Source organism: Anas acuta, chromosome 8 (assembly GCF_963932015.1).
Source record: "Anas acuta chromosome 8, bAnaAcu1.1, whole genome shotgun sequence".
NCBI lineage: Eukaryota > Metazoa > Chordata > Aves > Anseriformes > Anatidae > Anas > Anas acuta.
The window spans coordinates 32,369,437-32,441,339 of NC_088986.1; the positions used below are offsets into that span (position 1 = coordinate 32,369,437).

Consider the following 71,903-nt stretch of genomic DNA (forward strand, 5'->3'; position numbering starts at 1 on the left):
CTTTAGGTGTTGCAGAAGTGGGATAATTTGATCCTGCTGTAATATGAATGGTATTGAAATGTCCTACCAACTGAATTAGCAATGTTAACAACTATCTGAGACTCAACTAGAAAATAACCTGCAATCTCATGTATTTGCAATTCACTTTATAAACTCATTGCCATCCATTATTATGATGATGATGTAGAAACACCTAATTCAGGAATAAGGTTTTGTAAATTGATATCATGTTGTCACTGTAGTATTTCAGTGAATTGGAACAGCAGAATTCCATGGGTAGTACTTGTTAAATGTACTTGTCAGCTGGGCTCTTAACTGCATGCCAACTATGATAAGACAGCAAAGGTATACTGATTGGTGTATTTATATTGGTGTATTTATAGACGAAAGAAGGGAGTTTGCAGCCACTTTATGTACCTGTGTAGAGGTTCAGCTACGTGTAATTGTTTTCAGATTGTATGTGCAAAAAGAAGGATTTGGCAGCATTAGCCACTGCTGCCACTGTACAAATAAAGACTGTTGTGCCGTTGTACTGTTTACATTAACTATAAATACACCACAGTAGAGAGAGACTAGAAATTCCAAGCTTTTACTGAAGAGTCATACCATAGCTCTTTTTTTTTTTCTTAAGCCAAGCACAGCAAGGAGTCTGCAGACAAAACTTTGAGTGTTGTCTGCTTTAGAGCAACATCCAGCATCATAAGTTCTTGTGGAACATGACTGAGCACTTTTATCTGGTGCTTTTTCTTGCTGTAAAGATGCACCTGTAATCTTTTCTCTGAGCTTCAAGTTTCAACATATTTCGTGTCCAGCTAGTAAGAGCATGAAGTCTCTCAACTTTAACTAATTTCCTCAGCTGGTTAACTATTGTGGGAATAGAAATGTTGTTTTTGCAGAGTTACATTGTTTAGAAGGAGGGAATGTGGTACTGAGATATGCTTACAGTGATAAGAAAGTTTAGCAGGCGACCTAGTGAAATGCAGACAACCAGACTCCTTAGGACAATTAGGTGAAAATCACGGTGTCAAGTCAAGTCAGATAAGTGAAGAAACATTACCACTTCAAGCAGTAAAAATGTCAAAAGAAATTTGAAATTTAACAGGCTGGCAACTGAAGGCCATGCATTGTTTGTGAAGCATCAGATAGATTGTGAACCTGGATTACCCACTCAGTGGGGAAACAGGGGAGGGTCCTGCCATCAAAAGGTATATAAACTGTGTTTTGGAACTAGTAGATGCGCTCTCTCCTGCTTGTGGGGCGCCCACCATTGCAATCGCGAATAAATTACTACTTCACTGAGATCCTCGCCTGAGCCTAAGTTATTGGCTACGGAGTGTTTCTCACAATTTGGGGGCTCGTCCGGGATCCAGTCACCTACTGGGGAGCCCCACCGCCGCAGCAGCAGGAAGGCATGCCCTGCTGATTTCAGCGGTCCTGTGCATCGACGGTGGCGGTTCTGCGGAAAGCTGACAGAGGGCCCGAGACTGGTTAAAGAGGCAGGATCCGTGAAGTAGTGGGGAAAGGAAGAAGGTAGGCACTCCAGGTTTTTAAGAATTGATCCGGTAACTCTGTGCACCACCAAGGTAAGAGATATTAAGTATTGCCTTGGGGGTCGGGTATCTGGTGTATGGTAAGCCCTTGCACGGGGAAGTGCTGGCACTACACCAGGGGAATCTGGTGTACGGTAATCCTTGCACGGGGAAGTGCTTGGAAGTACACCAGGGAATCTGGTAAACTCAGGTGTGCAGTAACGCTGGCACGGGGAAGTGCTTGGCGGTACACCCCCATCTTTCAGTATGTTGGTGTGTGGTACACTGCAGAAGGGAAATTTCTGTAGCACATACTGGCGAGGGTTAGGAAAAATGGGAAAATATGAGTTCCAGGGGACAGGGAGATATCCCTGGGGGAGTGCCTACTAATAGTTCTTCCTGAAGAATGATAAGAAATTGGAAACATAATCCCAAAAATTAGAGGGATTGTAAAAGAAAAATAATTTTTAAAAGGTTAAATATTGTGTATCAGTCTGGACAAAAGAACCAATTAAGGAAACAGCAGTATTTTGGCCAAAATACAGGTCTGATGAAAATTCAGGCTTTAAATTTATGTGTAAACAAGAAGATTCCTTTTTTTAGAGAAGGAGCCAAGTTATGCTCCCTATAATCTTAATATTGAACTGGTGACAGCAGCAGTCACTCCAGGAAGGGAGACAGGGACTGTAATTAACACTGTCCCTAAAGAAGGATCGTACTCTAGGCTCTGGCAAGAATTAGAACAAGGTAGAAGAGATATTGAGAATTTTGCCTTCCCTGATACTAACAGTACTAACACTAACAGTGTATCCTCTTAGGTGAACTACCCCCTCCTCCTTACCAGCAGAGAGGTTAGGACTTTTAAGAAGGAGAGGAAGTCTTTATTCGAGGACCCCAACAGCCTAGTTGAACAATTAGACCAGTTCCTACAACCTGATTTATACTCTTGGGGGAGGGAATTATGTCTGTAAGTATGTTGTTTACAGGGAAAGAAATGGGAATGATCAGGAGGAGAGCTGCTATACAAGAATGGGAAAGAGCTCATCCTCCAGGACCAGGGGTAATACCGGCAGGGCAGAAATACCCACTTGCCAATCCTGGCTGGAATAATAATAGTGTGCAACACAGAAATCATATGAGAGACTTGGGGTCAGAATGAGAAAGTACTTGGGGATGAGACCTGAGGACCCAGTATCCCAAGGGCTCTTGAAAGTTCATTGTGTGATTAAAGCCTGGCAAAATACGCAGAAAATGCTTCAGAAGGTGGGGGGATGTAGTGAACAGTCACTGGGGGACCCTCCTGCGGGAGGCCCTGGAGGTGTGTGTCCGGAGGGGAGATAAGAAGGAAAAAAAAAAAGAAAAAGAAAGAGTGAAACTAATGGTATTGACAGTGCAGCGGGTAGTGAGGCAGAGGGTTGGAGAAAGAGGAAGAAAATCTTCAGGGGGAGTCAGGGCCGGGATGGAAAGGAGAGGAAGAGAGATGAAGGAATGGCAGGCAAAGAAGGCTGCCTGTGTTGTGGCCTGAGTCCTAGCAGAGACAGGCTTTGATAAGATGTTTTAAGTGTGGCCAGGCTGGCCACTTCGAATAGGAATATCTGGAGTGGAAGAAGGAGGAAAGAAGGAAAATAGGATGAAATATGCTATATTGGTATGTTGTTTATCTTGGAGGGAAAAGGTATGGAATTAAGCTGGACCCTGACTGAGCCTTTGGTGCTGGTATTAGAAAAGTACAGGCTGGAGAAAGATAAAGGAAGTGTTAAAAGGGTTGCTGAAGGTGTTAAAGGAGTGGCATGTAGTATTTAACAGAGCTGTTTGAAATTGAATGAGCAGGGAAAGGTGATGTAGGCATTATCTAAGTAACAGTCTAAAAGTTTTGGTATATTTGCATATTTGCTGTGGTGTTTGGTCAGTTTCCCAAGCATTGGGGAGGGGGGAACAGCCTGCTCCACCAGGGGCCTCTCCAGCGGCCACAGGGGGGCTTCGGCTCCAGCGCCTGGAGCGCCTCCTCCCCCTCCTTCTGCACTGACTTAGGTGTCTGCGGGGGGGTTTCTCGCTTTCCCAACTGCTGTTGAGCAGCAGGTTTTTGTTTGTTTCTTTGTTTGTTTGTTTTCGTGGATGTGCTCTCACAAGGCAAGGACTGTGTTGCTCGTGGCTTGGCTCTGGGCAGCAGTGGGCCCCTTTGGGGCCAGATGAAATTGTCCCTTACCTGCCACTGGGAGGCTTCTGGGTTTTTCTCACAGGGGCTGCCACTGCAGTTTCCCACCCCCACACCTCTCACACCCCCCGAACCTTGCCATCAAAACCAATACACTGGGGAACAGCTAGGTCATTACTGACTTGTAAAGTATCAGGGATTAAATTAACTAATGAAACCCTAAAAAGTGATGGGGGCAGAAGGGACTGGGATAACAGTGCCACTTTTGGGGGATACCAAGCTGAGACCAGGGGATACAATGATCACTGGGTAATTATTGTATGTACCCAAGGCAGGGACTAACTTGTTGAAAAGGGATTTGATGATTAAATTGGGCATTCAAATAGTAAATTGTTAGACTGGAATAACAGTGTTATTGCTCTCTGGCCCTGAGAGCAAACATACATGGATATTCACCTCTGACTGGAAAGACCCTGAAATGGGGGTGGAAGCAACAATATAGGTGGACAATTTTACCTCAGGGCTATACAGGGCCACCTATCTATTTGGGTAAGTTCTAAAAAAAAAAAAAGACTTTGGAGCAATTACAACCTCCCAAGGAGGTATTAATGTTAACAAATATGTGGATCGTTTTCTATTGTCAGGACAGGAGAAAAGAGTTGTGAAGAAAGCTACTAACAAGCTATTCAACTTTCTGGGAAAGCAGGGCTTGGGAGTATTAAAAAATAAATAAATAAATTACAATATGGAGAAAGAGAAGTCAGGTATTTAAGGCATCTAACATCTGAAGGAAAACAAAGAATAAATGCAGAGAGGATTCAGGGAATTGTTGAAAATTAAGAAAGAACTAAAAAGTTTTAAAAGAAAGATTTTTTTTTAAGGAATCAGGAGCCATGAAGTCTGAAGGAAAATGGATACTCCCTGATGGGAGAGAAATGCTGAATAAAGTGATAATGAGGCAAATATTAACTGTTTTACATCAAAAGAGTCATTGGGAGGTGCAAGCAACGTGTGATGTTGTGCTAAAAAAGTATGTCTGTATAGGAATATACACTTTAGCGAAGCACATATGCAGAGGATGTACCATATGTCAAAAGGTAAATAAAAAGGTCTTCTGTAACCCATCTAGAGGGGGACGGGAGCCAGGGATTTGACCTTTCCAAAGTATACAGGTAGATTTTACTGAGTTACTTGTTTGTCCTAATTGACCACATGACTGGATGGGTGTAAAGCTTTACTGCAAGGGTTAAAGCAGGCCTTAGCGATTGAGTGGGATTTTCACAGCCCCTGGCACCCTTCCTCTTCTGGGAAGGTGGAGCGAATGAATCAGACATTAAAGAAGCAATTAACTAAACTAGTGTTAGAAACCCAGCTTCCTTGGGTAAAATGCTTACTCCTACAGGTTTAAACAGCACCAAGAAAGGATATAGGAATTTCACCATATGAGATGCTGTTCAGATTGCCCTATCTGGGCAGAAGGGATGAGATACCACAATTCAAAACAAGAGAGTTTTCTTAAGAACTGTATTCTGGGGTTGTTCTGTTCTTTGTCATTTCTCAGGACCTGTGGGTTGTGGGCTCAAACCCCACCTTTGGAATTTCCCATTCACCACCATCACCCAGGAAACCGGGTCCTGATTTGGACCTGGAAAGAGTCAACTCTGGCCTGAATGGGAAGGACAATTACTAACCACTGAAACAGCCGTAAGAACTGCGGAAAAAGGTTGGACTCACTATACTCGAGTGAAGGCATCCGTCGACGCTAGTACCTGGGATGCTGTTCCTACAAAAGACTTGTTGGAAGTTGAAATTGAAGAGAAAAATCTCATAGTGGACTCTGAGCAGGATAAGAGCTTACAATTGTAAACTAACCTTTTATTTTCACAGGTAACTAATGACTGTGACTTGTGATTGAGAGAAAGAACAGACCTATAGCGAATTGCAGTGCTCCCGGGGGAGGTTGTTATAGTAGTAGTGTACATCTTATTTTTTTTTTGTATCGATAATTATTTGGAAACCTAAGGTTTAAAAATAATGACAGGGAAAAATTGATTACTAATTTTGTTTTTAGTGATTCTAGGCCTCAGAGAAGGCCTCGGTCAATTGGCAACTTGGAAAAGGCATGACCAGATAATAGCAAAAACGGGATACCCCGTCAAAATATGGGTGACTGTGACAGAGGGTTATGTACCACATTCTGTCACGTTTGATGTTTGTGAGGTGTTAGCTTGTGGAGATTTAAATGCCCAACGACAATTGAGCAGAGAGAACAAATAACTGAGAGAGACCCAACAGCCAGATTGAGAATAGCTGTATGGAAACAATCCTCTATTGCCATCAGAGAAAGGGAGAAACTCAAGGAGAAAACAGGAGAGAAAACAGGAGGCCCTCTGAAATGTGGCAGTTCAAACATTTGAGATTCAAACAGGGTATGGGGATGTGAATGCCTGGATAGAATGGGTCAAACATACTGTCCAGAGTCTCAACCGTAGCTACTGCTATGCTTGTGCCTCGGGATGACTGATTGCCCAGATAGTGCCCTTCCCATTGTGGTGGACCAAAGACTCCCAAGGGGTGCGATGTATGATTGCATTGTACCAAGAAAAGACTGCCTGGGGAAATGAGGCCTGTAAGTCTCTCTTTGCTGTTCCTTGCATGATAACAGTATCACGGTTCCCCCTGCATTCTCTACAGCTATAGGTAACCATACAGCTTGCCTCTCACGGCAGGGTGTGAGTGCTACCTGGCATCTGGGAGAATTTGCCTTGTGCTACCAAGGACTTGATGGGAAACTGCTCAAGACTAGAGATCCCCAGGGCAGATCTCTGGTGGTACGGTGGAGGGAAGATCTTACGGTCCACCCTACCAACTAATTGGGAAGGCACTTGTGCACTTGTTCAATTAGCTATACCCTTCACCCTGGCATTTGAAAGAGAAACATCACAAATACCCAGAGGAAGTAAAAGAGGCTTAGGAATATCATTTGATGATAGAGTATACATAGATTCTATTGGGGTACCTAGAGGAGTTGCAGATGAACATAAAGCCAGAAATCAAATTGCTGCAGGGTTTGAGTCACTGTTCTGGTGGGTAACAATCAATAAAAATGCGGATTGAATTAATTATTTCTATTATAATCAGCAGAGATTCATCAATTATACCAAGGATGCGATGAGAGGAATCGATGAACAACTAGATGCCATCAGCAAAATGGCTTGGGAAAACAGGATAGCATTAGATATGATGCTCGCAGAGGAAGGAGGTGTGTTTGTGTGTGTAATACTGAGCAACCATTGTTGCACTCTTATACCCAACAATAGTGTCCCAGATGGCTCAGTAACAAGAGCATTGCAAGGGCTTACCACCCTTGCCAGTGAATTGGCAGAAAAAAAAAATATAAAAAAAATAGGCATATTTGCAACATTGATCGTAGTTTTAGGAGTTTTGACAGCCATTGGTTGCTGCATTATCCTCTGTGTAAGAGGACCAGTACAGTGGTTAACTGAAATCGCACTATTGAAACAAATGACCATGGAGCTACCGCCTTACTCAGATAAGGAGATAATGAGGAGATGGAAAGCAAAGAAAGCAAAGAAGAAGTCTATCAAATTACACCTTAGAGAAAGGTTTTGCAAAAATCAACAGATTATAAAAAAAAGAAAAGGGGGGAATTGTGGGAATAGAAATGTTGTTTTTGCAGAGTTACATTGTTTAGAAGGAGGGAATGTGGTACTGAGATGTGCTTACAGTGATAAGAAAGTTTAGCAGGCGACCTAGTGAAATGCAGACAACCAGACTCCTTAAGACAATTAGGTGAAAATCACGGTGTCAAGTCAAGTCAGATAAGTGAAGAAACATTACCACTTCAAGCAGTAAAAATGTCAAAAGAAATTTGAAATTTACAGGCTGGCAACTGAAGGCCATGCATTGTTTGTGAAGCATCAGATAGATTGTGAACCTGGATTACCCACTCAGTGGGGAAACAGGGGAGGGTCCTGCCATCAAAAGGTATATAAACTGTGTTTTGGAACTAGTAGATGCGCTCTCTCCTGCTTGTGGGGCGCCCACCATTGCAATCGCGAATAAATTACTACTTCACTGAGATCCTCGCCTGAGCCTAAGTTATTGGCTACGGAGTGTTTCTCACACTAGTTATTTAGCATTAAAATATTTGTCAATGTATGCACACGTGTGCATATGTGCACAGTCTTGTCTGCACAAAAATCCAAATGTATCCTGTTCTGTCATTTAAAGAGTGACAAATATGAATTACTTATGATGTAGATATGATTGACCTGTATTTTCTAGATACATAGTTGTGGTCTGATCAGCTAATCTGAATATCAGCATCAAGTAGATTCACAGCTCAATGGCCGTTTTCTCCTAAGATGACCAGCTTCATTTTCTCTTCTTTTGAGAGAAATGGAGTTGAGTAACTTTTTGTGACGAGAATGCTCTTTTCTGTAACCTTTTTGTCTCCTGTAAACTTAAGAGTAGAGCATGGTTCTTTCATCTCTGAAAAGTGAAATGACATATTCCTTTTAAATCATTATTTTGGGGAATGGTCTCTGCCATGCTATTGTTGCATGTTGACATACCTGAGTATATATGGAGCACCTATACAATTTTGGACTGGAGAAATTCTGGAGTTAAGTGGTAAAGAGAGCCTGTGGAAACTTCTGCAGAGTCTCATGTTCTTTTGTAATAGTACTTAATAAGGAACAGATTTGTAGGTTATCTAAGCAGATAACTCAAGAACTTGTTTCAAACTCTAAAGATTCCTTTTGAACAGTAATTTCAAGAAGTATGTATTATCTCACTACACCTCTGTCATAATATGTCAGCATATCTAGATGTCTGTTTTCTATGAAATTTGTAATCAGAGATGGATATCATCACTTTCAATACTCTGCTAATTGACCAAACTCTGCATGGAAAAACTGCAGTTGGACAAACATAGATATACCCAGGATCTAGCTTTAATGCTAGGTAAATGATTTGATCTTTAGAATGGTATCCCAGGGATGTACATGTTGCTTTTAGCTACAGGCAACAACAGAAGGCATAAGTGTTGCTTAGTTCCGTCTCCCCCCAGCGTATCCTCTGTGTCTTGCTGTAAGAACAGGTGAACTTGGTGTTTGTGGACGGTACCAGCTGAAATGCTGGGTTCACCTCCCTGTGGAGAAAACTGCTTGCTGAATCTCCAGTGCATTGCAAACAAAATTAAACTTCTTGTAAAAGAAGAGATAAGGCTGCTTACCCCAAACTGGAGCTTGCGTATGTGTATTATCTACTTCATTCTTAAATTGTGTTTGTCAGGCTCCGGGGATGGCATCTGAAATAGTTTTTAAGCACTAAATTATTCTATTCTATTCTATTGTGTCTTTTTCCGCCCAGAACATGACCAGCTTCTTTTAGAGCCACCTTTTTTCCACGAAATCTCTCAAGAGCGAATGTATTAGCCTAACATGTGTTTGGTAGATTGTTTTTATTTTATTTTATTTTATTTTTTTATGTAATTCTTCTTTAGTTACCTAAGGTAATACAGTGTAGTCAGTTACAATATAAATAAATTATACTGTATCTTTTTGATTTCTCCCTCATTCCCCCAATTCCAGCCCTGTCTTATGCTTTTTGAGCCAAAAAAAACACACTTCTGTGGTTTAATGATATGAATTATTGCTTGTTTGATCAAACAATGTTTTCATTCTACCTTCTGTGCTACTTTCCCAGGAAACTGATAATGAAAAGAAGCCAGCTCAGTAGAATTTCAGACATGGCAATGGAATCTGCTATAATCAGTTCAGTCCCTACCACTGCATCTCGTTTTGCCTTACTACAACTGGAAAGTGATACTGATTCAGAGCCTGGAAAAGGCAGAAGTGGCCGACGTGCTGGTAAATCTCTAGCTTCAGGGTGTAGATCTACAAATGTGAAGAAAAGAGAGAAAAGAAGAAAAAAGAGAGAACAGCAGCAGAGTGAGGCCAATGAGGTAAAGGGATTGTATTTTCAACAGTAAGTAAGGCTGTTGTCTCATCAAGAGTTTTTGCTGTCCCTGAAAAGTCATTGGTTTTGGTTTTCCCTGTGAAAGAAGAACTACTTAATCACAGATTACATCTTTACATTGTCCTGTCTTCTGTTTCTGAGAAGTACTTACACGCTTTAGGGAACTGAAGCTGGAAATACACCCTTTTGTTTCAGTCATTTCACAGCTTAGCTTTCTAAATGTCTCTTTGTTTATCAAGTCTTTAGGGTGGAGTAAGCTCTGTGCACTTACAAATTGCTAAAGCAGTGTTCCATGTCATGAATGGGACCGACTTGGTCTTCTCTGTTGTTTTCATATACAAATCGGACAGAATCCGTTCGCGTTTTGCTCCTTGAGCTCTGTCGGCATTGTGTCTACAGATGTGTCTGTGTGTGGACGTGTGCCTGGGCACTCCCGGCGGCTGCTGGGCGAGCAGCTGCGAGCAGTTGTGAGCGTGGCTCGCCTACTTGGAGACCGCTTGTGTTTGAGGGAAAACTCAGCCTTTACCGCTGAGCTCCACCGGAGCCGTAAGGAGACGCTCTCCTCCATGACGAGCGCGGCGATGGAAGCCGCATTTCGCACCCCTGCTTTGACCACAAGCAGACGGCCCCCTCCACCCTCCCCAGGACTCGAGGGCGAGCTGTGCGCGTCCCTGGGGGCCGGGGGCTGCCCCCCGGTGTCCCCTCACACCCACCCCTCAACCCCCGCTCCGCCCGCGCCCTCCTGCCGCGGGGGGCCGCTGTGCGCGGCGGGGCGGCGCCGCCGAAGGTTGCGGCCGTTGCCTAGCGAGGCGCTGTCACCAGCGGCGCGGGCGGCCCAGGCGCGGCCCGCCGGCCCCTCAGCCCGCCCGGAGGCTGCCTCCCGCCGCCCGGAGCAGGTTTGGAGCGGGGAGCGACGGGGCCGGGGCTGGGTCTGGGGGGAGCCGCCCCACAGCGCCGCTGAGCCGGCATTTTGCTTGGTGTTTGTTTGAGGAAGTAGGAAATGGGATCTCTCCCCTCCTCCGCCCCTCCCCTCCCGCGACTGGTTTGGGTGTCATTTTGGGAGGGGGGGGGGAGTCAGTAAGTTTTCAGTATCTGCTCGTGATTGCCGTGCCCTTTCTGAAATGAGCAGGATTTCAGGCTCTTGCTTCTCTTGCTTGGCTTCGCTCTGCTCGGTTCTGTACAACAAGGCTTTTTGTCAGCTTCCCAAGCTTCTCAGCTCGGAATGAACAAGCCCTCAATGCAAATGGGTGTGAGTGCCAAAACTCTTATCTTTGCAACCACAGAAGACTTGTGTTTCAGTCTGGTTGCATTTTCATGCAGGCTGAATTTGATGTGCTTAGCTGGTGAGTTCTGCCAGTTGGGTAACAGCAAAAAGGCTGCGTGGGAGTTGAGCAAGAAGGAAGTTCAGCAAACTTTCCTTTGCATGGCAAAGCCTCCTTGACTGAGAATCAGCAAGAGCAGAAGATGTGTTTGGGATCCGGCAGCATTTGATACCCATCGAGGCTTTGGAGTGTTTCTGGTAGACATTTGTAAAGAAATGCGATTCGATGCTTCTTCTTGTGCTTCAGAATTAATAGATGGGGGGCAGTATAAGGAACCATGGTTGCTGAAATATATAACTAATAAAAAATAGTTCCATATGGGCATAAACAGATGGATTAAAATCAGAGGAATGCTTGGTGTGTAGTAATCACAACTATTTAAAATCATACCCACCATGTAAGCAACACGACAGCTTTCTGTGCTTCTGAAATTCTAAATACTTGGCTCTTGTAAGCAGAAGATGGCTTTCAAGCACGTGTGTGTCTATAGGTATAAATTCAGGATAAAAAGGTTTTGTTTGAATAATTTCTGTTGCCTATGCATCGGTACTGTAGCAGTGAGAAAATAAGGTTCATTGTAAGTCTATGCTTTATCAACAGTTCATTAACAAGATCTTACAATATTGTTGCTTCATCCGGCAGTATAACATCCAAACAGAAAGTCTGACCACTTTCAGACCAAAGGTTAAGTCTGCTAGCTTAGAAGGTAATAGAAGCAAAATTAGTTTCTGCACTGGTTTAACAGTTGTTAACGTATCTGCTTTTTTATCACAGTTCCTTTCCAGGGTGTAATGATGCTTATGTATTCTTTGGGAAACTCTTCAACATTCTGCTTCAGCAGGGAGTTAATTCTTTCTTCTTTAACTCAGAAAACATTTTTTCTTAGGTGCAGAAAATTGCAAATGAGGTGAACAGAGGAATTGTAACAGATCTTCCTGAATACTGAGTGGGGAGCACAGAGATGGAGGCCGGCATGGAGGAGATCCTGGTTAAAGTTGCAGTAAGGGTCAGACCTCTGCTTTCCAAGGAAGTGCTTCATAACCACCAAGTATGCGTGAGATTAGTCCCAAATACACAACAAATAATCATTGGGAAAGACCATGTCTTCACTTTTGATGTTGTATTTGGCAAAAACTCAACCCAAGAAGAAGTTTATCCAGTTTGCATTAAACTTCTTCTAGTGTCTTTGGCTGAGGGATATAATGCTACAGTATTTGCATACGGACAGACAGGTTCCGGGAAGACTTACACCATTGGAGGTGGTCACATTGGTACGTTGTAAAAAGTCTTTTTTTGTGTGTGTGTGAACAATGTAGTTCTGCAAATTACGTATTTAATACATAACAGATGATGCTTGAGAATTTTTAAGAGATAATGAAAAAATGTATAGCAAAAAAAAGACATATATATTCCAAAGTTTATGTGATGGTTGTGTTCTAAACACAAATTCTGTGTCCATTAGGCTATCCCAAAAGTATGAGAGAAAAAAAAATAAAAAAGTGCTCTTTCCCATTCTCTATTCTAACAGGCAACTTACCCTACTTTCTGAAACACAGTGCTTTAGAAATTTTTGCTCCATTTATCCTACTTAGAAAGTATCTGCTTTAGGTAATTGTATGAAGCAAACTCACTCTTGGACTTTTTTCAGAGACTGACAAAGAGATTTCATAGATAAATTTCATGGAATAGAATCCTAGAATGGTTTGGGTTGGAAGGGACCTTAAAGATCACCCGGTTGCAACCCCCTGCCACGGGCAAAGATGTCACCCACTAGACCAGGTTGCCCAGGGCCCCATCCAGCCTGGCCTTGAACACCCCCAGGGACGGGGCATCCACAGCTTCTTTGGGCAACCTGTGCCAGTGCCTTGCCACCCTCTGAGTAAAGAATTTCTTCTGACGATCTAATCCAAATCAACCCTCTTTTAGTTGGAAAGCCATTCCTCCTTGTCCTATCATTACACCACCTGCCAAAGAGTCCCTCCAGAGTCCCTCCCCAGCTTTCCTGTAGGCCCCCTTTAGGTACTGGCAGGCTGCTGTAAGGTCTCCCCAGAGCCTTCTCTTCTCCAGGCTGCACAACTCCAGCTCCCTCAGCCTGTCTTCGTAAGAGAGGTGCTCCATCTCTCTAAGCATCCCTGTGGCCCTCCTGGACTCTCTCGAATACTTCCACGTCCTTGTGCTGGGGGACCCAGAGCTCCAGGTGGGGTCTCACGAGAGCAGAGCAGAGGGGGACAATCACTTCCCTCCCCCTGCTGGCCATGCTGCTTTTGATGCAGCCCAGGATATGGTTGGCTTTCTGGGCTGGAAGCACACATTGCTGGCTCAGGTGGAGATTCTCATCAACCAACACCGCCAGGTCCTTCTCCTCAAGGCTGCTCTCAATCTGTTTTCTGTCCAGACTGTAGTTGTGCTTGTAACTGTTCCAGCACAAGTGCAGAACCTTGCATATTGGCCTTGTTGAACTTTATGTGGAATTCAAATTTTGCTTTTTTAAAGGCAGATATCTGAAACTCTACTATTCGACTTACTTGGTATTTCCAAGTCAGTGTTCCTCAAACACCTGAGACTGGAAACTACTTTTATTCTGTATTTGTTCGCAGAAGAATTCTTCAGCTTCTGCATGTATACGATTTTGCTTTCTGACTCTCTCTGGAATCCTGTATCACCAGCTCTGGTTATCTTCCCTTCCATATGGAGAAGTCACAATTTGTTTGTCTGTTCTGCTGAAGAAGAGAGAAGAAGTGGAGTAGCAGGAATTAGAAGACTATGTGGATTTTTCTTGGTCCTTGATTCTGAATTTGAAACCCTGAAAATGATGTATTCATTCTTTCTGCATAAAGGATTTGCAGTTTTATCATTAATTCATGAGCAAGTTCAAAATATTTTTTTCTTCTAGCGTGATTTTTTACTAATTTAATTTTCTTTTAGTCTCGTACCCGCAGAAAGTAGTAAAGTTCTGTATCATTTCCATGCATTTCTGATCAACGGAAAAGCAAATCTTTACATGAAAACTTGGGAAAACTGAGCTCTTCCTATTCCTTATTATATTGAGTGATAAACGTCGCAGACTTCTCTTTAGTTTTAGTCTTTGTAATTTGTGTGACAGAATGACTGCAAGTATCTGTGACATCTGTGTTTCTATTTTAGCATCAGTTTCAGAGGATGAAAAAGGCATAATCCCACGGGCTACTCAGGAGTTATTTCAGCATATTTCTGAAAACCATAACATCGATTTCCGTGTGAAGGTATCTTATATAGAGGTTTACAAGGAAGAACTTCGAGATTTATTGGAGTTGGAGACCTCTGTGAAAGATTTACATATCCGAGAAGATGAAAAGGGAAATACAGGTAGGATTTCAGCTCTAGAACTTCGTGCATTTGATTTCTGTTGTGTGCACACATTACTGTTTCCACCTCTTGAAAAGAGAGCTTATCGATGACTAATACTAGACGAAGTCACGTTTTCAAAATATCAATTCAGTTTAGCTGATCTGAAGCAGCCTTCATTTGAGATTCCTATGAACAATATCAATGTTCCTCCAGAAGCAGCATCAGGTGGTAAGGTAGTACTGTTACTGTTTCTGCAAATTCAGCATAGAAACACAATTGTGCATGATTATTCAGTTGAATGAATGCTTTAAGATTAAGCCTTTGCTTCTCACTTCAAAGTTATATTTGTTAAGCTACTTATGCTGTAAATATCTGCTTCCATTCCACTAAGAACTATGTTCTTAACATAGGCTGGGAGTCACTTTTACTACAAACTTTCAAAATTTCTGTCTTTTTTTTTTTAACTGACAAAGTAAGCTTTGAGCTAGGTTTGCTCATACTTTTTTTCTAGATAGCGCTAGGTTGCAAATTGCATAAGACGATGTGTAAACACCTAAGTCTGTGTATTCTGTTTACGATATTGTTTCAAATGCTGTGACAAAATACACCCATATATTCTATTTCTGCAGGTTTCAGATGTGCTGTACTTTGTGCTTTCCACATACTGTTTTATTTTATTTAGCTATGTGCTACGACCTTATAATAATGCAGGCTTGTATGCTTGTGTGATTTGTGTTTATAGATTGACTCTTCATAATTGCAGTAAACTTTTACTGAAAAGTTTAAAATTAATTTAATTATTCTGATTTTCTTTTGGTGTTTGAAGTGATTGTTGGTGCTAAGGAATTCCAAATAGAATGTGCAGATGAAGTGATGAGCCTGTTGGAAAGTGGCAATGCAGCTCGTCACGCAGGCACAACACAAATGAACGAACACTCTAGTCGATCACATGCCATTTTTACTATCAGTATTTGTCAGAAACAATCTGCAGAGTCTCAGAAAAAATAGTGATCCACAGGATTCATCTTGGAAATCAGTCCAGATGATTGCTTCAAAGTTCCATTTTGTGGATTTGGCAGGATCAGAGAGGGTGACAAAGACTGGAAATACCGGTGAACGATTCAAAGAATCAATTCAAATCAATAGTGGTTTGTTGGCCTTGGGAAATGTCATCAGTGCTCTTGGAGACCCAAAAAGGAAAAGCGTATATATTCCATACAGGGATGCTAAAATCACTCGCATTCTGAAAGACTCCCTAGGAGGGAACGCCAAGACGGTCATGATAACATGTATAAGTCCATCCTCATCAGACTTTGATGAATCTTTAAATTCGCTCAAATATGCAAACAGAGCCAAAAACATTAGAAATAAACCAGTTGTCAACTACAACCCTGATCAAGACCGGATTGATGAAATGGAACTTGAAATCAGATTGCTCCGAGAAGCTTTGCAGAACCAACAAGTTGGTAATCAGTGTTGACATGACTTAAATCAAGAAAGAACCCGAATCAGTTTGCTAGAAGAACAGCTCACCCGGCTTCAAGTTCAGTGCTTCAGCTACAGAAACTGTTTGGATGAAGCCTTCCCATTCCTGGTTGATTTGAATGATGATGTTAGCTTAAAAAGCAGGAAGCTCTCACCGTGCAGCAAATTGACACTGGAACTGGCACCATGCAAGAGCCCCATCATATCACAATTCTTCAGCTGAGGAGAGAACTAAAGAACTGCCAGGTATTTCATTCTAAGTTGATTGTTTAGGTACCTATGAACAAATCAGGAAAGCTAATGTGTCTGTCTTGTAGGAGGAGGAGATAGAGTTCCAACAAGTTAGAATTTTATAAAATCAACCTATTTTAATTTTTCACACTGAATTCTGGTAAGCCTGTAGATTGTTACCTCGCAATCGCATACACAAATTCTGGCTTTTCTTGGTTCTCATCATCCTAAATTACAGCTCTGTTATTTATTCTTCATTTTTTTTCTCTGGCTTATTGTAAAGCTCTGCTTCCCAGGCTCAAAACAGTGTAAGAGCTGGGTTTAAACTGAAAGATACCCAGGTAAGCATGCCATCCACAGCTCGGAGGAGATGGTTATGGAGATGCTAAAATAAACAGGGCAATAAAGGCTCTTGAGCAGCTCTTAAGAGTTGTATTTACTTGAAAGATATAGGTTGTACAGAAAAGATAGAGTTGTACAGAAGTATCTGTCTTTAGAATGGTAAGACATAGTGTGTCTATAGTTTGCATTTGGCTCCTAAAGGTTTTCTGGAAGGCCAACTACATTTGGAAGTAGCCTTCAATCACTATTGGATCACTTACCCAGAAAAACATCTGAAAAAAAATAACATTATAATTTCTTTAATCTTTAGGCTCTTCTTTGAGATGAAAAATGAGGAGGGCCATCCTTATTTTTTTGTTTGAGAAGTGTATTAATATTATGATTGATGCTGAGATTTTACAGCCACATCTCACGGCACACCGAAGAAAGGAATTGGATTTAAATACCCACTTTGTAAGGTAGTGTTGGTTATGGGTCCGTTATTTCCTTTGGGAGAAAGAAACTTGTCAAAACAAAATCAATAGATCAGAAACAGAAGTAAAGAAACAACTGGTGGAAACCACTTTTGAAGGGAGCAGCTGATTCCCCAGAGGGCCATGCTGCCATAACCACAGGGACCTTGACAGCCTAGAAAGGTGGGCTGACAAGAACCTCATGAAGTTCAGCAAGGGCAAGTTCAGAGTCCTGCACCTGAAGAGGAACAACTGCAGGCACTCGTGCATGCCGGAGGCCACCCCGCTGGAAAGCAGCCCTGCAGAAAGGGAGCTGGGCGTCCTGGTGGCCACCAAGTTGAACATGAGTCAGCCATGTGCCCTTCCTCCTAAGAAGGCTAGTGGTTTTGTTGGCTGCACTAGGCAAAGTGTCACTAACAGGTCAACAGATGTGATCCTTCTGCTCAGTGAGGCCACAGCTGGAGTAGTGTGTCCAGTTGCAGTTGCAAACTGTATTTTGTGGTGCGTTATACACAGCATAGGCAGCCAGTCAAAAGAGGTGATTCTCCCACCATTTATTTAGCATTGATGTGGCCTCACCTTGAGTATTGTGTGCTCAGGGGCTCCCCAGTTGAAAAAGGATGTGAAGATAATTGAAAGTGTGCAGAGGAAGGCAACAAAGCTGGTAGAAGGGCTGGAAGGCAGGTCCTATGAGGAGAGACTGAGAACACTTGTGTTGTCCAGTCTGAAGAACAGGAGGCCAAGAGGCGACCTCATGGCTCTCAGCAACTTGCTGAGGAGGGAAGGTGCTGGTCTCTGCTGCTGGTAACTGAGGGAAGAATGCATGGGAATGGCACAAAGCTGTGGGGGATGTCCAGTTCACGCTGGACATCAGGGAAAATTTCTGTACCATGAGGATGGTCAGACACTGGCACCGGCTTCCTAGCAAGCTGTTTGGTGCCCCATGCCTGTCAGTATTCAGGAGGCATTTGGGCACTGCCCGCAATAACATGCTGTAACTTTAGGTTAGTCCTGAAGTGGTCAGCCAGTTGGACTTGATGATCTTTGTAGGTCCTTTCCAACTTTTCTACTCCATTCTGCTTGATTCTGTTCAGTTCCGGGCTCCCCCATGCAAGAGATTCAGGGACATCCTGGAAAAAGTGCAGCAGAGGGCCACAAAGATGCTTAAGGGACTGGAGCACCTCTCCAATGAGGAAAGGCTGAGAGAGATGGGACTGTTCAGTTTGGAGAAGAGGAGGCTCAGGGGGGGATTTTAGCAATGTCTTACAAATACCTGAAGGGAAGGTGCAGTGAACGTGCAGCCAGGACAAAAGGCAGTGGGCACAAGAGCTTCTAGGCTAACATCTGGAAGCACTTGTGTACTGTGTGGTGGCTGTGGCTGTGCACTGGAACAAGTTGCCCAAAGAGGTGGAGTCATCCTCTGAGACCATCAAAAGCCACCTGGACATGGTCCTGGGCAACCTGCTCAAGGTGGCCTTGCTTGAGCCAGGGGTTAAACCAGGTGACCTGCAGAGGTCCTTTCCAGCCTCAGCTGTTCTGTGATTCCATGGTGGGAGAATTTGCCATTTATACGTGCCAACTTTGCAGTTCCACTCACATCTTTGAACAACAAATAAATATATGTATGTATTTAATTTTCCAACTTCAAGAATAACAATGCCTGCATTGTTATAGCATTTCAAGATCCAGGAGACCATCTATAGGATAGTTGATAGATCTGACTTTATAGGATGATAGATCTGACCTTTTGTAAAGGGAACAGCATAAACATGGCTAGTTAGTACTCTTCTCCTTATTCTCCTTTTTCTCCTTTTTCTCCTTTTTCCTCTTCTTTGCTGATGGCTTGGGGAGAGTCAATGAATGAAAGGTAAGTCTACTGGTCACTATCTTTTCCTTCCCTCTGTAACATTTTTTCTGTTCTGTCATCTCTGGATAGGCTTTTTTTGTGTGTTTTCCTTTTTTAACCCATACTGCATATTGTCAGCTTATTAGACTGAAACAATCCATGCTTCTAATACCCATAGATGCTTATATACGATTATGCTTATAATTGTATCTTATGGAGGATACGAGGCAGATGATATGAACAGAAACAGTTGTACTGTAGGCAAAAGATCGCAGCTCTCACTTTTACTTAAAAACAGAAAAATCAGTATAATAATTAAATCAAATGCTTGCGTCAAATGGCTTAAAGTTGTATGCACAGGAAAGTGTCGTTTCAATGATACATGATAGAATAAGAACTGTAAAAGTAGCATGTAAATGTTTGTACCCATGTATTTATGTAACAGGTTATGCACTATGGGGTTGTATGTACAAGGGCATAAGGGACAGAGTCTTATAGGGATTAAAAAAAAAAAAAAGTTGCAAGGTGGAGTTGCCCATTACTACTTCCACAATCATAAAATGCATGGTATTGACATATATATTCTTTTTCCTATGACACAGAAATATTATGTATTGTATTCCAACAAAATGTCAATTTGTGGGGCATTGTCTATGTATGGGGAAAGGACTTGCAGTCTAAGAAGATGAGAAAAAAAGAATAAATAAAAAATATATGATTCAAAGTAGGAGAATGCATATTTTAGTTAACTATCTCTAGCTGTTATTCAAATTTCCTGTTGGTAGGCAAGATTTTCGATGTATTCTGAAAGGAACAGAGAAGACTGAAAATTGTATGGTCTTGGCCTTATGGATAAATCAGTTCAGTGAAGATATGTAATTTTGAACAATGCACAGAGATTGCTGTAGGAAAGGCAAGTAAGTTCTTCAAACTAGCATTACCGACAAATTTGAGGCTGGGTAGAAAAGAAAGTAACGGTTGATACAGGGGATCCTGGGGTCACGTACAATTTTATGAATGTTAATTAATAAAAATAATCTTTCAAGTTGGACCGCTCCAAGAGGAAGAGGAAGCCTACATGTATGTACATTTCATTCTTTAAACTCAGACCATGTGCTTCATTTGAACATTTTTCTTGAATTACCGTTTTATTTATCCATGAACACACAAATAAGGCAAGCAAGGGCTGATAAATATGTCATCTACTTCTCACTAGATGTCTAAATCTAGCTGACATAATTTCTATAGGACAGGTCCTTTAGAGACAAAAATGTCTCAAAAAAATGATTGGAGTTTGGGGAGAGGTAAGATTCTACCTGTCATGCCAGAGAATTTTCAGTTTGTTGCAGAATTTGCCTGTGCACTGCAGAAGAATTTAGAGTTGGTGAATGATATACAAGAAGGCTGACCTTTATAATGAATTTAGAAAGGTATGATGCAAACCTGATGATCAGCAACCGTTTTTGTTTTTGTTTTTTTCATATGAGGATGAAAAAATGGTGGAACAGCAAATCCTTATTGATCAGCTAAAAGAAAAATTAGAGAAGTTTATGGTTGTGAAAACTTGGGACTTCTCAAGTGCTTGTGGAGATGGGCCTGCTGTTACGGCATCTGCAAGAAGGCCATACAGTGTCCCACTCACAAAGAGTCTGCTACACTCCCTTTACCCATCTTCAGGGACAGAGACACGAAAGGTAAGGTCTACCTAAGCATTCCATTTTTTTTAACAGTTATCGTTCAATAATTCAGTTTGGCGTGACAAATTATGGTGACCTATTGTCAGCTGCTGTTTAGCTTTGAAGCATTTTAGCATGGAAGACTGAAAAAGTACTTTCGAATGTCTTGCGACACATGCTATGTCCCAATTGTCCAAAATCTATGGGCTTACATTTTGAATCCCAGAATGGCTGGAGTTTGAAGGGACCTTTAAAAATCATCTAGTCCAACTCTGCTATGGACAGAGACACCTTTCACTAGATCAGGTTGCTCAAAGCCCCATACAAATTGACTTAAAACACAGAATTTATCACAGTCATAAAGCTGTAGTCTTTAGTGATCTTTTTGTGCAATGTTTAACAGTTCAGATAGGAAGCATTCCCAAAATGAATGATTATTCTGTACTGATAAACTGAACATTTTGGGTAATAAGTTGGTAACAGTACCTTCTTTTGCACTTGGGACAAGTGTTCTAAGCAGAACCTTCTCTTGCAAAACCTTCTGGTACACAGGTACTCAGAAATACTATTTAAACACCTGCAATTTTGCATACAAGGTCAGGTAGTGAAAGACTTTTAAACTGAAATACTATTGGAATATTAATAAAGAATTACTGAACTATTCCAAGTGTTTTTTGGGTGCTTTTTGGCAGGTGTATACCAGTCCCCCTGCTTTTTCCATGGCTCGGATGATTGCAGGATTCCGTGCTCGTAGCCAGATGATACTGAGCTACATAGAAGATCAAGATGAAGTCCTTCACTGCCACCTCTCTGATCAGAGTGATGAAGAGAAAGAAAATACAGACAGTCAAAAGTAATTTCAGTTTTTTTTCTCATTACTTAATTAAGTAATTTTTTCTTTAATTTCTGTTACAGATAAATATATAGCAAATATAATATTACTGCCTAATCCTACTGTAATGTGAGGCCATTTGTGATACTACTTAAAATAAATTTGCAGGACCAACTAGGCATATTATGAAACTAGTTTAAAAACCACATTTTTTTGATGCGATAAAGATTGCATGATCTTTGTTTTGGGGACATCATCCAACAAGATCAAGCAAGGGAAGAAGAAGGTGCAAATGCTTATGTAAGCTTGCTCAGTTTGGCACTCTTCTTTTTAATATCATGTACTTCATATAAAGTTAAAAGAAAAAAAAAATCCCTTTGTGTTTAGAATGTATCATGTTTTCCATTCTTTCTTAGGCATTCTATAAACCAAAGATGAACACGAAAACAGGCTTCTCTGTGCTTTCCCTTTGAGCAAAGTGACATGAAATGTCAAGTTGACAAGTCCAGCTTATGTGACAAATCTGTGCCACAGACTGATACAGCCACAGGTAAAATGGAAGTCATGAGAGTAAATTGTGTTAGATGTAATATTAGAATATGCAATAATGTCTTTATCACATGTAATTATTTTTCTCATCAAAATGTCTTTATTTGCTACAAATACTTTTTTCATGATAGCTCAACATAAATTTATTTTTAAATTATTTTCCTTTTCCTTTTCTGAAATTGACATCAGTGACCTTAATGTTTAAGTACTACTTACTAGCGAGAAAGCACTTGACATACAAGTCTAGTACTAGTTCAAGAAAAGGAAACATGCTATTGTTTCATCAGAGATGCACTGAAAATGCTTAAAAAATATATTTTTTTCTCTCTCAGGTTAGCATCTTGAAATGCTAATGCATGCTGTCATTTCCATATTTAGACAGCAGGGAAAAGACTCTTTGCAATACTCTCTCCTTTTGTCTCTTTCGCTTCATTTGTAAGAATTCTATACATACTATATTTCAGATCACTGTCTTTTGGCTAAAGAGTGTATTCCTTTTATTCCTTTTTTATTCCTTTTTTTTTTTTTGGTCTCCACATTGCTTTGTTTTCTTTCAAGGTGAAGAAATGGACTGCCTCCAGAAAAGTCATGTTTTTAACATGCAGAAGTTAAAGAATTCAGAGTTGAGACTCACTGAGGCCAAGCAAAAAATGAGAGAACTTGCACTTAACATCAAAATGAAAGAAGAACTTATTAAGGAATTAGTAAGAACAGGTAAGTGACTGAAAAATTGAAATGAAGACATTCAGAAATAAGCAAGAAAAAAGACACAAAACTTCTGAAGACCTGCATATCTTAGTTTTTGGGTAATTTTCTTCTGCGGGAATACTTCTGGTAACTTACAGTTTCCTAACTTCTATGAATTACTTGCTATGAGTGCATTGAAGGCTGCAAATTTGTATTGTGTCCTACTCAGCTGTGATCTGCAGATTTGTTTGTTAAATATTTTTTTGTGTTTTGTGGCTTATTGTGTTTATCCACCTATAGTGTAATTTTTCACGTATGCTTAGTGCAACTGATCTCTTCATGGACATGTGTTTGTCACCCAGTGTCTGGGATAGGAGAGAAGATACGACACTGTGCTGGGAATGCTTGCATTGCCATCATAGCAGTAGAGAAGCAGGAGTCAGAAGTGGATGAGGGAAAAGGTCAGTGTCCCTGTTAGCCTATATCATTACACACCTGTCCTGATATATATATGCTTGCCAGAAACTTATCATTATGATGACCCTAAAGATCTGTGCTTACCTGTTTCAGTCACACTCTTCTAGTGTGTACATATTCTCCTGAGGCAGTCTTTTGGCATTGAGAAACATTGTGCGCCCCCAGTAACAGTACTTACGGAATCCCAAACAGAGCAAATCAGATTGCCCGAACAGGGCAAATCAGTAGAAACACAATCGAGAGTTTTTTGCTGATTACCAAGTTGAAAGCTGAGAAATATGTAGCATATTCCTCTGGGGAAAAACAAACAAACAAACAAACAGACAAAAACAAAACAACAACAACAACAACAACAACATAATAATAATAATACAGGCAAGCTATTTTGTCAAGGACTGCAGTAGGCAGAAAATTTTCACTTGATGTGGCACTCAGGTGTTACTTTCTTTGGTGACATCAGATGATTTATGAAGAGTTCAGATTTAAGATTCCTTCGTTCATCTATATTTCAGTGTTATAAGGGAGCTGTTTGTTTAGGTTTGGAAAATGTCTCAGAAATTTTTGGTTTAATCAGGATGAAGTAAGTAACGATTCAATTACAGGTTTAAGTAATACATTGCAAATTATTATCTTGCTGTTTTAAAACTATTTGGATATGATGTCTTTAAGGTAAGGATGCAGAGTGTGTAAGCAGGCAATATTCTTTGAAGATAACTAAACTGGAGCAAGAATCCGAGCAGGCCAAAATGGAACTGGCCGAAACTCAAAAACAGCTTCAGGAGCTGGAGAATAAGGAGCTGAGAGAGCTTCCTGAGAAAGCCAAGCTACAAAAAGAGTTCCGAAAGAAGATGGATGCAGCTAAGCTGAAAGTGCAGGTATTTCCAATATGACCATTAGGATTTGCAAATTCCTGTCTCAGCATCACCTTTGAAATCCGTACACTCTGCTTGTGAAACTCTCACCAGCTTCACACAATTGAAGCTAGTTGGATTGAAGTAGCCAATGAGAACCTTCACACAGTTATACCCACTACTATTTAACAACTAAGTAGTTAGATAGTTCTGTCTTTGATGATTTTACGAAGGCTCAGAGATCTTAGAAATAATGTGTGATTGTTGTGGCAAAATGTAGCAAGTCTTGCTCACTGTCCTAACTCAGTGAAAAAGAGAATTAACCTGAGTCAGGTTTTAGTTTTAAGTTTTCCTGTTGTTAAGCTGAAATTTTCCGTGAACATTCAGGCCTTACAGAAGAAGAAGCAAGACGCTAAGAATCTGGCTTCTCTATCTAACCAAAGTGAAAAACGAGCAATAGAACTTGAGCAGAACGTGGCTCAGATGAAGCATCAGCAGACCCTGCTAGAGAAAAGACTGCGTGAGGAGAGTGAAAAAAAGAAGCAACTAGAAGCAGAGCTTCAGCGGGACCAGCTACAAATTAAAGTAGGATTCTTTCTGTTTCCTTATGACAAAGAATAAGATCAACCAGTTTGACCTTTGTTTTCCCAAAGTCAATGTACTATACTACCAGATTTTGTCCTTTTAAGTAATTGCTTACTTGACACTGAAGAAATTGTGTATAAGTATTTTCACAGAAATCTTCATTCTTCCTTTCTCTTCAGCTATGTTTTTAAATGTTATTATGTGATGTCTAGCCCTGAGTTGCAATTTTGCATGTAAATTAGTTCAATATTTCTGATTTCATGATTGTGTAGATTCTGTCATTAAATGTGTTTGAAAAACACACTGATAGAGGCAGAAAGAAAGTTTTGTTTGTTTGTTTTTGTTTATAGGAACTTCAGCTTAAGATGGAACAGCAACAGAAGATTCTTAAACTTAAAGACAGCGAGATTGCTGCATTTAAAAAGAAGAAAAATAAGTCAGTGGGAACTTTACAGAAATCAGAGGTAGCTAATCTATTCCAAATCTGTGTGGACACTGAAAAGAAAGGTGTCTTTATTCACCCCGTGCCATCTTTGTAAAGCGTTTGGAAGAAGAGTATTCCATCCTCCCTCCCCTGTTTTTTTTTAAAATTGTTATTTTTTTGTTGTAGCAAAAACTGAGACAAGTCAAGAAGCTCTTTTACTGGTTTTGAATGAACAAAAGGAGAGGGCTGTAATGTCTTTGTTTTTTCTATGACTTGTCAAAGGTAGTAATTCAGATAGCTGGAAATTCAACAAGTTTGGTTGTCTGGTAGGTTTGAAGGTGATTCTGATGAGCTCTGTTATAAATGTTGCACGGTTTGTTTGTTTATTTCTTTTCCCATCTGACAAATATGACAGATGGCTATGGTTTTGGTTGTTCATGACAGTTTTAGAATAGTAGGTTTCCTGTGCAACAGTGCTACCTGCATGATTTCAGAACTAGACATTGGAACATGAGAGTTTCATGAGTTAACCAAAGTCTTTAGAGGTGAAAATAAATTTAAAAAATGAAATAAAAGCAACTTTTTAGCCATACCAGCAATATGCCCACTGATAAACCATTGCTTCAGAAGAGACTTATAATAGACTCTGCTAGCAGGATCAGAACTCCCATTTTTTCTTTCTTTCAGCATCACAGTTTCTCATCACTATGTGTTTTTCCACCAATCTTGGTCTTGGGCAAGAATCATGCAATGAGGATGGGCTAGCTGATTTCTTGTGGTACCTTTCAAACTTAGTTGTTGTCATTCTATATATGACATCTATTTCTATAACTGTTTTTAGGAAAATAATACATTTCCTTAAAAGCATCTGATAAAATTGTTTGCATAAGATGTAGTAATATAACATTGCTGAGCCTCTCCTTAAGTCAGTCCTATTTCTGTATTATCCTGAATCAGGATTCTGTTGAACACTTAATGTTCAGAATTGAAATGTTGATTTCTCACGTTTTATCAGTTACTCTAAAAGAGGAAAAACATAGTCATAAAATTCTGACCCAAATAGTCCTTGTTAATGCTCTCTGGATCTCTGTTTAAACTGTAGAAATTAGAAGAGCAGAAGAAATGGCTGGATGAAGAAATGGAAAGAATTCTTCAACAGCACCAACAGTTAGCGGAACTAGAAGAAGATTTAAAGAAAAGAGAAGCCATTGTAGCTAAAAAAGAAGCATTATTGCAAGAGAAATGCCACCTAGAAATCAAGAAACTGAGATCTAGCCAGGTGATTTAAGAAAAAAAAAAAAAAAAGAAAGAAAGAAACTTAACACAATTGTAGAGCTGCCTGAAAAGACTATGGGAGGAGGGCAGCCGGATAACAGAAGAGGTTTAAGCCATGCAACTTGTATCTGTAGCGCTGCCATTACATTATTGTGTGGCTTGATCAAATCAACATTTTAAACATGAATAATAGAATGTAGTAACCTTTATTTACATGATATCCCCGAAATTCTAACAACAAAACAAAATCTGACTTCCAAAGTTCTGTTATTGCAGCACATTAAATAACGATATCTAAAAAATTGCTCAATGCCTGCAAAGTAGAGAACATGGCAGAGAAACATTCTGTATTATTTACTTTGGCTACTGAGAAACAGAAATTGAAATGTCATTGTCACCGTAATGACTAACTCATGTAAGATATGTAGAAAACTGCACATTGCTTTTCTTTGTTTTCTTTCATCTTTTGATTAAATAGTAAATTTTATGGTAGCTATCTACTTAGCCTAAATGGCGTCCCTTTACAAGAAGTAGACAGGTCTTCCACTTTAGGATGCGACAGTCTCATGTACATGTTTATGGGGAAGGAGTTTTATACTTACGGTTTCTTTCATTCTTCCTCTTATTTCTTTCTCTCTATCTCTCTTTTTTTTTTTTTCTAAAAAAGGCTTTAAACAAAGATAGTATGAAATTGTCTACTTGCTTAAGTATGCTGGACCAGGAATTGTGTGATAAAGGTATGCAGCTTCAGGACAGCACTACTGAAGATAAGACAGACATTCTGGAAAAAATTCATGTTCTTCAGAAGGAAAGGGATCAGCTACTCAGAAGAAGAAATAGTGTGGATGAGAAACTGAAAGAGGGTAACTGAAAAGTGTTGTCAGCTAAAGTAAGTAACTATCTCTGAGATACATCAAAGTTTTAGGCAATGTTGTATAATAAAGTATTCCAATCATGACCTAAAATGTCCCCCAGTATTAGATAGTAGAGAATCAAGGAACTGAGGTTGGGTGTTTTAACAGCCGACATGAAAATACTGCTATAATGGCACTACTTACATAACAGTGAACAACATATACTTTCAGAGGGACTTACTTACTTTAGCTAGAGTCCGGACAAATGTCGCTGGCCTAACAATTCTATAATTAGAAATAATGAAACAGGATGTACATCAATTTATCTTAGGCAGCTATTTTCCTATCAGGACATAGAACAAGGTGAAGTACTCTAATAGTGATGTCCCTTGATTATTTTTTTCATAGGCTTTTGTGAAAGACCAAACCTCACCTGAAGGCCTCCATATAGTTACAATGAAAATAAGCCATATTGTGGATGTTACACACTTGAATAGATCAGTATAATTAAGTTGAAGATTGAATAAATTGATGTAAAATACACAGATTTGTTTTAGGTCTTGAGAAGCAGCAGTTGGGGCCTATTACTGAGCTGATAGCATGCCAGAAAGAATCCTATTTGCTTCACTCCACAGAATCTTCTGCAATACTTCAGGGCGTGAATTTCTGCCACCTTCCTGCACAGATAATGGTCACCAAACTGCTTACAGATCTGACTGGTTCATTAATCGCTAATTAGAAAACTAGTTCAACTGAAAAAGTAATAGAAGTCATCAAATTGTGGGGAGGGGAAAATGAAGGAAGAATAGAATGTAGGCTTTTGTGGTGATGAACCATTTGTTTGAACTCTGGTCTGTGGAAGGGATATCAAGACATTTCCTGCTTGCTCCAAACAGGTTCTAGATTTGTATTCTTCCTCTTATTTTTCCCATTCCATTCTCTGTACTACTACTAGTTAGTCTTGCTCTTCAATTGAGATTCACCTTTGAGAATGAAGTTAATGTCTTATGCACACAAAGATTTGTTTTGTACTTTTTTTACAATCTCACTCCTGTGTTTCTGTGTAGGAAGAACATGTCCTTTTGCAGCTGGAAGAAGGAATTGAAGCCCTGGAGGCTGCTATTGATTACAAGAATGAAAGTATTCAGAGTCGCCAGTACTTGCTTAGATCCTCTTCACAGATCCTTTCACAGAGTGAGGGTAATGGAATCGGAAAACTAGTTTCCTTGTCTGCTGATGAGCTCAGAGCTATCCTCTTCAACTACTTTAACAAGGTTTGCTTTGGCTAATGATCAATATTTTATCCTATTACCTGTTATTGCGCTAAATAGTTAAAGGAAATAGTGTCAAGAAGTAAAGTCAATTTAATCCACTTTCCTTGAAAGCCTGCTTAGGTTACTCACATCTGTTGTTAATTTGGATATTTTGCATCTTGACATCAACATAAAAAGGATGCTTTTCTATTACTTGTTTGTATCTTGTTTTGGTGTCATTAGCTTAAAAGGTGTTGCAAATCTGGAAATTTCCTTGCTCCTTTCCACTGCTTTATGCTGCTAACTTCTCAAGTAGCAACATATTTAAATAGTGGTGTCGTATTGAAATTCTTCCCACCTGCAGTCTTTATTAACCTCAGGATAGTATTTCTTTTTTCCAAATCCATTATAAAATCTTTCTGCAAATAAGCTCTTACCACCATATACTGAAGAATCGTAATGACACCTGGAAACATAAAAAAGAAATGCATTAGGACTTGGTGTCTCTCTTTGCCCATGGGTGAACCTTGGGTGATTTTGTGAACAAGTTGTCTGTGGTACACAAATTGGCAGTTTTCCAGAAACAGGAAAAAAACTCTTGTATCAGTTTAAGTTCTGCACAGGGTATTAAAAAATCCGCTAGTCCATGTGATCAAAATCTACAGAGCTCAATTCTGAAGTGTGAACTCATGTCAGCAGGCAAATCTGTTTCCAGTATAAGCTTACAGTTTATAGAGACAATTGCTTTTGTATCCATTCATCTATTAAGCAGAACTGTAAAAGCATTTGTTGAAATGGTTTGATAGAAGTGTATTAGATTGTCTTAGATTGTTGGCCTGCGAGAGTCTGAACGTAAATTACAACTGCAGACTGAAGAACAGGAAATGAAGGTCATAGACCAGGAAAATATAATACGTGAATTGGAATCTGCACTTGAGCACATCAAGTTGCAGTGTGACAGGCAGCTGACGCTACAACACAGAGAACATGAGAAAAAACTACAGTTGATACTGCATCATTTCAAGGGTGCTTGTTTGTTTTCCAAGGGGAATTGTACAGCAGATATTATCTTTAGTCACTGTTGAGAAATACTGTGTTTCATATGAAAGAAAAAAGAAGATATGAGGTAGAAAGATAACATTTTGGCTGTTACTAATTCTGATGTCGTGTAGGATGCTGATGAACAGACACAAGGTGCTTGTATAAAAGAAAAAAGCTGACCATTTTTAAAAAACGGTCAGAATTGTCATATTTTTATATTCAATTTGTTGACATTGGAAAGGTGAAAGATAGCAATCCCATTGATCTTTATCCTCTAAATGCTCCTATTAAAATGGAGAATTGGGGTTGGCATGGGCTTTTTGATCCTCTGTCATACTAGTTTAAATGCACACCCTGAAAGCAGAGTGTCAGCAAAATACAGGACATTCTCTAGCTGGGCATCTTGATTTTGGCACAGAGAAGTGAAGTGAAGATTTGATTCTCATACGAGTTTTACTTGCCCTAGAACAAGATGGTGAAGGTATTGCAGAAACCTTGAAAGAGTATGAAGTACAAGTCCAGCAACTGGAAAAAGACTTATTTTATTCTAGAGAAAATCAGCAGAGAGCTGAAGAAGAAATTGAAGGGCTTTTTTGGAGAGTCACCCCATCAACTAATGGCACCTACTAAATGTAAGTATATGATCTTAAAATGCTTTTGTGTTTGTCAGTAGATCATTTGAGGGGTAGCAAACAGACAAAAGTATATCAGATAGACATAAAAATCATATTTTTACTGAACTAACTCTTATCCAGGAAGGTACTACATCTCCCCACACTTGCAAAGGAGAGGCAACATCAGTTTGTAATAGAGGCAGTGGTATAACACTGTTCTAAATTCATGTTTGGTTTTCTGTGGATTCGAGCATAATTTCAGAAGCTACAGTCTCACACTGTTGTGGTTGAGAAAACGGTATTTTATTATCTGAAAGACTCTGAATGGCATTATAATTAACAAATGTGTAATATGCTATGCTTTTAGATGCCAGTATTTTAAACAATCAACTTGATTTTGCTGCCAGCACTTGATTTCATAGAGGTTATTTCTTGGAAGATTGTCAATGAGGAGGTCCATACTTCCAGTTAACTAAAATAATTCTTTATTAAGGTTAAAAGACCTAGATATTTGTAGTAAGAAGATAAGCTTCCTAATGTGATCTATGCTTTGACCAAAAAAAAAAAAAAAAAAAAAAAAGGAGCAACAAACAACTATGAAAAGTTTTTGATTGTTCCATGTCCTACTAACCACAACTCAAAATGAAGTAGTTCTAGTGTAGAAGCAAAAATGGTTTAATTATTGTCATTATCTTGGTTGTCTTACACCTCACACTGCCACCACCACCACTTCACATGCACAGTGCAGCCTTCTTGGCCCCGTGTTTCGTCTTAAGGCTCAGCGTGACTCATTCTTCCTCTTAACTGATGGTTCTGTTTCGTCACACTTGAGGTAGTGCCATGTCTTTGTAACACGTAGATGCTGGTCACATATGCATCTGTTGCTACCAGAGTGAATTGAGGTTTAGCTCTCCAGGCAGGATAATAAGCCTAGAGGTTCATTACTCGAAAGTATGCTGTGGCGGTGTGAACATGAATATTGCACGGGTTAGACTGTAAATGAGCATGGGGAAGATTATTCTGTGTCTAATACACAAAGAAGCATGTAGTCCAGGACATGTTTTGCTGTGAGGAAACATCCATCCCAGCCAAACTGTAGCGAAATGTAGAAGGGTGAATATCCCTGTGAATTTCTAACTTTTTCGAATCCATATGTTTGTAACGTTTGTAAGAAGCGCTCAGTATTTTTGTATAATTACCTTTAGTTATCTTTCCTCTGAATATATTTTGGGGCATAATACAATGTAATAAAAAAGTGATGAGCTTTAAAAATAACAAAAATCCCTGTGTACATTAAAGTCACATTCAAAGACTATGTTTTGTGTGTTCTGCTAATGAAATTGCAGACTACTTTTGAAAATACAAAGAATTTCATATTTTACTGTCATGGTTCAGTTGTTTTAAGATTGCCTAAATTGCAAGTTAGAATGGTGAAGCTTGTATTACAAGCAAAGAGCCAGCGGAAAGTAAAAGACACAGTCTTTTACTTCCTCGTCTTTCGGGTCCTTAACATACAATGGTGCTAGCTCAGACCTAGGAATCACCAGTCTTTATCTTGTTCCCTGTCTCAAGTCCCCCCTTTTCTTGAGCCTAAGCAAATTCTTTGGCTTATTACAATCCTTCTTGATTAAAAGTTTTCATTAAATTCTTACCAGTTTTGACTTGGTGCTTGTTTCAGTTACACTTCCAGGTATCATAATCTAGTCCTTCACACAGCACCAAAATGCACATTGTACCACTACACAAGTCAAGACTACTACTATTAAAAAGAAGATCAGTATTCCTCTAAACGATTGCTTAAGCCAAGAAAAGTTGGGTAACCAAAAGGTTATTTTGTTGCATAATTCTCGAAAACCCCAGGAGGTGTCATCATGAATTACCTTATGTAATCACCTTAGACTAATCACCTTATTACCTTAGTCTTTCCCCAAATGTTTTCGTGCTCAGTCTCAATTCCTCCTGCCTCATTTACACACATACAGCAACTAATATTGATTAAAGTGCATCCTTCCCCTTGGGAGGCAAATAAAAGGTCTAGTGCCTAAAACATTCTTCTTGATTTGTTCTAGTTGCTTGCACAGAACTGTAAGATGTTGTTGCAAATATTGGTTTCCTAAATGTGTTAGATCTTCTCCTTTGTCCGGCATTTGGTAAGGCCTGCCATACAATATCTCCAAAGGGGCTTAGTTTGACCAAGTTTGCTCCAGGGGGATGGATGGAGCCCGTGGTAGGGAGCCGTGTGGGAGCAGTACTTGGGGAGCTGCTGCCTTTGGCAGCCCCTGCAGGCTCACTTTGGGAATCCCGTGTGAGGGATGAAGTTCTGTGTTTATTTTTTATTTATTTTATTTTTTTTTTATTTTTTTTTTTCTGAAGAAAGCGGGTGTTTAAGAAGGAAATGCAGAGTTGCCTTTGTTTGGCACTCGATGGTCTTGAGGTCTCTTCCAACGTAGACATTCTGTGATTCTGTGAAGTCACAAATGCCAAGGCGTCACACTGGCTGGCTCTGCAGCACAGATGCCAGGAGTGCTGCTTGGCATGGCGGCGGCGGCGCGGTGCCCCAGCCCCAGGCCCGTCCCAGCCCCAGCACACGTCGCCCTCCGCTCCCCCCTGGAGCCCCCCGCCGCCTCAGCAGCCCCGCAGCGGACACCCCATGACGGAGCCATCCCGGAGGAGAAGGAGCCCGCAGCCCTCTGCCCGCACTGCACCGCACCACACCGCACCAAGCGCCGCGCAACGGCTGCCACCGCCGCGGGGGCTCCTGGTGTGAGCGGCAAGCGGTGGCAAGGGGGGGCTGCGCTTCCTGAGTCGAGCTGCTGGACACCGGCTTGCCTGGGCAATTGCCCATGTTGCTGAGGAGGCAACAGAGCCAAAGCCCTTGGGGCTGAAGATCCAGCACGGCTGGGGAGGCTTTGGCATTTCTGCACAATGCTGCTCAATCCTGCTTGGGAGCCCAGCCTCAGGTGCGGAATGAAGCCAAGCAAGCTCGAGGGAAACTGTGTGCTGGTAAGTTGTCAGTTCTTGCTTTCTTTTTCATTCCTCACGCCTAAGAAAGCCTAACTCTTTCAAGCACTTGTTTGATGGACTTGATTCTGGGTGTGCTCCTTAAGCTTGTTTGGCAGCTGTTGAACCCCGCTACACTTGCAGGAGACCTATGCTCGAGTTGATGCTTGCTCTGATCAAGCGGTGTTCTTTTGCTCTTCTTTGCTTTGGTGATGGCAGGTGAGGTTGCAAAGAGTTTTCAGGAGGATTCTTCTTTTCCTTTGCAGAATCCCAGACTGCGTATTAGAGCTGATCTTCATCTCTGCTCGGAAAAGCTTCACGGGCCAAAAGAGAATGGAGATGAGGAAGGCAATGGAGAATGATGAGGACTATTTGCAGTCGGCACCCGTAAGCTTTGTGAAAGAATCAGGTGCATTTCTGTAGTGGTAGAAAGCATAGCTGGAAAGACTTCCTAAGGACATCAGGTCCAATTCATTGTTCTCAGTTAGAGCAATCCCCTAGTTTAGACTCCTGATAAGGTATTTGTCTGTAGGCAGCTGCCAACTTGTCCAGCTAATCCAATTCAGCCTGGAAAACAAGCAAGCAAGCAAGCAAAAAGCACAGAAATCTGCAGTTTATGGAGTGCAACTGTCTCCTTTCCAATCTCATGGGTTTCACCAAGTTTTGGGTGACTCCAGGGCTGGCTTGCCAGGGAGACTTTCTTGAATTGCTGGCAGATCAGCCAGAAGGGCAATACAAGGCCCTGGCTAAACACAATCTGTAGGCTGCTTCTAGATCAACAGTTTCCTTGGTTACTCCACAACCTCCACAATCTCCACTTGCTTCGAAGCTGTGAAGATTGCAAGTCCACTTTGTGTTTTTCAGCCACTCTGTGTCAAACGGTAAGAGTTTTCACTGGCTGTTAAAACAGAAAGGACAAAGAGCCCCTCCTCTGGGTCTTCAGAAGGCTCCTAAGATCCCCCAGACTGGCTAAGTAGCGACGCTCTAGTATAGATGCATCTAGATGCAGTAGAGCTAGATGGTGGGAGAGAGACTCTAGCATGGACGTGACACGCTTTGACAGCATCTTTTCTCTGACAGCAACTTCTGCCTAGGTTTTTCCCATCAAGCCAGAGCAGTTTCTTGGCCTGCGCAACCTGCAGACTGACCTCTCGTGTGTATCCGTGCTGGACTGAGGGTAATGTTTGGAACACACACTGATGCTGTATTCACTAGAACTTTGAGAAGAGAGAGCAAGAAGCTAACCTGCATACGAGTTTCTTAGGTTTCTGTAGAGAGAGGGAGATATACATGCATACATATTTACTTCTGTCTTTACTTCTTTCAAGATAGCTTTTGTTCTCCAAAATGAATCCTCTGACTGTTACTGACGTATGGGACACACCTTGACACTCTAATGGCATAGAAATACTTTTCAGCTCATCCTTGCTATTGTTTCTGGATTGAAAAAATAATTGTGAATATGATTACCTGCTTGGAATCTTTTTTTTTTTCTTTTTAATATATACCTATTCTATTATGAAATCCTATAAAAAGGAGTGAACTCAAGAGGAAAAAAAAAAAAAGAAAACAATTTTAATTCCACTTCTAAATTAGATATCTAATCCTGATAGATTCACTCCCTTCCAAACAGAGCTCAACAAATGAAACAGTAAAAAATGCACATAATATTTCTTCTATCCCAAGATTTCATGACACAATAGTTCTTTGCCTAACCCTGCAATAGCCCCATAGGCATTGCAATTGCTTACTTGTTCTTCTCCTTTGCTTGTGTTTAGTGTTTGCTTTTCTAATGTTACAACATTGGATTGATTTACCTCCTTAGGTATCAAGAGAAGAAGGCATTTGCTTCAGAGGACAGTACTTTGATGCTTTCCAGGGCTAATGGCCAAAGTTTTCAAAGCACTTTTTTTTTTTTTTCCCCATCAGTGATTTATACATTTGTCAATCTTTCCATCTTCATTTACAACTCTGAATTTAGGTTTTAGGTGAACAAGAACCCTGAAACCAGCTGAAGCCATATCAGACATAGTAAGGACATGTGTCTGTGAGGAAGTAATTCAGAGTGATTCTCTGGTGTCCTTTGGACAGCTTTCCTCTGGTCCTCTGCACTAAGCATCCCCAAGGGATATTTCAAAGCTCTCGGAATGATCTGTCATTCTCTCTTCCACTGGTGTCTCCATTAGAAAAGCGTGACTATTCCTTGCCCATGTGGAAAAGAAGTCCTCCTTGAGTTGTTTCTAAGCAAAACCTCTTTCTTGTGTTCTATGGACAGAAACCACTTGGCTAGACAAACTCAATCATTGCAAATGGAAGGAGTGGAACTGCTTCAGCACCGTGCTTCGGCTTCTAAGCAGAAGTGTAATGTAGGTGGGGACGTAGCAAGAGGACATGGCCAAGCCAGGGTGGACTTGAAAGTGCCGTGTCCGAGCCACAGCAAGAAGTCCGTGATTGCCACTTGGAGACTGCTGCTCACCTAGTAGCACAGCAGCTGGAACGCTTCTGGATACTGCTGATGGATTGCCACGAATCAGGCAGTGACATGAGCTACGAGAACGACGGAAGTGACTGGAAGTGATGCTTCTCCCTGTTCTCCATTGCAATTTGTGAAAGAAAGGAGAAGAGAGGAGAAGAAGAAAGGAGAAGACGGGAGGGAAGGGGAGGGAATGAAGAGAACGGGAGGGAGGGGAGGGAAGGGTAAAAACGAGAAGGGGAGGGGAGGGCAGGGGAGGGCAGGGGAGTTCTGGGGAGGGCACTGGAGGGCACGGGAGGGCACGGGAGGGCAGGGGAGGGCAGGGGAAGGCAGGGGAGGGCACGGGAAGGCAGGGGAGCATAGTGTAGTGGAGTGTAGGGTAGTGTATGGTAGTGTAGGGTAGTGTAGGGGAGGGGGTTGTAGGTGAGGAGAGTGTAGGGGAGCGTAGGGGAGGAGAGTATAGGGGAGTGTAGGAGAGCAGAGTGGAGTGGAGTGTAGGGAAGGGGAGTGTAGGGGAACTGAGTGAAGGGGAGAGTAGAGGAGCAGAGTGTAGGGGAGTGTAGGGGAGCGGAGTGTAGTGGAGGTGTGTGTAGGGGAGTGTAGTTGAGGAGAGTGTAGTGGAGTGTAGGGAAGGGGAGTGTAGGGGAACTGAGTGAAGGGGAGGGTAGGGGAGCAGTGTGTAGGGGAGTGTAGGTGAGGAGAGTGTAGGGGAGTGTAGGGGAGGGAAGTGTACGGGAATATAGGGGAGGAGAGAGTTGGGGAAGGAAGTGGAGGGGAGGAGAGGGAAGGGGAAGGAGGGAATATTTTCTTATTTGTTACCTTTTTACTGTCTTTGTGTAGAGCCGTGACAGGCAAAATAAACTATGTTGGTGAAAAGGACGTCATTGTCTGGTATGATTCAACGATCCTGGGAGTCTGGAGAGGTCCCGGTAGACTGGAAGCTGGCAAATGTTGTGCCGATTTTCAAGAAGGGTCAGAAAGAAGACCCTAGCAATTACAGGCCTGTCAGTCTCACATCAGTGCCTGGTAAAATCATGGAGAAGATGGTTCTCGAACGTATTGAGGCGCACCTGGGGGACAAAGCAGTCATTGGTCCCAGCCAGCATGGGTTTGTGAAGGGCAGGTCCTGCCTAACTAACCTGATTTCCTTTTATGATAAGATCACCCGTATGGTGGACCAAGGGAAACCAGCTGATGTGATTTTTTTGGACTTCAGCAAGGCTTTTGACACGGTTTCCCATAGGATCCTACTGGACAAAATGTCCACCATACAGCTAAATAAAAACATCATACGATGGGTGAGCAATTGGCTAACGGGCAGGGCCCAAAGGGTTATGGTGAATGGGGCTGCGTCAGGCTGGTGGGCGGTCACTAGTGGGGTCCCTCAAGGCTCCATTTTAGGGCCGGTACTTTTCAATATTTTTATAAACGATCTGGATGTAGGAATAGAAGGTATTTTGAGCAAGTTTGCTGATGACACCAAACTTGGAGGAGTTGTGGACTCTGTTGAGGGTGGAAAGGCCTTGCAGAGGGATCTGGATAGGTTGGAGAGCTGGGCGATCGCCAACCGCATGAAGTTCAATAAGAGCAAGTGCCGGGTCCTGCACCTGGGACGGGGAAACCCTGGCTGCACGTACAGACTGGGTGATGAGACGCTGGAGAGCAGCCTAGAAGAGAGGGATCTGGGGGTCGTGGTAGACAGCAAGTTGAATATGAGCCGGCAGTGTGCCCTGGCAGCCAGGAGGGCCAACCGTGTCCTGGGGTGCATCAAGCACGGCATCGCTAGTAGGTCGAGGGAGGTGATTGTCCCGCTCTACTCTGCGCTGGTGCAGCCTCACCTCGAGTACTGTGTGCAGTTCTGGGCACCACAGTATAAAAAGGACATGAAACTGTTGGAGGGTGTCCAGAGGAGGGCTACGAAGATGGTGAAAGGCCTGGAGGGGAAGACGTACGAGGAACGGCTGAGGGCACTGGGCCTGTTCAGCCTGGAGAAGAGGAGGCTGAGGGGAGACCTCATCACAGTCTACAACTTCCTCGTAAGGGGGTGTCGAGAGGCAGGAGACCTTTTCTCCATTAACACCAGCGACAGGACCCGCGGGAACGAGGTTAAGCTGAGGCAGGGGAAGTTTAGGCTTGACATCAGGAGGGGGTTCTTCACAGAGAGAGTGGTTGCACACTGGAACAGGCTCCCCAGGGAAGTGGTCACTGCACCGAGCCTGACTGAATTTAAGAAGAGATTGGACTGTGCACTTAGTCACATGGTCTGAACTTTTGGGTAGACCTGTGCGGTGTCAAGAGTTGGACTTGATGATCCTTAAGGGTCCCTTCCAACTCAGGATATTCTATGATTCTATGATTCCTACTCCTCCAGTTTAAATTAATCAAGAATAATCTGCTCCTGATTGAGGTCTTCCCTTACTAGTGCAGTGCTAGGACCTACATGCTCAATGTGCTGAGGATGTGCAAGAGAAGAGTCTTAGAAAACAGTCAAGTTTGGTTCATGGTACTAGATTTAAAGGATGCCTTTTTGTGCCTGCCTGTGGCACCTGAAAGCCAGAAACTCTTTGCCTTTGGATGAGAAAATCCTCACAGAGAATGAAAAACTCAGCTCATCTGTCGTTTTTTAGTCACACACTCTTATTCATAAAGAGATTAATTTCTTAATGAATTCTATGTTCTTGAAATGCTTGAAATATGGAATTTCTGTCCAGTGAGACGTTTCAATTTTGCAGAAAATGTATCCCAGATAACAAGGAGAAAAGGAATACTGTGTAGTTTATTGTCTGTGTTGGTATTGTTATTATCATTATCATTATTATTTTAACAGGCTTCACTGGTTTTGTTCACTAAAATCAACCTTGAACTTATGCTTTTCAGGTATTCCCAGTCTCTCTCTTGTTTCAGAAATGTTAACTTGTCCTTCAGAGTTACAAGAGCTTTTGGCAAGTTAGAGTCTAATATTTCAGAGTCAGGGAACACTCCAGCTACAGGAAATCCACACTTCAAATACAGAACCCGGTACAGCCAGCACACACGTCGCCCAGGACCGGAGCCCAGGGTCCACATCCGGACGCCTGCCGCTCTGGACTGTCTGAATCCCCGGTCCCCGGGACTGCGTAACTTCGAGCCGGTGAACGACAGCCTCCACTTCACGACACGGCTAGCAGCCACAACGCTTATGGCCGGACAACCGTGTCGTAGAATCTCCTTCCCCGAGGCACCCGAAATGGGATCCAGACCCCGGTGCGGCGAGCACACACATAGCTAGGGACCGTAGCGTGAGTGTTCGCGACAGACGGCTGCGGCTCGGAAAGGACAGAACCCCAGGTCCCCACGACTGCCAGCCCACGAGGCGGCAGATGACAGCCTCACGCTTCGCCACATGGCTGGAACTCACAACGCTTGTGGCAGGACAACCGTGTCGTGGGATCGTTGTCCGCAGTCCGCCCGAAACGGGATCCGGACCGCTGTGCGGCTAGCACACACGTCGCCCAGGACCGGAGCCTAGGCGTTCGGGAAGGACGGCAGCAGCTATGGACAGGACATAACCTCTGTTTCGGGGATGGACAGTTCCCGAGCGAGCGGACCACAGCCTCCTGCTACGTGGCAAGGCTGGCACCCACACCGCTTGTGGTCGGACAACCGTGTCTTGGGATTGTTGTCCCCAGTCAGTCCGAGACGGGAGCCGGAACAAGGTGCGGTAGCGCACACGTCGAGCAGGAGCGGAGCCTAGGCGTTCGGGAAGGATGGCCGCCGCTCCGGACAAGACAGAACCGCTGTCTCTGGGACGGACAGTTCCCGAGCGAGCGGACCACAGCCTCCTGCTACGTGGCAAGGCTGGCACCCACATTGCTTGTGGCCGGTCACCCGTGTCGTGGGATCACTTTCGTCGAGCCGCCCAAGGCGGGACTCGGACCCCGGTGCGGCTAGCACACACGTCGCCCAGGATAGGAGCGTGGGTATTCGGGACCGACGGCTGCTGCTCCGGACAGGACAGAACCCTTGGTCCCCGCGACTGCCAGCCCACGAGCCAGCGGATGACAGCCTCCTGGTTCACGACACAGCTGGTACGCATGCAGCTCGTGGCCGGACCACTGTGTTGTGGGATCTCCTTCCCCGAGCCGCCCGAGACAGAACCGGGAACCCGGTGCAGCCAGCACACACGTCGCCCAGGACCGGAGCCCAGGGTCCACATCTGGACGCCTGCCGCTCCGGACAGGACTGAATCCCCGGTCCCCGGGACTGCGTAACTTCGAGCCGGTGAACGACAGCCTCCACTTCACGACACGGCTAGCAGCCACAACGCTTATGGCCGGACAACCGTGTCGTAGAATCTCCTTCCCTGAGGCGCCCGAAATGGGATCCAGACCCCGGTGCGGCTAGCACACCCGACACCCAGGATGGAGCCAAAGGGCTCGGGAAGCTGGACCCACGCTGCCCGTGGAGGGACACTCGTGTCCTGCGATGGAAATAGCGGAGCCGACCGAGGTCCGACCTGGACCTAGTGCGGCTAGCATATACGTCGCCCAGGACCGGAGCGTGGGTGTCCGGGACGGACGGCTGAGGCTCCGGACAGGACAGAACCCCATGTCCCCGCGACTGCCAGCCCACGAGGCGGCGGATGACAGCCTCATGCTTCGCAGCAAGTCTGGCTCCCATGCCGCTCGTGGCCGGACAACCGTGTCATGGGATCGTTGTCCCCAGTTCGCCCGAGAAGGGATTCTTACCCCTGCGCGGCTAGCATACACGTCTCCCAGGACCGGAGTCTAGGCATTCGGGAAGGACGGCCGCCGCTCCGGACAGGACAGAACCGCTGTTTCGGGGACGGACAGTGTCCGAGCGAGCGGACCACAGCCTCCTGCTACGTGGCAAGGCTGGCACCCACACCGCTTGTGGTCGGACAACCGTGTCGTAGGATCTCCTTCCCCGAGGCACCCGAAATGGGATCCAGACCCCGGTGCGGCGAGCACACACATAGCTAGGGACCGTAGCGTGAGTGTTCGCGACAGACGGCTGCGGCTCGGAAAGGACAGAACCCCAGGTCCCCGCGACTGCCAGCCCATGAGCCGGCGGATGACAGCCTCACACTTCGCCACATGGCTGGAACTCACAACGCTTGTGGCAGGACAACCGTGTCATGGGATCATTGTCCCTAATTCGCCCGAGACGGGATTCTTATCCTGGCGCGTCTACCATACACGTCTCCCAGGACCGGAGTCTAGGCGTTCGGAAAGGACGGCCGCCGCTCCGGGCAGGACAGAACCGCTGTTTCGGGGACGGACAGTTCCCGAGCGAGCGGACCACAGCCTCCTGCTACGTGACAAGGCTGGCACCCACACCGCTTGTGGTCGGACAACCGTGTCTTGGGATCGTTGTCCCCAGTCCGTCCGAGACGGGAGCCGGAACAAGGTGCGGTAGCGCACGCGTCGCGCAGGAGCAGAGCCTAGGTGTTCAGAAAGCCGGACCCACGCAGCCTGTTGAGGGACACTCGTGTCCTGCCATCGCCATAGCGGAGCCGACCGAGGTCCGACCCAGAGCCCAGTGCGGCTAGCACACACGTCGCCCAGGACCGGAGCCTAGGCTTTCGGGACTGATGGCTGCTGCTCCGGACAGGACAGAACCCCAAGTCCCCGCGACTGCCAGGCCACGAGCCGGCGGATGACAGCCTTCCGCTTCGCTGCAAGTCTGTCTCCCATGCCGCTCGTGGCCGGACAACCGTGTCGTGGGATCATTGTCCCCAGTCCTCCCTAAACGGGATCCGGACCGCCGTGTGGCTAGCACACACGTCGCCTAGGTCCGGAGCGTAGGAGTTCGGGACCGCTTCTCTGCAAGTCTGGCTCCAATGCCGCTCGTGGCCGGACAACCGTGTCGTGGGATTGTTGTCCCCAGTCCGCCCAAAACGGGATCCGGACCGCCGTGCGGCTAGCACACACGTCGCCCAGGACCGGAGCCTAGGCGTTCGGGAAGGATGGCAGCAGCTACGGACAGGACAGAACCGCTGTCTCTGGGACGGACAGTTCCCGAGCGAGCGGACCACAGCCTCCTGCTACGTGGCAAGGCTGGCACCCACACCGCTTGTGGTCGGACAAACGTGTTGTGGGATCACTTTCGTCGAGCCGCCCAAGGCGGGACTCGGACCCTGGTGCGGCTAGCACACACGTCGCCCAGGATAGGAGCGTGGGTATTCGGGACCGACGGCTGCTGCTCCGGACAGGACAGAACCCTTGGTCCCCGCGACTGCCAGCCCACGAGCCAGCGGATGACAGCCTCCTGGTTCACGACACAGCTGGTACGCATGCAGCTCGTGGCTGGACCACTGTGTTGTGGGATCTCCTTCCCCGAGCCGCCCGAGACAGAACCGGGAACCCGGTGCAGCCAGCACACACGTCGCCCAGGACCGGAGCCCAGGGTCCACATCTGGACGCCTGCCGCTCCGGACAGGACTGAATCCCCGGTCCCCGGGGATTCAGTAACTTCTGCTTAAGAAGTAACTTAAGAAGGACTGCGTAACTTCGAGCCGGTGAATGACAGCCTCCACTTCACGACACGGCTAGCAGCCACAACGCTTATGGCCGGACAACCGTGTCATAGAATCTCCTTCCCCGAGGCGCCCGAAATGGGATCCAGACCCCGGTGCGGCTAGCACACACATTGCCAGGGACCGTAGCGTGAGTGTTCGCGACAGAAGGCTGCAGCTTGGAAAGGACAGAACCCCAGGTCCCCGCGACTGCCAGCGCCCGAGCCGGCGGATGACAACCTCACGCTTCGCGGCATGGCTGGAACTCACAATGCTTGTGGCCGGACAACCGTGTCATGGGATCGTTGTCCCCAGTCCGCCCAAAACGGGATCCGGACCGCCGTGCGGCTAGCACACACGTCTCCCAGGACCGGAGCCTAGGCGTTCGGGAAGGACGGCAGCAGCTCCGGACAGGACATAACCTCTGTTTCGGGGACGGACAGTTCCCGAGCGAGCAGACCACAGCCTCCTGCTACGTGGCAAGGCTGGCACCCACACGGCTCGTGACCAGACAACCGTATCATGGGATCGTTGTCCGTAGTTTGCCCGAGACGGGATTCTTATCCCGGCGCGGCTACCATACACGTCTCCCAGGACCGGAGTCTAGGCGTTCGGAAAGGACGGCCGCCGCTCCGGGCAGGACAGAACCGCAGGTCCCCGCAACTGCCAGGCCACGAGCTGGTGGATGACAGCGTTCCGCTTCGCTGCAAGTCTGTCTCCCATGCCGCTCGTGGCCGGACAACCGTGTCGTGGGATCGTTGTCCCCAGTCCACCCGAAATGGGATCCAGACCGCCGTGCGGCTAGCACACACGTCGCCCAGGACCGGAGCGTCCTTCACGACACGGCTAGCAGCCACAACGTTTATGGCCGGACAACCGTGTCGTAGAATCTCCTTCCCTGAGGCGCCCGAAATGGGATCCAGACCCCGGTGCGGCGAGCACACACATAGCCAGGGACCATAGCGTGAGTGTTCGCGACAGATGGCTGCGGCTCGGAAAGGACAGAATCCCAGGTTTCCGTGACTGCCAGCGCCCGAGCCGGCGGATGACAGCCTCACGCTTCGCGGCATGGCTGGAACTCACAATTCTTGTGGCCGGACAACCGTGTCGTGGGATCATTGTCCCCAGTCCTCCCGAAACGGGATCCGGACCGCCGTGCGGCTAGCACACACGTCGCCCAGGACCGGAGCCTAGGGGCTCGGGAAGCCGGACCCACGCAGCCCGTAGAGGGACACACGTTTCCTGCGATCGAAATAGCGGAGCCGACAGAGGTCTGACCGGGTCCTAGTGAGGCTAGCACACACATCGCCCAGGACCGGAGCGTGGGTGTTCGGGAAGGACGGCCACCGTTCCGGACAGGACAGAACCCTTGGTCCCCACGACTGCCAGCCCACGAGCCAGCGGATGACAGTCTCCTGGTTCACGACACGGCTGCTACGCATGCAGCTCGTGGCCGGACCACTGTGTCGTGGGATCTCCTTCCCCGAGCCGCCCAAGACAGAACCCGGACCCCAGTGCAGCTAGCACACACGTCGCCCAGGACCGGAGCCCAGGGTCCACATCCGGACGCCTGCCTCTCTGGACTGTCTGAATCCCCGGTCCCCGGGACTGCGTAACTTCGAGCCGGTGAACGACAGCCTCGACTTCTCGACATGGCTGGCAGCCACAGCGCTTGTGGCTGGACAACCGTGTCGTAGGATCTCCTTCCCCGAGGCGCCTGAAATGGGACCCGTACCCCGGTGCGGCGAGCAAACACGACACCCAGGATGGAGCCAAAGGGCTCGGGAAGCCGGACCCACGCTGCCTGTGGAGGGACACTCGTGTCCTGCGATCGAAATAGCGGAGCCGACAGAGGTCCCACCCGGACCCCAGTGCGGCTTGCACACACGTCGCCCAGGACCGGAGCGTGGGTGTTCGGGAAGGACGGCCACCGCTCCGGACAGGATAGAAGCTTTGGTCTCGGGGACAGCCAGCCCCCGAGCCGGCGGATGACAGCCTCCTGTTTCACGACACAGCTGCTAAACATGCAGCTCGTGGCCGGACCACTGTGTCGTAGGATCTCCTTCCCCGAGCCGCCCAAGACAGAACCCGGACCCCCATGCAGCTAGCACACACGTCGCCCAGGATAGGAGCGTGGGTGTTCGGGACGGACGGCTGCCGCTCCGGAGAGGACAGAACCCCATGTCCCCGCGACTGCCAGTCCACGAGCCGGCAGATGACAGCCTCACGCTTCGCGGCAAGTCTGGCTCCCACGCCGCTCGTGGCCGGACAACCGTGTCATGGGATCGTTGTCCCCAGTCCGCCCGAAACGGGATTCTTACCCTTGCGCGGCTAGCATACACGTTTCCCAGGACCGGAGTCTTGGCGTTCGGGACGGACGGCCGCCGCTCCGGGACGGACAGTTCCCGAGCGAACGGAACACAGCCTCCTGCTTCGCGGCAAGGCTGGCACCCACACCGCTTGTGGCCGGTCACCCGTGTCTTGCGATCACTTTCGTCGAGCCGCCCAAGGTGGGACCCGGACCGCGGCGCGGCTAGCACACACGTCACCTGGGACCGGAGCCCAGGGTCCACATCCGGACGCCTACCACTCTGGACTGTCTGAATCGACGTTCCCCGGGACGGCGTAACTCCGAGCCGGTGAACGACAGCCTGACGCTTCGCGGCAAGTCTGGCTCCCATGCAGCTCGTGGCCGCACAACCGTGTCGTGGGATCGCCTTTTCCGATCCGCCCGAGACGGAGCCCGGACTGCGGTGTGGCTAGCACACACGTTGCCCACGACCTGAGTCAAGGGGCTCGGGACGGTCGGCTCCCGCGCCTCCGAATGGATATAACCGGGAGCGTGGGATGGTCGTTCGCCGATCCGCACGGGATGGATCGGGAACGGCAAGTCCCAATAGCAGCGGACACCAGCCTCCCGCTTCACGGCACGGCCGGCCAAAGTGCCGATCGAGGCCGGACACCCGGGACACGGGACAGTCTGCCGGCATGCCGCCCGACACATTCCACAGATTTCGGAACAGCCGGTCCCCAAAAGTCTCGACAGCAACAACCTCGTTCAACGCACGGCAAGCACCACGCCGTATGTGGCCAGATACCTGTGCCATTGGATAGCCGTCTCCGAGACACCCGAGGTCGGCTCTGGACCCCGGTGCGGCTAGCACTATTGTCTCCCAAGACCGGAACCAAGGGGCTCGGGACAGTCTGCTTCCTCGCCTCCGGACAGAGGCATCCGGGATCTCGGGACGGCAAGCCTCCCATCCGCATGGGACTGAACCCCGGCACCGGGACGGCCAGTACATTAACCCTTCCCGTTCCTATTCCCGTTCCCGTTACCCTTCTCCTTCCCCTTCCCGTTTCCATTCCCCTTCCTCTTCCCCTTCCTCTAACCCTTTAACACTTACCCTAACTCTAACCCTTACTCTTATCCAAAACATAACCCCTAACCTTACGCTAAAAAAAAGTTACACTAAACCTAAAACTTACCCTTACACTAAACCTAATTCTCTAACCCTATCCCTAAACCTAACCCTAATACTCTCACCCTAACCTAACCCTAACCAGAACCCGAAACATTAACCTAACCCACTCACCATATCCTTAAATGAACGCGTTTTCTGGGGCCCAATTTTTCAGCCTGTGTGAAGGTCCCATGGGGAGTTCAGTTGTACCAAAAGCCTTCCTTTGGGGCACTTTTTGATGGGTGAAAGGGGCTTTGAACTCCATTTCTCGGGCCCTCTTTTGAATTCCTCTCCGAATCCGGGGAAGGATATTATTGGGGTTGCTCAGAAAGAGCGAAGACAAAGGGTCCAGTTGCATGTGGGGCTTCATGAAGGCTCCCCTGGGGAGTTCAGTTGTCCCCAAAGCCTTCCTTTGGGGGAACTTATGGATGGGTGAAACAGTCTTTGAATGCATTTTCTGGTGAACAATTTTTCATTCGTCTCTGTTTCTGGGTAGGGCTATGATTCGGGTTGCTCAGAAAGAGCGAAGGCAGACGGTCCAGTTGCATGTGTGACTGCGTTAAGGCTCCCCTGGGGAGTTTAGTTGTACCCAAAGCCTTTCTAAGGGGGCACTTTTTGATGGGCAAAAGGGACTTAGTACGCATTTTCTGGGGCCCTCTTTTGAATTCGTCTCCCATGCTGGGTAGGGCTATGTTTCGTATTGCTCAGAAAGAGCAAAGACAGAGGGTCCAGTTGCATGTGGGGCTGTGTGAAGGCTCCCCTGGGGAGTTTAGTTGTACCCAAAGCCTTTCTAAGGGCGCGCTTTTGGATGGGCGAAAGGGGATTTGAATGCGTTTTCTTGGGCCACATTTTGAATATCTCTCCCATGCTGGGTAGGGATATGTTTCGGGTAGCTCAGAAAGAGGAAACAGAAAGGGTTCAGTTGCATGTGGGGCTGCGTGAAGGCTCCCCAGGGGAGTTCAGTTGTACCCAAAGCCTTCCTTGGGGGCACTCTTGGATGGTCCAAAGCGGCTCAGAACGCGTTTTCTGGGGCCCGATTTTTCAGTCATCTCAGATGCCAACTAGAAATATGCTTAGGCTTGCTCGGAAAGCACGAATACGGAGGGTCTAGTTGCATGTGGGGCTGCGTAAAGCCTCCCATGGAGAGTTGATCTTCACGTAAGATGGGTTTGGGTACAACGGAATCCCCAGGGGAGCCTTTACGCAGGTAATATGCAACTGGACCCTACGGGTTCACTCTTTCTACGCAAGCCTAAATATATCCCTAGCAGCAAAGGGAGAAGATTGAAAAAGCTGGCCTCAGAAAACGCATTCGGAGCCACTTTCGCCCATCCAAAAGTGCCACCAAAGGAAGGCGTTGGGTACATCTGAACTCCCCAGGGGAGCCTTTACGCAGGCAACATGCAACTGGACCCTCCATATTCGCTCTTTCAGAGCAAGAATAAACATAGCCCTAGCTGGCATGGGAGATGACTGAAAACTTGGCCCCAGAAAACGCATTGCGATTCCCCTTGGACCATCCAAAAGTGCCCCCAAAGGAACGCTTTCGGTACATCTGAGCTCCCCAGGGGAGCCTTTATGCAGCCCCACATGCAACTGGACCCTCCGGGTTCGCTCTTTCCGAGCAACAAGAAACATATCGCTAGCTGGCATGGGAGACGACTGAAAACTCGGGCCCCAGAAAACTCATTCCAAGCCCCTTTCGCCTATCCAAATGTGCCCCCAAAGGAATGCTTTGAGTACAAATGAACTCCCCAGGGGAGCCTTTACGCAGCCCCACATGCAACTGGACTCTCCGTATTCGCTGTTTCCGAGTAAACCTAAATATAACCTTAGCCAGCATGGCAGAAGACTGAAAACTCGGACCCCATAAAATGCCTTACAAGACCCTTTTGCCCATAAAAAAGTGCCCCCAAAGGAAGGCTTTGGGTACAACTGACCTCCCCAGGGGAGCCTTTATGCAGCCCCACATGCAACTGGACCCTCCGGGTTCACTCTTTCACCGCAAGCCTAAATATAGCCCTCGGCTCAATGGGAGAAGACTGAAAAATCGGGCCTCAGAAAACGTATTGCGATTCCCCTTGGACCATCCAAAAGTGCCCCCAAAGGAAGGCTTTGGGTACAAGTGAACTCCCCAGGGGAGCCTTTATGCAGTCCCACATGCAACTGGACCTTCCGGGTTCGCTCTTTCCGAGCAACACTAAACATAGCCCTAGCCGGCATGGGAGACGACTGAAAACTCGGGCCCTAGAAAACTCATTCCAAGCCCCTTTCGCCTATCCAAAAGTGCCCCCAAAGGAAGGCTTTGAGTACAAATGAACTCCCCAGGGGAGCCTTTATGCAGCCCCACATGCAACTGGACCCTCCGTATTCGCTGTTTCCGAGCAAACCTAAATATATCCCTAGCCAGCAAGGCAGAAGACTGAAAACTCGGACCCCAGAAAATGCCTTACAAGACGCTTTCGCCCATCCAAAAGTGCCCCCAAAGGAAGGCTTTGTGTAATTCTGACCTCCCCAGGGGAGCCTTTATGCAGCCCCACATGCAACTGGACCGTCCGGGTTCGCTCTTTCCGAGCAACACTAAAGATAGCCCTAGCTGGCATGGGAGACGACTGAAAACTCGGGACCCTGAAAACGCTTTCCGAGCCCCTTTCGCCCATCCAAAAGTGCTCCCAGAGGAAGGCTTTGGGTACAAGTGAACTCCCCAGGGGAGCCTTTATGCAGCCCCACATGCAACTGGACCCTCCGGGTTCGATCTTTCCGGGCAAGGCTAAGTATAGCCCTAGTTGGCATCGGAGATGACTGAAAACTCGGGCCTCAGAAAACGCGTTACAAGCCGAATTCGCCCATCCAAAAGTGCCCCGAAAGGAATGCGTTGGGTACAAGTGAACTCGCCAGGAGAGCCTTTATGCAGACCTACATGCAACTGGACCCTCCGGGTTCGCTCTTTCCGAGCAACACTTAACATCCATAGCCGGCATGGGAGACGACTGTAAAATCGGGCCAAAGAAAACGCCTTACAAGACCCTTTCTCCCTATCCAAAAGTGTCCCCAAAGGAAGGCTTTGGGTACACCTGACTCCCCAGGGGAGCCTTTATGCAGCCCCACATGCAAATGGACCCTCAGTATTCACTCTTTCACAGCAACCCTAAATATAACCCTGGCCCGCATGGCAGACTACTGAAAACTCGGGCCCCAGAAAACGAGTTACAAGCCCCATTCGCCCATCCAAAAGTGCCCCGAAAGGAAGGCTTTGGGTACAACTGATCTCCCCAGGGGAGCCTTTATGCAGCCCCACACGCAACTGGACCCTCCGGGTTCACTCTTTCACCGCAAGCCTAAATATAGCCCTCGGCGCAATGGGAGAAGACTGAAAAATCGGGCCTCAGAAAACGCATTGCGATTCCCCTTGGACCATCCAAAAGTGCCCCCAAACGAAGGCTTTGGGAACAAGTGAACTCCCCAGGGGAGCATTTATGCAGCCCCACATGCAACTGGACCCTCCGGGTTCGATCTTTCCGGGCAAGGCTAAGTATAACCCTAGTTGGCATCGGAGATGACTGAAAAATCGGGCCAAAGAAAACGCCTTACAAGCCCCTTTCGCCCATCCAAAAGTGCCCTGAAAGGATTGCGTTGGGTACAAGTGAACTCGCCAGGGGAGCCTTTATGCAGCCCCACATGCAACTGGACCCTCCGGGTTCGCTCTTTCCGAGCAACACTTAACATCCATAGCCGGCATGGGAGACGACTGAAAAATCGGGCCAAAGAAAACGCATTACAAGACCCTTTCGCCCATCCAAAAGTGTCCCCAAAGGAAGGCTTTGGGTACAAGTGAACTCCCCAGGGGAGCCTTTATGCAGCCCCACATGCAACTGGACCTTCCGGGTTCGCTCTTTCCGAGCAACACTAAACATAGCCCTAGCCGGCATGGGAGAAGACTGAAAACTCGGGCCCCAGAAAACTCATTCCAAGCCCCTTTCGCCTATCCAAAAGTTCCCCCAAAGGAAGGCTTTGAGTACAAATGAACTCCCCAGGGGAGCCTTTACGCAGCCCCACATGCAACTGGACCCTCCGTATTCGCTGTTTCCGAGCAAACCTAAATATATCCCTAGCCAGCAAGGCAGAAGACTGAAAACTCGGACCCCAGAAAATGCCTTACAAGACGCTTTCGCCCATCCAAAAGTGCCCCCAAAGGAAGGCTTTGTGTAATTCTGACCTCCCCAGGGGAGCCTTTATGCAGCTCCACATGCAACTGGACCGTCCGGGTTCGCTCTTTCCGAGCAACACTAAAGATAGCCCTAGCCGGCATGGGAGACGACTGAAAAATCAGGATAAATAAAAAGCCTTACAAGACGCTTTCGCCCATCGAAAAGTGTCCCTAAATGAAGGCTTTGGGTACAACTGAACTCCCCAGGGGACCCTTTATGCAGCCCCACATGGAACATGACCTTCCGTATTCGCTCTTTCACGGAAACCCTAAATATATTCCTGGCCCGCTTGGCAGACGAGTGAAAACTCGGGCCTCAGAAAACGCGTTACAAGCCGAATTCGCCCATCCAAAAGTGCCCCCAAAGGAAGGCTATGGGTACAACTGAACTCCCCAGGGGAGCCTTTTTACAGCCCCACATGCAACTGGACCCTCCGTATTCGCACCTTTTACGCAAGCATAAATATAGCCCTAGTCGCAAAGGGAGAAGACTGAAAAAGCGGGCCTCAGAAAACGCATTGCGAGTCTCTTTCGACCATCCAAAAGTGCCCCCAAAGGAAGGCTTTGGGTACAAGTGAACTCCCCAGGGGAGCCTTTATGCAGCCCCACATGCAACTGGACCCTCCTTTTTCGCTCTTTCACAGCAACGCTAAATATAACCCTGGCCCGCATGGCAGATGACTGAAAAATCGGGCCCAAAAAACGCATTTCAAGCCCGATCCACCCATCCAAAAGTGCCTCAAAAGGAAGGCTTTCCGTACAACTGAACTCCCCAGGGGAGCCTTTATGGAGCCCTACATGCAACTGGACCCTCCGGGTTCACTCTTTCTACGCAAGCCTAAATATAGCCCTCGGCGCAATGTGAGAAGACTGAAAAAGCGGGCCTCAGAAAAAGCAATGCGATTCCCCTGGAACATCCAAAAGTGCCCCCAAAGGAAGGGTTTGGGTACAAGTGAACTCCCCAGGGGAGCCTTTATGCAGCCCCACATGCAACTGGACCCTCCGGGTTCGCTCTTTCCGAGCAACACTAAACATAGCCCTAGCCGGCATGGGAGACGACTGAAAACTCGGGCCCCAGAAAACGCGTTACAAGCCCCTTTCGCCTATCCAAAAGTGCCCCCAAAGGAAGGCTTTGAGTACAAATGAACTCCCCAGGGGAGCCTTTACGCAGCCCCACATGCTACTGGACCGTCCGTATTCGCTGTTTCCGAGCAAACCTAAATATATCCCTAGCCAGCAAGGCAGAAGACTGAAAACTCGGACCCCAGAAAATGCCTTACAAGACGCTTTCGCCCATCCAAAAGTGCCCCCAAAGGAAGGCTTTGGGTACAACTGACCTCCCCAGGGGAGCCTTTATGCAGCCCCACATGCAACTGGACCCTCTGGGTTCGCTCTTTCCGAGCAACACTAAACATAGCCCTAGCTGGCATGGGAGGCGACTGAAAACTCGGGCCCCTGAAAGCGCTTTCCGAGCCCTTTCGCCCATCCAAAAGTGCTCCCAGAGGAAGGCTTTGGGTACAAGTGAACTCCCCAGGGGAGCCTTTATGCAGCCCCACATGCAACTGGACCCTCCGGGTTCGCTTTTTACAAGCAAACATAAATATAACCCTAGCCAGCATTGCTGAAGACTGAAAACTCGGGCCCAAGAAAAAGAGTTTCAAGCCCCATTCGCCCATACAGAAGTGCCCCCAAAGGAAGGCTTTGGGTACAACTGAACTCCCCAGGGGAGCCTTAACGCAGCCCCACATGAAACTGGACCCTCCGGGTTCACTCTTTCTACACAAACCGAAATATAGCACTAGCCGCAAAGGGAGAAGACTGAAAAAGCGGGCCTCAGAAAACGCATTGCGATTCCCCTTGGACCATCGAAAAGTGCCCCCAAAGGTAGGCTTTGAGTACAAAGGAACTCCCCAGGGGAGCCTTTATGCAGCCCCACATGCACATGGACCCTCCGTATTCGCTGTTTCCGAACAGCACTAATCATAGCCCTAGCCGGCATGGGAGACGACTGAAAACTCGGGCCCCAGAAAACGCTTTCCGAGCCCCTTTCACCCATCCAAAAGTGCTCCCAGAGTAAGGCTTTGAGTACAACAGAACTCCCCAGGGGAGCCTTTACGCAGCCCCACATGCAACTGGACCCTCCGTATTCGCTGTTTCCGAGCAAGCCTAAATATAACCCTAGCCAGCAAGGCAGAAGACTGAAAAGTCGGACCCCAGAAAATGCATTACAAGACGCTTTCGCCCATCCAAAAGTGCCCCCAAAGGAAGGCTTTTGGTACAACTGAACTCCCCAGGGGAGCCTTTATGCAGCCCCACATGCAACTGGACCCTCCACGTTCACTCTTTCTAAGCAGGCCTAAATATATCCCTCGGCGCAAAGGGAGAAGACTGAAAAAGCGGGCCTCAGAAAACGCATTGCGAGTCTCTTACGACCATCCAAAAGTGCCCCAAAGGAAGGGTTTGGGTACAAGTGAACTCCCCAGGGGAGCCTTTATGCAGCCCCACATGCAACTGGACCCTCCAGGTTCGCTCTTTCCGAGCAACACTAAACATAGCCCTAGCCGGCATGGGAGACGACTGAAAACTCGGGCCCCAGAAAACTCATTCCAAGCCCCTTTCGCCTATCCAAAAGTGCCCCCAGAGGAAGGGTTTGAGTACAAATGAACTCCCCAGGGGAGCCTTTATGCAGCCCCACATGCAACTGGACCCTCCGTATTCGCTGTTTCCGAGCAAACCTAAATATAACCCTAGACAGCAAGGCAGAAGACTGAAAACTCGGACCCCAGAAAATGCCTTTCAAGACGTATTCGCCCATCCAAAAGTGCCCCCAAAGGAAGGCTTTGGGTACAACTGAACTCCCCAGGGGAGCCTTTATGCAGCCCCACATGCAACTGGACCCTCCGCGTTCACTCTTTCTACGCAGGCCTAAATATAACCCTCGGCACAAAGGGAGAAGACTGAAAAAGCGGGCCTCAGAAAACGCATTGCGAGTCTCTTACGACCATCCAAAAGTGCCCCCAAAGGAAGGCTTTGGGTACATCTGAACTCTCCAGGGGAGCCTTTATGCAGCCCCACATGCAACTAGACCCTCCGGGTTCGCTCTTTCCGAGCAACACTAAACATAGCCCTAGCTGGCATGGGAGGCGACTGAAAACTCGGGCCCCTGAAAGCGCTTTCCGAGCCCTTTCGCCCATCCAAAAGTGCTCCCAGAGGAAGGCTTAGTGTAATTCTGACCTCCCCAGGGGAGCCTTTATGCAGCCCCACATGCAACTGGACCCTCCGGGTTCGCTCTTTCCGAGCAACATTAAACATAACCCTAGCTGGCATGGGAGACGACTGAAAACTCGGGCCCCAGAAAACGCATTCCTAGCCCCTTTCGCCCATCCAAAAGTGCCCCGAAAGGAAGGCTTTGGGTACAAGTGAACTCCCCAGGGGAGCCTTTTTGCAGCCCCACATGCAAATGGACCATCCGGGTTCACTCTTTCCGAGCAACACTAAACATAGCCCTAGTCGGCATAGGAGACGACTGACAATTCTGGTCCCAGAAAACTCATTCCAAGCCCGTTTCGCCCATCCAAAAGTTACCCCAAAGGAAGGCTTTGAGTACAAATGAACTCCCCAGGGGAGCCTTTACGCAGCCCCACATGCACATGGACCCTCCGTATTCGCTGTTTCCGAACAGCACTAATCATAGCCCTAGCCGGCATGGGAGACGACTGAAAACTCGGGCCCCAGAAAACGCATTGCAAGACCCTTTTGCCCATTAAAAAGTGCCCCCAGAGGAAGGCTTTGGGTACAACTGAACTCCCCAGGGGAGCCTTTACGCAGCCCCACATGCAACTGGACCCTCCGGGTTCGCTCTTTCCGAGCAACACTAAACATAGCCCTGGTCGGCATAGGAGACGACTGAAAATTCGGGTCCCAGAAAACTCATTCCAAGCCCCTTTCACCCATCCAAAAGTGCTCCCAGAGGAAGGCTTTGGGTACAAGTGAACTCCCCAGGTGAGCCTTTATGCAGCCCCACATGCAACTGGACCCTCCGTATTCGCTCTTTCCGAGCATACCTATATATATCCCTAGCAGCAAGGCAGAAGACTGAAAACTCGGACCCCAGAAAATGCCTTACATGACGCTTTCGCCCATCCAAAAGTGCCCCCAAAGGAAGGCTTTGGGTACAAGTGAACTCCCCAGGGGAGCCTTTACGCAGCCCCATATGCAACTGGACCCTCCTTATTCGCTCTTTCACAGCAACCCTAAATATAACCCTGGCCCGCATGGCAGACGACTGAAAAATCGGGCCCCAGAAAACGCGTTTCAAGCCCCATTCGCCCATCCAAAAGTGCCCCCAAAGGAAGGCTTTGGGTGCAAGTGAACTCCCCAGGGGAGCCTTTACGCAGCCCCATATGCAACTGGACCCTCCGGGTTCGCTCTTTCACAGCAACCCTAAATATAACCCTGGCCCGCATGGCAGACGACTGAAAAATCGGGCCCCAGAAAACGCGTTTCAAGCCCCATTCGCCCATCCAAAAGTGCCCCCAAAGGAAGGCTTTGGGTACAACTGAACTCCCCAGGGAAGCCTTTATACAGCCCCACATGCAACGGGACCCTCCGTATTCGCTCTTTCACAGCAAGCCTAAATATAGCCCTCGTCGCAATGGGAGAAGACTGAAAAGGTGGCCCTCAGAAAACGCATTGCGATTCCCCTTGGACCATCCAAAATTGCCCCCAAAGGAAAGCTGTGGGAAATGAACTCCCCAGGGGAGCCTTTACGCAGCCCCACATGCAACTGGACCCTCTGCGTTCACTCTTTCAACGCAAGCCTATATATAGCCCTAGCCGCAAAGGGAGAAGACTGAAAAAGTGGGCCTCAGAAAACGCATTGCGAGTCTATTTCGACCATCCAGAAGTGCCCGCAAAAAAACTCTTTGGGTCCAACTGAACTCCCCAGGGGAGTCTTTATGCAGCCCCACATTCAACTGGACCCTCTGCCTTCAGTGTTTCACCGCAAGCCTAAATATAGCCCTCGGCGCAAAGGTAGAAGACTGAAAAAGCGGGCCTCAGAAAACGCATTGCGATTCCCCATGGACCATCCAAAATTGCCCCCAAAGGAAGGCTTTGGGTACAACTGAACTCTCCAGGGGAGCCTTTACGCAGCCCCACATGCAACTGGACACTCCGTATTCGCTCTTTCACAGCAACCCTAAATATAACCCTGGCCCGCCTGGCAGTCGACTGAAAACTCAGGCCCCAGAAAATGCTTTACAAGCCCCTTTCGCCTATCCAAAAGTGCCCCCAGAGGAAGGCTTTGAGTACAAATGAACTCCCCAGGGGAGCCTTTAGGCAGCCCCACATGCAACTGGACCCTCCGCATTCACTCTTTCACTGCAAGCCTAAATATAGCCCTCGGCGTAAAGGGAGAAGGCCGGAAAAGCGGGCCTCAGAAAACGAATTGTGAGTCTCTTTCGACCATCGAAAAGTGCCCCCAGAGGAAGGCTTTGTGTACATCTGAACTCCCCAGGGGAGCCTTTATGCAGCCCCACATGAAACTGGACCCTCCGGGTTCGTAGTTTCCGAGCAACACTAAAAATATCCCTAGCCGGCATGGGAGACGACTGAAAACTCGGGCCCCAGAAAACTCATTCCAAGCCCCATTTGCCCATCCAAAGGTGCCCGCAAAGGAAGGCTTTGGGTACAAGTGAACTCCCCAGGGGAGCCTTTATGCAGTCCCACATGCAACTGGACCCTCCGCATTCACTCTTTCACTGCAAGCCTAAATATAGCCCTCGTCGCAAAGGGAGAAGGCCGGAAAAGGGGGCCTCAGAAAACGAATTGTGAGTCTCTTTCGACCATCGAAATGTGCCCCCAGAGGAAGGCTTTGGGTACATCTGAACTCCCCAGGGGAGCCTTTATGCAGCCCCACTTGCAACTGGACCCTCCGGGTTCGCTGTTTCCGAGCAACACTAAAAATATCCCTAGCCGGCATGGGAGACGACTGAAAACTCGGGCCCCAGAAAACTCATTCCAAGCCCCATTCGCCCATCCAAAAGTGCCCCCAAAGGACGGCTTTGGGTACAAGTGAACTCCCCAGGGGAGCCTTTATGCAGCCCCACATGCAACTGGACCCTCCGCGTTCACTCTTTCACCGCAAGCTTAAATATAGCCCTCGGCGCAATGGGAGAAGACTGAAAAAGCGGGCCTCAGAAAACGCATTGTGATTCCCCTTGGACCATCGAAAAGTGCCCCCAAAGGAAGGCTTTTGGTACAACTGAACTCCCCAGGGGAGCCTTTATGCAGCCCCACATGCAACTGGACCCTCCGGGTTCGCTCTTTCCGAGCCACACTAAACATAGCCCTAGCTGGCATGGGAGACGACTGAAAACTCGGGCCCCTGAAAACGGTTTCCGAGCCCCTTTCGCCCATCCAAAAGTGCTCCCAGAGGAAGGCTTTGGGTACAAGTGAACTCCCCAGGGGAGCCTTTAAGCAGCCCCACATGCAACTGGACCCTCCGGGTTCACTCTTTCACCGCAAGCCTAAATATATCCCTAGCCGGCATCGGAGATGACTGAAAAATCGGGCCAAAGAAAATGCCTTACAAGACCCATTCGCCCATCCAAAAGTGCCCCCAAAGGAAGGCTTTGTGTACATCTGAACTTCCCAGGAGAGCCTATATGCAGCCCCACATGCAACTGGACCCTCCGTATTCTCTCTTTCACAGCAACCCTAAATATAGCCCTGGCCCGTCTGGCAGTCGACTGAAAACTCAGGCTCCAGAAAATGCGTTACAAGCCCCTTTCGCCCATCTAAAAGTGCCCCCAAAGGAAGGCTATGGGTACAACTGAACTCCCCAGGGGAGCCTTTATGCAGCCCCACATGCAACTGGACCCTCCGGGTTCACTCTTTCACGGCAAGCCTAAATATATCCCTAGGCGCAATGGGAGAAGACTGAAAAAGCAGGCCTCAGAAAACGCATTGCGATTCCCCTTGGACCATCCAAAAGTGCCCCTAAAGGAAGGCTTTAGGTACAACTGAACTCCCCAGGGGAGCCTTTCTGTAGGCCCACATGGAACTGGACCCTCCGGGTTCACTCTTTCTACGCCAGCCTAAATAGAACCCGAGCCGCAACGGGAGAAGACTGAGAAAGCGGGCCCCAGAAAACGCTTTCAGAGCCCCTTTCTCCTATCCAAAAGTGCCCCCAAAGGAAGGCTTTGGGTACAAGTGAACTCCCGAGGGGAGAGTTTTAGCAGCCCCACATGCAATTGGACCCTACTGGTTCAGTCTTTCACCGCAAGCCTAAATATAGCCCTAGCCGACATGGGAGACGACTGAAAACTCGGGCACCAGAAAACGCTTTCCGAGTCCCTTTCGCCCATCCAAAAGTGCCCCCAGAGAAAGGCTTTGGGTACAGGTCAACTCCCCAGGGGAGCCTTTATGTAGCCCCACATGCAACTTGACCCTCTGCATTTTCTCTTTCTACGCAAGCCTAAATATAGCCCTCGGTGCAAACGGAGAAGACTGAAAAAGCGGGCCTCAGAAAACGCATTCCGAGCCCCTTTCACCCATCCAGTAGTGCCCCCAGAGGAAGGCTTTGGGTACAAGTGAACTCCCCAGGGGAGCCTTTATGCAGCCCCACATGCAACTGGACCCTCCGCGTTCACTCTTTCACCGCAAGCCTAAATATAACCCTCGGCACAATGGGAGAAGACTGAAAAAGCGGGCCTCAGAAAATGCATTGCGATTCCCCTTGGACCATCGAAAAGTGCCCCCAAAGGAATGTTTTGGGTACAGGTGAACTCCCCAGGGGAGCCTTTATGCAGCCCCACATGCAACATGACCCTCCATATTCGCTCTTTCACAGCAACCCTAAATATAGCCCTGGACCGCCTGGCAGACGACTGAAAACTCGGGCCCCAGAAAAGGCTTTCCGAGCCCCTTTCGCCCATCCAAAAGTGCCCCGAGAGGAAGGCTTTGGGTACAAGTGAACTCCCCAGGGGAGCCTTTACGCAGCCCCACATGCAACTGGACCCTCCGTGTTCGCTGTTTACGAGCAACCTGTTGCCGACGGAAGGAAGATCCAGACGCTCAATATGAGTGAACAGTGAACTTCAACTTTAATGGATAGCTCAGTCTTCTTTTATCTAGTTTGTACATAATCATCTCATACGTATTGCAGAAGCTAAGCTCAGGATTGGTTAACACTTCCCCGGCTTTTCAGTCTGGTCCTCCTTCTTTTGGCTACCTGTCCCACCTTAGGGACTTTCCCGATGGCCCAAGGGCATCGTGTCCTTGAGCCTGATTGGCTCTCAGCCAGCTGCATAGGTGCCAAAGCTCATGTGAGTTAAGTACGGTGCTTCACCAGCCCATTGTCTCCCAACTGCTCAACATTCACATGTCCTGCCTCACTTAATGATTCCTCCACAGCAACCCTAAATATAACCCCAGCCAGCATGGCAGAAGACTGAAAACTCGGGCCACAGAAAACGTGTTACAAGCCCCATTCGCCCATCCAAAAGTGCCCCCAAAGGAAGGCTATGGGTACAACTGAACTCCCCAGGGGAGCCTTTATGCAGCCCCAATGCAACTGGACCCTCCGTATTCGCTCTTTCACAGCAACCCTAAATATAGCCCTCGGCGCAATGGGAGAAGACTGAAAAAGCAGGCCTCAGAAAACGCATTGTGATTCCCCTTGGACTATCCAAAAGTGCCCCCAAAGGAAGGCTTTGGGTACAAGTGAACTCCCTAGGGGAGTTTTTATGCAGTCCCACATGCAACTGGACCCTCCGGATTCGCTCTTTCCGAGCAACACTAAACATAGCCCTAGCCGGAATGGGAGAAGACTGAAAAAAAGGGCCAAATAAAACGCCTTACAAGACACTTTCGCCCATCCAAAAGTGCCCCTCATGGAAGGCTTTGGGTACAACTGAACTCAACAGGGGAGCCTTTATGCAGCCCCACATGCAACTGGACCATCCGCGTTCACTCTTTCACCGCAAGCCTAAATATAGCCCTCGGCGCAATGGGAGAAGACTGAAAAAGCGGGCCACAGAAAACGCATTGCGATTCCTCTTGGACCATTCAAAAGTGCCCCCAAAGGAAGGTTTTGGGTACAAGTGAACTCCTCAGGGGAGCCTTTATGCAGCCCCACATACAACTGGACCCTCCGGGTTCACTGTTTCACCGCAAGACTAAATATAGCCCTCGGCGCAATGGGAGACGACTGAAAACTCGGGCCTCAGAATACGCATTGCGATTCCCCTTGGACCATGCAATAGATGTACCCAAAGCCTTCCTCTGGGGGCACTTTTGGATGGGCGAAAGGGTCTTGTAAGGCGGTTTCTTTGACCCGATTTTTCAGTCATCTCCGATGCCGGCTAGAGCTATATTTAGGCTTGCTGTGAAAGAGCGAACCCGGAGGGTCCAGTTGCATGTGGGGCTGCATAAAGGCTCCCCTGGGGAGTTCAGTTGTACCCAAAGCCTTCCTCTGGGGGCACTTCTGGATGGGCGAATGGGGCTTGTAAGGCGTATTCTGGGTCCCGATTTTTCAGTCGTCTGCCATGCGGGCCAGGGCTATATTTAGGCTTGCTGTGAAAGAGCGAACATGGAGGGTCCAGTTGCATGTGGGGCTGCGTAAAGGCTCACCTGGTTAGTTCACTTGTACCCAAAGCCTTCCTTTGGGGGCACTTCTGGATGGGAGAAAGGGGCTCGGAAAGCATTTTCTGGGGCCCAGTTTTCAGTCGTCTCCCATGCTGGCTAGGGCTATATTTAGGGTTGCTGTGAAAGAGCGAATACGGAGGGTCCAGTTGCATGTGGGGCTGCATAAAGGCTCCCCTGGGGAGTTCACTTGTACCCAAAGCCTTCCTTTGAGGGCACTTTTGCATGGTCCAAAGAGACTCGCAATGCGTTTTCTAAGGCCCGCTTTTTCAGTCTTCTCCCTTTGTGGCTAGGGATATATTTAGGCTTGCGTAGAAAGAGTGAACGCGGAGGGTCCAGTTGCATGTGGGGCTGCATAAAGGCTCCCCTGGGGAGTTCAGTTGTACCCAAAGCCTTCATTTAGGGGCACTTCTGGATGGGCGAATTGGGCTTGTAAAGCATTTTCTGGGGCCCGAGTTTTCAGTCGACTGCCAGGCGGGCCAGGGCTATATTTAGGTTTGCTGTGAAAGAGTGAATTCGGAGGGTCCAGTTGCATGTGGGGCTGCATAAAGGCTCCCCTGGGGAGTTCAGATGTACCCAAAGCCTTCCTTTGGGGGCACTTTTCGATGGTCCAAAGAGACTCAAATTGCGTTTTCTGAGGCCCGCTTTTTCAATCTTCTCCCTTTACGGCTAGGGCTACATTTAGTCTTGTGTAGAAAGAGGGAACGCAGAGGGTCCAGTTGCATGTGGGGCTGCATAAAGGCTCCCCTGGGGAGTTCAGTTGTACCTAAAGCCTTCCTTTGGGAGCACTTCTGGATGGGCGAATGGGGCTTGTATGGAGCAATCTGTGGCCCGATTTTTCAGTCGTCTTCAATGCGGGCCAGGGCTATATTTAGGCTTGCTGTGAAAGAGCGAATACGGAGGGTCCAGTTGCATGTGGGGCTGCATAAAGGCTCCCCTGGGGAGTTCACTTGTACCCAAAGCCTTCCTTTGGGGGCACTTTTGCATGGTCAAAAGAGACTCGCAATGCGTTTTCTGAGTCCCGCTTTTTCAGTCTTCTCCCTTTGCGGCTAGGGATATATTTAGGCTTGCGTTGAAAGCGTGAACGCGGAGGGTCCGGTTGCATGTGGGGCTGCATAAAGGCTCCCCTGGGGAGTTCAGTTGTACCCAAAGCCTTCCTTTGGGGGCACTTTTGGATGGGTAAAAGGGTCTTGTAAGGCGTTTTCCTTGGCCCGATTTTTCAGTCATCTCCGAAGCCAGCTAGGGCTATATTTAGGCTTGCGGTGAAAGAGTGAACGCTGAGGGTCCAGTTGCATGTGGGGCTGCATAAAGGCTCCCCTGGGGAGTTCACTTTTACTCAAAGCCTTCCTCTGGGGGCACTTTTGGATGGTCCAAATGGAATCGCAATGCGTTTTCTGGGGCCCGAGTTTTCATTCGTCTCCCATGCCGGCTAGGGCTATATTTAGGTTTGCTGTGAAAGAGCGAATACGGAGGGTCCAGTTGCATGTGCGGCTGCATAAAGGCTCCCCTGGGGAGTTCACTTGTACCCAAACCCTTCCTTTGGGGGCACTTTTGGATGGGCGAATGGGGCTTGTAACGCGTTTTCTGGGGCCCGAGTTTTCAGTCTTCTGCCATGCTGGCTGGTGTTATATTTGGGTTGCTCTAAAACATCGAACACAGAGGGTCCAGTTGCATGTGGGGCTGCATAAAGGCTCCCCTGGGTGTTCAGTTGTACCCAAAGATTTTTTTGGGGACACTTTTGGATGGTCCAAGGGGAATCGCAATGAGTTTTCTGAGGCCCGCTTTTTCAGTCTTCTCCCATTGCGCTGAGGGTTATATTTAGGCTTGCGGTGAAAGAGTGAACCCCGAGGGTCCAGTTGCATGTGGGGCTGCATAAAGGCTCCCCTGGGGAGTTCACTTGTACCCAAAGCCTTCCTTTGGGGGCACTTCTGGATGGGTGAATGGGGCTTGAAACGCTTTTTCTGTGTACCCGTGTTTTCAGTCTTCTGCCATGCTGGCTACGGTTATATTTAGGGTTGCTCGTAAACAGCGAACATGGAGGGTCCAGTTGCATGTGGGGCTGCGTAAAGGCTCACCTGGTTAGTTCACTTGTACCCAAAGCCTTCCTTTGGGGGCACTTTTGGATGGGAGAAAGGGGCTCGGAAAGCATTTTCTGGGGCCCAGTTTTCAGTCGTCTCCCATGCTGGCTAGGGCTATATTTAGGTTTGCTGTGAAAGAGCGACTACGGAGGGTCCAGTTGCATGTGGGGCTGCGTAAAGGCTCCCCTGGGGAGTTCACTTGTACTCAAAGCCTTCCTCTGGGGGCACTTTTGGATGGTCCAAGGGGAATCGCAATGCGTTTTCTGGGGCCCGACTTTTCAGTCGTCTCCCATGCCGGCTAGGGCTATATTTAGGCTTGCGGTGAGTGAACCCGGAGAGTCCAGTTGCATGTGGGGCTGCATAAAGGCTCCCCTGGGGAGTTCACTTGTACCCAAAGCCTTCCTTTGGGGGCACTTTTGGATGGGCGAATGGGGCTTGTAACGCGTTTTCTGGGGCCCGAGTTTTCAGTCGTCTGCCATGCTGGCTAGTGTTATATTTGGGTTACTCTAAAACATCGAACACGGAGGGTCCAGTTGCATTTGGGGCTGCATAAAGTCTCCCCTGGGTGTTCAGTTGTACCCAAAGATTTTTTTGGGGACACTTTTGGATGGTCCAAGGGGAATCGCAATGAGTTTTCTGAGGCCTGCTTTTTCAGTCTTCTCCCATTGCGCTGAGGGTTATATTTAGGCTTGCGGTGAAAGAGTGAACCCCGAGGGTCCAGTTGCATGTGGGGCTGCATAAAGGCTCCCCTGGGGAGTTCACTTGTACCCAAAGCCTTCCTTTGGGGGCACTACTGGATGAGTGAATGGGGCTTGAAACGCTTTTTCTGTGTACCCGAGTTTTCAGTCTTCTGCCATGCTGGCTACGGTTATATTTAGGGTTGCTCGTAAACAGCGAACATGGAGGGTCCAGTTGCATGTGGGGCTGCGTAAAGGCTCACCTGGTTAGTTCACTGGTACCCAAAGCCTTCCTTTGGGGGCACTTTTGGATGGGAGTAAGGGGCTCGGAAAGCATTTTCTGGGGCCCAGATTTCAGTCGTCTCCCATGCTGGCTAGGGCTATATTTATGGTTGCTGTGAAAGAGCGACTACGGAGGGTCCAGTTGCATGTGGGGCTGCATAAAGGCTCCCCTGGGGATTTCACTTGTACTCAAAGCCTTCCTCTGGGGGCACTTTTGGATGGTCCAATGGGAATCGCAATGCATTTTCCGGGGTCCGAGTTTTCATTCGTCTACCATGCCGGCTAGGGCTATATTTAGGCTTGCAGTGAAAGAGTGAACCCGGAGAGTCCAGTTGCATGTGGGGCTGCATAAAGGCTTCCCTGGGGAGTTCACTTGTACCCAAAGCCTTCCTTTGGGGGCACTTTTGAAAGGGCGAAAGGGGCTCGGAATGCGTTTTCTGGGGCCCGAGTTTTCAGTCGTCTCCCCTGCCGGCTAGGGCTATATTTGGTTTGCTCGGAAAAGCGAACCCGGAGTGTCCAGTTGTATGTGGGGCTGCATAAAGGCTCCCCTGGGGAGTTCACTTGTACCCAAAGCCTTCCTTTCGGGCACTTCTGCATGGGCGAAAGGGGCTTGTATCGCGTTTTCTGTGGCCCAAGTTTTCAGTCGTCTTCCTACGGGCCAGGGTTATATTTAGGTTTGCTGTGAAAGAGCGAATACGGATGGTCCAGTTGCATGTGGGGCTGCATAAAGGCTCCCCTGGGGAGTTCAGTTGTACCCAAAGCCTTCCTTTGGGGGAACTTTTGGATGGGCGAAAGGGGCTTGTAACGCATTTTCTGGGGCCCAGTTTTCAGTCGACTCCTAGGCGGGCCAGGGCTATATTTAGGCTTACTGTGAAAGAGCGAATACGGAGGGTCCAGTTGCATGTGGGGCTGCGTTAAGGCTCCCCTGGGGAGTTCAGTTGTACCAAACGCCTTCCTTTGGGGGCACATTTAGATGGGCGAAAGGGTCTTGTAATGCGTTTTCTTTGGCCCGATTTTTCAGTCATCTCCGATGCCAGCTAGGGCTATATTTAGGCTTGCTGTGAAAGAGCGAACCCGGAGGGTCCAGTTGCATGTGGGGCTGCATAAAGGCTCCCCTGGGGAGATCAGATGTACCCAAAGCCTTCCTTTGGGGGCACTTTTCGATGGTCCCAAGAGACTCGCAATGCGTTTTATGAGGCCCACTTTTTCAGTCTTCTCCCTTTGCGGGTAGGGATATATTTAGGCTTGCGTAGAAAGAGTGAACGCGGAGGGTCCAGTTGCATGTGGGGCTGCATAAAGGCTCCCCTGGGGAGTTCAGATGTACCCAAAGCCTTCATTTGGGGTCACTTCTGGATGGGCGAATGGGGCTTGGAATGAGTTTTCTGGGGCCCGAGTTTTCAGTCTTCTTCCATGCTGGCTAGTGTTATATTTATGGTTGCTCGGAAACAGCGAATATGGAGGGTCCAGTTGCATGTGGGGCTGCATAAAGGCTCCCCTGGGGAGTTCACTTGTACCCAAAGCCTTCCTTTGAGGGCACTTCTGGATGGTCGAAAGGGCTTGTATCCCGTTTTCTGAGGCCCGCTTTTTCAGTCTTCTCCCTTTGCTGCTAGGGATATATTTAGGCTTGCGGTGAAAGAGTGAACCCGGAGGGTCCAGTTGCATGTGGGGCTGCATAAAGGCTCCCCTGGGGAGTTCACTTGTACCCAAAGCCTTCCTCTGGGGGCACTTTTGCATGGTCAAAAGAGACTCGCAATGCGTTTTCTGAGGCCTGCTTTTTCAGTATTCTCCCTTTGCGGCTAGGGATATATTAAGGCTTGCGAAGAAAGAGTGAACACGGAGGGTCCAGTTGCATGTGGGGCTGCATAAAGGCTCCCCTGGGGAGTTCAGTTGTACCCAAAGCCATCCTTTAGGGGCACTTTTGGTTGGGCGAATTGGGTTTGTAAAGCATTTTCTGGGGCCCGAGTTTTCAGTCGTCTTCCATGCGGGCCAGGGTTATATTTAGGTTTGCTGTGAAAGAGCGAATACGGAGGGTCCAGTTGCATGTGGGGCTGCATAAAGGCTCCCTGGGGAGTTCACTTGTACTCAAAGCCTTCCTCTGGGGGCACTTTTGGATGGGCGAATGGGGCTTGTAAAGCATTTTCTGGGGCCCGAGTTTTCAGTCTTCTGCCATGCTGGCTAGTGTTATATTTGGGTTGCTCTAAAACATCGAACACGGAGGGTCCAGTTGCATGTGGGGCTGCATAAAGGCTCCCCTGGGGAGTTCAGTTGTACCCAAAGCCTTCCTTTAGGGGCACTTTTGGATGGGCGAAAGGGGCTCGGATAGCGTTTTCTGGGGCCCGAGTTTTCAGTCGTCTCCAATGCCAGCTACGGCTATATATAGTGTTGCTCGGAAACAGCGAACCCAAAGGGTCCAGTTGCATGTGGGGCTGCATAAAGGCTCCCCTGGGGAGTTCACTTGTACCCAAAGCCTTCCTTTGAGGGCACTTTTGCATGGTCAAAAGAGACTCGCAATGCGTTTTCTGAGGCCCGCTTTTTCAGTCTTCTCCCTTTGCGGCTAGGGATATATTTAGGCTTGCGTAGAAAGAGTGAATGCGAAGGGTTCAGTTGCATGTGGGGCTGCATAAAGGCTCCCCTGGGGAGTTCAGTTGTACCCAAAGCCTTCCTTTAGGGGCACTTTTGGATTGGCGAATTGGGCTTGTAAAGCATTTTCTGGGACCCGAGTTTTCAGTCGACTGCCATGCGGGCCAGGGTTATATTTAGGGTTGCTGTGAAAGAGCGAATACGGAGGGTCCAGTTGCATGTGGGGCTGCGTAAAAGCTCCCCTGGGGAGTTCACTTGTACCCAAAGGCTTCCTATGGGAGCAATTTTGAATGGTCCAAGGGGAATCGCAATGCGTTTTCTGAGGCCCGCTTTTTCAGTCTTCTCCCATTGCGCCGAGGGCTATATTTAGGCTTGCGGTGAAAGAGTGAACACGGAGGGTCCAGTTGCATGTGGGGCTGCATAAAGGCTCCCCTGGGGAGTTCACTTGTACTCAAAGCCTTCCTTTGAGGGCACTTTTGCATGGTCAAAAGAGACTCGCAATGCGTTTTCTGAGACCCGCTTTTTCAGTCTTCTCCCTTTGCGGCTAGGGATATATTTAGGCTTGCATAGAAAGAGTGAACGCGGAGGGTCCAGTTGCATGTGGGGCTGCATAAAGGCTCCCCTGGGGAGTTCACTTGTACCCAAAGCCTTCCTTTGAGGGCACTTTTGCATGGTCAAAAGAGACTCGCAATGCGTTTTCTGAGACCCGCTTTTTCAGTCTTCTCCCTTTGCGGCTAGGGATATATTTAGGCTTGCATAGAAAGAGTGAACGCGGAGGGTCCAGTTGCATGTGGGGCTGCATAAAGGCTCCCCTGGGGAGTTCACTTGTACCCAAAGCCTTCCTTTAGGGGCACTTCTGTATGGTCGAATGGGTCTTGTAAAGCATTTTCTGGGGCCCGATTTTTTAGTCGACTGCCAGACGGGCCAGGGATATATTTAGGTTTGCTGTGAAAGAGCGAATACAGAGGGTCCAGTTGCATGTGGGGCTGCATAAAGGCTCCCCTGGGGAGTTCAGTTGTACCCAAAGCCTTCCTTTGGGGGCACTTCTGGATTGTCGAATGGGGCTTGTAAGGAGCATTCTGGGGCCCGAGTTTACAGTCGTCTCCCATGCCGGCTAGGGCTATGGTTAGTGTTGCTCGGAAAGAGCGAACCCGGAGGGTCCAGTTGCATGTGGGGCTGCATAAAGGCTCCCCTGGAGAGTTCAGATGTACCCAAAGCCTTCCTTTGGGGGCACTTTTCGATGGTCCAAAGAGACTCGCAATGCGTTTTCTGAGGCCCGCTTTCTCAGTCTTCTCCCTTTGCGGCTAGGGATATATTTAGGCTTGCGTAGAAAGAGTGAATGCGAAGGGTCCAGTTGCATGTGGGGCTGCATAAAGGCTCCCCTGGGGAGTTCAGTTGTACCCAAAGCCTTCCTTTAGGGGCACTTTTGGTTGGGCGAATTGGGTTTGTAAAGCATTTTCTGGGGCCCAAGTTTTCAGTCGTCTTCCATGCGGGCCAGGGTTATATTTAGGTTTGCTGTGAAAGAGCGAATACGGAGGGTCCAGTTGCATGTGGGGCTGCATAAAGGCTCCCCTGGGGAGTTCACTTGTACTCAAAGCCTTCCTCTGGGGGCACTTTTGGATGGTCCAAGGGGAATCGCAATGCGTTTTCTGGGGCCCGAGTTTTCAGTCTTCTGCCATGCTGGCTAGTGTTATATTTGGGTTGCTCTAAAACATCGAACCCGGAGGGTCCAGTTGCATGTGGGGCTGCATAAAGGCTCCCCTGGGGAGTTCAGTTGTACCCAAAGCCTTCAATTAGGGGCACTTTTGGATGGGCGAATGCGGCTTGTAACGCGTTTTCTGGGGCCCGAGTTTACAGTCGTCTCCCATGCCGGCTAGGGCTATGGTTAGTGTTGCTCGGAAAGAGCGAACCCGGAGGGTCCAGTTGCATGTGGGGCTGCATAAAGGCTCCCCTGGAGAGTTCAGATGTACCCAAAGCCTTTATTTGGGGGCACTTTTCGATGGTCCAAAGAGACTCGCAATGCATTTTCTGAGGCCCGCTTTTTCAGTCTTCTCCCTTTGCGGCTAGGGATATATTTAGGCTTGCGTAGAAAGAGTGAACGCGGAGTGTCCAGTTGCATATGGGGCTGCATAAACGCTCCCCTGGGGAGTTCACTTGTACTCAAAGTCTTCCTTTGGGGGCACTTTTGGATGGGCGAATGGGGCTTGTAATGTGTTTTCTGAGGCCTGATTTTTCAGTCGTCTGCCATGCGGGCCAGGGTTATATTTATGTTTGCTGTGAAAGAGCTAATACGGAGGGTCCAGTTGCATGTGGGGCTGCATAAAGGCTCCCCTGGGGAGTTCACTTGTACCCAAAGCCTTCCTTTGGGGGCACTTCTGGATGGGCGAATGGGGCTTGTAACGCGTTTTCTGGGGCCCGAGTTTTCAGTCGACTGCCAGGCGAGCCAGGGTTATATTTAGTTTTGCTGTGAAAGTGCGAATACGGAGGGTCCAGTTGCATGTGGGGCTGCATAAAGGCTCCCCTGGGGAGTTCAGTTGTACCGAAAGCCTTCCTTTGGGGAAACTTCTGGATGGTCGAATGGGGCTTGTAACGCGTTTTCTGGGGCCCGAGTTTTCAGTCTTCTGCCATGCTGGCTAGTGTTATATTTGGGTTGCTCTAAAACATCGAACACGGAGGGTCCAGTTGCATGTGGGGCTGCATAAAGTCTCCCCTGGGGAGTTCAGTTGTACCCAAAGCCTTCCTTTAGGGGCACTTCGTGATGGGCGAATGGGGCTTGTAACGCGATTTCTGGGGCCCGAGTTTACAGTCGTCTCCCATGCCGGCTAGGGCTATGGTTAGTGTTGCTCGGAAAGAGCAAACCCGTAGGGTCTAGTTGCATGTGGGGCTGCGTAAAGGCTCCCCTGGGGAATTCAGTTGTACCCAAAGCCTTCCTTTAGGGGCACTTCTGGATGGGCGAATGGGGCTTTTAACGCGTTTTCTGGGGCCCGAGTTTTCTGTCGTCTTCCGTGCAGGCCAGCGATATATTTAGGTTTGCTGTGAAAGTGCAAATACGGAGGGTCCAGTTGCATATGGGGCTGCATAAAGGCTCCCCTGGGGAGTTCACTTGTACCCAAAGCCTTCCTTTGAGGGCATTTTTGCATGGTCAAATGAGACTCGCAATGCGTTTTCTGAGGCCCGCTTTTTCAGTCTTCTCCCTTTGCGGCTAGGGATATATTTAGGCTTGCGTAGAAAGAGTAAACGCGGAGGGTCCAGTTGCATGTGGGGCTGCATAAAGGCTCCCCTGGGGAGTTCAGTTGTACCCAAAGGCTTCCTTTAGGGGCACTTTTGGATGGGCGAATTGGGCTTGTAAAGCATTTTCTGGGGCCCGAGTTTTCAGTCGACTGCCAGGCGGGCCAGGGTTATATTTAGGGTTGCTGTGCAAGAGCGAATACGGAGGGTCCAGTTGCATGTGGGGCTGCATAAAGGTTCCCTTTGGGGAGTTCAGTTGTACCCAACGCCTTCCTTTGGGGGCCATTTTGAATGGTCAAAAGAGACTCGCAATGCGTTATCTGAGGCCAGCTTTTTCAGTCTTCTCCCATTGCGCCGAGGGTTATATTTAGGCTTGCGGTGAAAGAGTGAACGCTGAGGGTCGAGTTGCATGTGGGGCTGCATAAAGGCTCCCCTGGGGAGTTCAGTTGTACCCAAAGGCTTCCTTTGGGGGCACTTCTGGATTGTCGAATGGGGCTTGTAAGGAGCATTCTGGGGCCCGAGTTTTCAGTCGTCTTCCATGCGGGCCAGGGTTATATTTAGGTTTGCTGTGAAAGAGCGAATACGGAGGGTCCAGTTGCATGTGGGGCTGCATAAAGGCTCCCCTGGGGAGTTCAGTTGTACCCAAGGCGTTCAATTAGGGGCACTTTTGGATGGGCGAATGCGGCTTGTAACGCGTTTTCCTGGGCCCGAATTTACAGTCGTCTCCCATGCCGGCTAGGGTTATGGTTAGTGTTGCTCGGAAAGAGCGAACCCGGAGGGTCCAGTTGCATGTGGGGCTGCATAAAGGCTCCCCTGGAGAGTTCAGATGTACCCAAAGCCTTCCTTTGGGGGCACTTTTCGATGGTCCAAAGAGACTCGCAATGCGTTTTCTGAGGCCCGCTTTTTCAGTCTTCTCCCTTTGCGGCTAGGGATATATTTAGGCTTGCGTAGAAAGAGTGAACGCGGAGTGTCCAGTTGCATATGGGGCTGCATAAAGGCTCCCCTGGGGAGTTCACTTGTACTCAAAGTCTTCCTTTGGGGGCACTTTTGGATGGGCGAATGGGGCTTGTAATGTGTTGTCTGAAGCCTGATTTTTCAGTCGTCTGCCATGCGGGCCAGGGTTATATTTATGTTTGCTGTGAAAGTGCGAATACGGAGGGTCCAGTTGCATGTGCGGCTGCATAAAGGCTCCCCTGGGGAGTTCACTTGTACCCAAAGCCTTCCTTTGGGGGCACTTTTGGATGGGCGAATTGGGCTTGTAAAGCATTTTCTGGGGCCAGAGTTTTCAGTCGACTGCCAGGCGGGCCAGGGTTATATTTAGGGTTGCTGTGAAAGAGCGAATACGGAGGGTCCAGTTGCATGTGGGGCTGCATAAAGGCTCCCCTGGGGAGTTCACTTGTACCCAAAGCCTTCCTTTGAGGGCACTTCTGGATGGGCGAATGGGGCTTGTAATGCGTTTTCTGGGGCCCGAGTTTTCAGTCTTCTCCCATGCGGGCCAGGGTTATATTTAGGGTTGCTGTGAAAGAGCGAATACGGAGGGTCCAGTTGCATGTGGGGCTGCGTAAAGGCTCCCCTGGGGAGTTCACTTGTACCCAAAGCCTTTCTTAGGGGGCAATTTTGAATGGTCCAAGGGGAATCGCAATGCGTTTTCTGGGGCCCGAGTTTTCATTCTTCTCCCATGCGGGCCAGGGTTATATTTAGGTTTGCTGTGAAAGAGCGAATACAGAGGGTCCAGTTGCATGTGGGGCTCCATAAAGGCTCCCCTGGGGAGTTCACTTGTACCCAAAACTTTCCTTTGAGGGCACGTTTGCATGGTCAAAAGAGACTCGCATTGCGTTTTCTGAGGCCCGCTTTTTAAGTCTTCTCCCTTTGCGGCTAGGAATATATTTAGGCTTGCATGGAAAGAGTGAACGGGAAGGGTCCAGTTGCATGTGGGGCTGCATAAAGGCTCCCCTGGGGAGTTCAGTTGTACCCAAAGCCTTCCTTTAGGGGCACTTTTGGATGGGCGAAAGGGGCTCGGATAGCGTTTTCTGGGGCCCGAGTTTTCAGTCGTCTCCAATGCCGGCTAGGGCTATATATAGTGTTGCTCGGAAAGAGCGAACCCGGAGGGTCCAGTTGCATGTGGGGCTGCATAAAGGCTCCCCTGGGGAGTTCACTTGTACCCAAAGCCTTCCTTTAGGGGCACTTTTGGATGGGCGAAAGGGGCTCGGATAGCGTTTTCTGGGGCCCGAGTTTTCAGTCGTCTCCAATGCCGGCTACGGCTATATATAGTGTTGCTCGGAAAGAGCGAACCCGGAGGGTCCAGTTGCATGTGGGGCTGCATAAAGGCTCCCCTGGGGAGTTCACTTGTACCCAAAGCCTTCCTTTGAGGGCACTTTTGCATGGTCAAAAGAGACTCGCAATGCGTTTTCTGAGGCCCGCTTTTTCAGTCTTCTCCCTTTGCGGCTAGGGATATATTTAGGCTTGCGTAGAAAGAGTGAATGCGAAGGGTTCAGTTGCATGTGGGGCTGCATAAAGGCTCCCCTGGGGAGTTCAGTTGTACCCAAAGCCTTCCTTTAGGGGCACTTTTGGATGGGCGAATTGGGCTTGTAAAGCATTTTCTGGGACCCGAATTTTCAGTCGACTGCCATGCGGGCCAGGGTTATATTTAGGGTTGCTGTGAAAGAGCAAATACGGAGGGTCCAGTTGCATGTGGGGCTGCGTAAAGGCTCCCCTGGGGAGTTCACTTGTACCCAAAGCCTTTCTTTGGGGGCAATTTTGAATGGTCCAAGGGGAATCGCAATGTGTTTTCTGAGGCCCGCTTTTTCAGTCTTCTCCCATTGCGCCGAGGGCTATATTTAGGCTTGCGGTGAAAGAGTGAACACGGAGGGTCCAGTTGCATGTGGGGCTGCATAAAGGCTCCCCTGGGGAGTTCACTTGTACCCAAAGCCTTCCTTTGAGGTCACTTTTGCATGGTCAAAAGAGACTCGCAATGCGTTTTCTGAGACCCGCTTTTTCAGTCTTCTCCCATTGCGCCGAGGGTTATATTTAGGCTTGCGGTGAAAGAGTGAACGCTGAGGGTCCAGTTGCATGTGGGGCTGCATAAAGGCTCCCCTGGGGAGTTCAGTTGTACCCAAAGGCTTCCTTTGGGGGCACTTCTGGATTGTCGAATGGGGCTTGTAAGGAGCATTCTGGGGCCCGAGTTTTCAGTCGTTTTCCATGCGGGCCAGGGCTATATTTAGGTTTTCTTTGAAAGAGCGAATACGGAGGATCCAGTTGCATGTGGGTCTGCATAAAGGCTCCCCTGGGGAATTCAGTTGTACCCAAAGCCATCCTTTAGGGGCACTTTTGGTTGGGCGAATTGGGTTTGTAAAGCATTTTCTGGGGCCCGAGTTTTCAGTCGTCTTCCATGCGGGCCAGGGTTATATTTATGTTTGCTGTGAAAGAGCGAATATGGAGGGTCCAGTTGCATGTGGGGCTGCATAAAGGCTCCCCTGGGGAGTTCACTTGTACTCAAAGCCTTCCTCTGGGGGCACTTTTGGATGGTCCAAGGGGAATCGCAATGCGTTTTCTGGGGCCCGAATTTTCAGTCTTCTGCCATGCTGGCTAGTGTTATATTTGGGTTGCTCTAAAACATCGAACACGGAGGGTCCAGTTGCATGTGGGGCTGCATAAAGGCTCCCCTGGGGAGTTCAGTTGTACCCAAAGCCTTCAATTAGGGGCACTTTTGGATGGGCGAATGCGGCTTGTAACGCGTTTTCTGGGGCCCGAGTTTACAGTCGTCTCCCATGCCGGCTAGGGCTATGGTTAGTGTTGCTCGGAAAGAGCGAACCCGGAGGGTCCAGTTGCATGTGGGGCTGCATAAAGGCTCCCCTGGAGAGTTCAGATGTACCCAAAGCCTTCCTTTGGGGGCACTTTTCGATGGTCCAAAGAGACTCGCAATGCGTTTTCTGAGGCCCG

The 71,903-nt window shown here is 47.8% G+C and overlaps 1 pseudogene; it reads left to right on the forward strand.

Moving 5' to 3' along the window:
* The first annotated feature begins 10,049 nt into the window (after positions 1 to 10,049).
* LOC137860492 (kinesin-like protein KIF27) lies at positions 10,050 to 30,407 on the forward strand (annotated as a pseudogene).
* Positions 30,408 to 71,903: the final 41,496 nt, after the last annotated feature.